The sequence below is a fragment of the Salmo salar genome, chromosome 18 (assembly GCF_965601325.2).
Source record: "Salmo salar chromosome 18, fSalSal1, whole genome shotgun sequence".
Lineage (NCBI taxonomy): Eukaryota > Metazoa > Chordata > Actinopteri > Salmoniformes > Salmonidae > Salmo > Salmo salar.
In genome coordinates this window covers 87,557,105-87,629,193 of record NC_138308.1, presented here as the reverse complement: position 1 = coordinate 87,629,193, position 72,089 = coordinate 87,557,105, and the positions used below count along the sequence as shown (strand labels likewise).

The window sequence follows — 72,089 nt, the reverse complement described above, 5'->3', positions numbered from 1 at the left end:
AGGAATCCCTGGCTTGTCTGTACATTCAATTACATTTTCACCTACTTTAAAACCACTAACTGTTCTCATAAACCAGATTGGTTGATTTATGTTAACTATTAGGTGTGTATGTCTATATATATATATATATATATATATATATAGTACCAGTCAAAAGTTTGGACACACCTACTCATTCAAGGGTTTTTCTTTATTTTGACTATTTTCTACATTGTAGAATAATAGTGAAGACATCAGAACTATGAAATAACACATATGGAATCATGTAGTAACCTAAAGTGTTTGAACAAGTCAAAATATATTTCATATTTTAGATTCTTCAAAGTGGCCACCCTTTGCCTTGATGACAGCTTTGCACACTTGGCATTCTCTCAAATAGCTTCATGAGGTAGTCACCTGGAATGCATTTCAATTAACAGGTGTGCCTTGTTAAAAGTTCATTTGTGGAATTATTTTCCTTAATGTGTTTGAGTCAATCAGATGTGTTGTAAATAAAAAAATAAAAACAAACAAAATAAATCATGATAAACAAGATTGGTTGAGAGCTACAGTGCATTCGGAAAGTATTCAGACCCTTGACTTTTTCCACATTTTGTTACGTTACAGGCTCAATTGTTTTTCTCCCTCATCAATCTACACACAATACACCATGATGACAAAGCAAAAACGATTTATAAAAAAATAAACTGAAATATCACATTTACGTAAGTATTCAAACCCTTTAGTACTTTGTTGAACCACCTTTGCCAATTACAGCCTCGAGTCTTCTTGGGTATGACGCTACAAGCTTGCACACCTGTATTTGGGGAGTTTCTCTCATTCTTCTCTGCGGATCCTTTCAAGCTCTACCAGGTTGGATGGGAAGCGTCGCTGCACAGCTATTTTCAGGTCTCTCCAGAGATGTTTGATTGAGTTCAAGTCCGGGCTCTGGCTGGGCCACTCAAGGACACTCAGAGACTTGTCCCGAAGCCAGAGACTTGTCCTGTTGGAAGGTGAACCTTCGCCCCAGTCTGAAGTCCTGAGCACTTTGGAGCAGGTTTTCATTAAGTATCTCTCTGTACTTTGCTCCGTTCATCTTTCCCTCAATCTCAATTGGTCTCCCAGTCCCTGCCGCTGAAAAATATTTCCACAGCATGATGCTGCCACCACCATGCTTCACCGTAGGGATGGTGCCAGGTTTCCTCCAGACGTGACGCTTGGTATTCAGGCCAAAGAGTTCAATCTTGGTTTCATCCAGTGGAGGCTCCTCATAGAGGGAAGGGGAGGACCATCCTCCTCAGTGAAATTTCATGAAAATAAAAATAGTTAAACATTAAAAAAGTTATCCTTTTTTAGATAAAACTGTATTAAATATATTCATATCTCACCAAATAATTTATTAAAATACACTGTTTGGCAATGAAGGTCTACAGTAACTTCAACAGCACTGTCTGGGGTAGCACCATGGGGTAGGCGTCTGGCTACATTGACTTCAAAACAAAACCTAGGATGCTCGTAGGCCTCACCCCCTTCCACAGACATACATGGTAATTATAACCACTTCCGGAGGACGTCCTCCAACCATTCAAAACTTTTGCAGTATGAACTGACATGTTGTCCATCCAATCATAGAATTAGGATCAGAGAACGAACCTAGTGAGTTGTATTGGGATTGTGCCACAGAGCATTATGGGGGTTCTATGTGTTGAGAAGCTTGGTGACATTGTTGGATAGAGATAAAGAGTGAAAAGTGATAGTTAAGCATTTTTTTATATTATTCAAATCAATTTACAGGAGACGGAGGAACTATATTATACATTGTTTTCTTGGTTTTAGAACTTCATTTTTGTGTCTAGTTAGTGCAATTTATTTAAATTTGCCTTGCTAACTTCAGTAGCTAGCTAGCTACCAGTGCGCGTGTGCAGTTTTCTCCGCCAGAATGGTACAGTAGAATAATCAACGCTGCCGAAAATGTTGTGGACTTTTTGTTGAAGAACCCGTTTCATTCTCTTGGGTACACGGTGCGAATTAAAAGTGAGGGTCGACCTCTGCCTTAGATCAGTTTCATGAAGAAGGAAGAAAAGATGAAGGCTTTCAATACCAACTGGTATCAAAAGTATACCCATGCTTTCCACCTGGCTACCCCTACCCTGGTCAACTGCCCGGCACCCTCCACAGCAACCCGCCAAAGCCCCCACCATTTCTCCTTCACCCAAATCCAGATAGCTGATGTTCTGAAAGAGCTGCAAAATCTGGACCCATACAAATCAGCCAGGCTAGACAATCTTGTCCCTCTCGTTCTAAAATTATCTGCCGAAATTGTTGCAACCCCTATTACTAGCCTGTTCAACCTCTCTTTCGTATCGTCTGAGATTCCCAAAGATTAGAAAGCTGCCGCGGTCATCCCCCTCTTCAAAGGGGGTGACACTCTAGACCCAAACTGCTACAGACCTATATCTATCCTACCCTTGCTTTCTAAGGTCTTCGAAAACCAAGTTAACAAACAGATTACCGACCATTTCGAATCCCGCCGTACCTTCTCCGCTATGCAATCTAGTTTTAGAGCTGGTCATGGGTGCACTTCAGCCACGCTCAAGGTCCTAAATGACATCATAACCGCCATCGATAAGAGACATTACTGTGCAGCCGTATTCATCGACCTGGCCAAGGCTTTCGACTCTGTCAATCACCACATTCTTATTGGCAGACTTGACAGCCTTGGTTTCTCAAATGATTGCCTCACCTGGTTTACCCACTACTTCTCTGATAGAGTTCAGTGTGTCAAATTGGAAGGCCTGTTGTCCGGACCTCTGGCAGTCTCTATGGGTGTGCCACAGGGTTCAATTCTCGGGCTGACTCTCTTCTCTGTATACATCAATGATGTTGCTCTGCTGGTGATTCTCTGCTCCACCTCTACGCAGACGACACCATTCTGTATACTTCTGGCCCCTCTTTGGACACTGTGTTAACTAACCTCCAGACGAGCTTCAATGCCATACAACTCTCCTTCCGTGGCCTCCAACTGCTCTTAAACGCAAGTAAAACTAAATGCATGCTATTCAATTGATCACTGCCCGCACCTGCTCACCCGTCCAGCATCACTACTCTGGACGGCTCCGACTTAGAATACGTGGACAACTACAAATACCTGGGTGTCTGGTTAGACTGTAAACTCTCATTCCAGACTCACATTAAGCATCTCCAATCCAAAATTAAATCTAGAATCGGCTTCCTATATCGCAACAAAGCATCCTTCACTCATGCTGCCAAACATACCCTCGTAAAACTGACCATCCTACCAATCCTCGACTTCGGTGATGTCATCTATAAAATAGCCTCCAACACTCTACTCAACAAACTGGATACAGTCTATCACAGTGCCATCCGTTTTGTCACCAAAGCCCCATACACTACCCACCATTGCGACCTGTACGCTCTCGTTGGTTGGCCCTCGCTTCATACTCGTCGCCAAACCCACTGGCTACAGGTTATCTACAAGTCTCTGCTGGGTAAAGCCCCGCCTTATCTCAGCTCACTGGTCACCATAGCAGCACCCACTCGTAGCACGTGCTCCAGCAGGTATATCTCACTGGTCACCCCCAAAGCCAATTCCTCCTTTGGTCGTCTTTCCTTCCAGTTCTCTGCTACCAATGACCGGAACAAACTGCAAAAATCTCTGAAGCTGGAGACTCATATCTCCCTCACTAGCTTTAAGCACCAGCTGTCAGAGCAGCTCACAGATCACTGCACCTGTACATAGCCCATCTGTAAACAGCCCATCTATCTACCTACCTCATCCCCATACTGTATTTATTTATTTATCTTGCTCCTTTGCACCCCAATATCTCTACTTGCACATTCATCTTCTGCACATCTACCATTCCAGTGTTTAATTGCTATATTGTAATTACTTCGCCACCATGGCCTATTTATTGCCTTAACTTACCTCATTTGCACTCACCTTTTGTTTTCTTTTATTCTACTGTATTATTGACTGTATGTTTTGTTTATTCCATGTGTAACTCTGTGTTGTTGCATGTGTCGAATTGCTATGCTTTATCTTGGCCAGGTCGCAGTTGCAAATGAGAACTTGTTCTCAACTAGCCTACCTGGTTAAATAAAGGTGAAAAAAAATAAAAAATAACGTTAGCTGGTTAACATTGAGCCTTTCATCAAGCCGCCTGTATTGCTTGCCTTGCCTGCTTTTTGGAAAGCCTGAGACCTGGTCGAAAAGTGTGTACAGGGACCCGAAGAACACTGATCGTTCCGCAGGCAGCATATAAATGCCCACATCAGATTCAAGCTTTAGGGAAAAGGCTGCATCAATCATGACGGAGGTCTGTGTACTCAAACTGCGCGACACAACGAGAAAGTTAGAAGAAACAGGGATGTTCTCAAGCGGCTTGTCAACACCACTATGTTTTTGGGCATGCAAGACTTTGCTTTTAGAGGACACTACGAGCTGGTAAATTCCGCGACAAGGGAAACTACAACGAGCTTGCAGAGGTAATTGCACGTAACAATGCTTTACTTGCTGAACATATCGAACTTTCAACTGTCTTTTCTGTGATGTCGAAATCAATTCCGAATGATTTGATAGCTTCCATCGCATCATCCATTAAAAGATTAAAGAGAGAGGTTTAGGCGCTCAAGTAGGCTCCACTTTCCTCCGTTATTTATTTACAGACACAAACAAAAATTCATGATATAAATGTTGCAGCAGCCTAGGCTACACCTAAACATTAGAGATCTGACATGCTGTATGGAATGAAAACTAGACAATTTTTCAGTCTGATCAACTGTAGGCTACTAATAAGAGTAGATGCATACAGCCAATGTGCCCTGTCCAGTTGGTCAGGGTAAACTAATTGGTACCGTTATGTATTTCTAGTCCATTTGTGTGTCAGGACAAAATGTGAACGTGATGAAATTTGGTAATATATTCAAAATTGGTCTGGCTAGGCTGCCAATACGTTTTCAATCCAAAATGAGTGACTGGAATGAATGAATCAACATAATAGTGATGACAGTGATGACAGATGTGAGGTCATTGTTGTTTTATAAGGCCTACAGTTGCATAGAACTGCATGATGCAAACATTCATAAAGCAAGCTCAGCCCTGTGAGTAATATTGTCTATCAGTTGTTGTCTCTGTGTCTGGGTAGAGGAAATCCCCTTTCTAATCTAAATATAATGAATATGAGCAAGTATAAGGTTGCTGCAGTTTGACAGGGTTTTCATCTACCCCAGGGCCAGGAGTTTTTTTCAGTTTTTTAAAACTGTGTGACCTGATTACGAAACACTGGTCCCATCATAGCCCTTATAAAACCTTTTTACAACTGATTAATCACTGTCATACCTTATATGGTCCAGAGTTTTCCTTGTTAAGTTAACAGATGAGGAAAAACTCTGGGCCCCAGGGGATAAAAATTACCCCCTGCTATGGGAGCTATGGTGCCACCATTCTGCTTGCAGTTGTCAGATATCGTCAGGTATGTGGATGATCAGGGCGTTATTCAGGAATGTTTCTTGGGCTCCTTTGATGTGTCAAGTGGGCGAGATGCCAACTCTGTGTTTAACTTCCCGGACAAACTTGCTGTTCACACCTACAATGTATCTGCTATTTGTATTTCCAGTTAAGTCCCCCCCTGTTCCCTGATTAAGAGGTGATGACCAGTCCACTCTGCTACCATTGTCAACTCTGTCCTGACATGAACTGAAGCCATGTCTCATGTGCCCACTCATCCACTGGCACATTGAATGTTTCTTCTCCAAGTACTGTGAGTACACCTATCAATTTTCTCTCATTACTGTATGTAGAGTTAATCACATACACAATCACATTATTACACATCAATGATTTTACTCCTTGCTTAGACTAACTCATGCTTAGCTCATTGGTCTAACTGTGTAGTGTGTTGTGTTATTGTTTTTTTGTCTTCCCAGACAAATCCTGTCCTGCACTGAAGTCAAGCCTCTGAACACCTCAACTCATGCCTCATATCCTCATTCAATCCCTGTGTAAGTAGCCCTCTCTCTCTCTCTCTCTCTCTCTCTCTCTCTCTCTCTCTCTCTCTCTCTCTCTCTCTCTCTCTCTCTCTCTCTCTCTCTCTCTCTCTCTCTCTCTCTCTCTCTCTCTCTCGGGTGAGTTCTACAACATTGGGAAGCACCAGGAGCATCTGTTCTCCCTGCCCCCTCAGGTCAAGTTTCGCTTCAAGTATCCAGACCACATTAATTCTCATATTCTTGATAAGAGCCCATAACCGAATGATACACCCTACAAGACATTACTTTATTCCCGCAATTATTGGTTGGATTTGTATCAAACAATGTGACCTAGTTCTCATTGGCACTCATGAACATTCCATTGTTTACTTTCTCTTTACTGTATATCCTGAACAATTCATTCTCTGAATGATATGAATGGAAGTCTGAAAATACGAATCTATTGGATTTGCAGACATAAATAAGGGAATAGCTTAGATTGTTCCTCTGCACAATGTTTTCTCCATCCCCTCTGCGTTATTTACAGAATGGGTAGTCAAGTATCAGTCAGCCCATTTCTCAAGCAGCTCTTCCTGGTTCAGAGAAGTGAATCAAAGGCCATGTGAATCTCTTCTCCTTTCACTCTGCCCTGCCGCCAGCCAGGGAGTGACAACAACAAAAGAAATCCTTCGCCACTTTCTTACCAGTGCATAAGGTAGGTAACTACAAAGTCGTGCATATGGTAATTATACTTTTTTCTAATTCAATCTGTATCTCATATGTAATGAATGGTACTGTATACAAAATAGACTGGCCTGTTTCTCTCTGTCAATTTAAAAGTTCTCTCTCTTTTACAGAAGTGTGTCAGGTTCTAAGTTAGAACCCCATGTTATCAGTTGTGCTAACATGCACGTACTGTATGTGGGAGTGTTTTGCAGGTATTTGGGGAAAATTTATTGTTGGGTCATTTTATAAAAGCTGTCACTCCTCAATCTCCACTAAATAAGCAGGCTAGATGGTGGGTTGACATGGACATACAGTGTGGAAATTATACAGTATATCAAAAGTGGTTCTTTATCCCTGGGTTGTTGAGAAACTGTCTATATGATTAGCAGTTTTAACATTTCTTCAACATTCTCCATTTGTTCAAGAGAGGTAAAAACAAAAAAACTCTATAGATACAGACAATGGTGTAAAGTACTTAAGTAAAAATACTTTAAAGTATTACTTAAATAGTTTTGGGGGGTATCTGTACTTCACTATTTATATTTTTGACTACTTTTACTTCACTACATTCCTAAAGAAAATACTGTACTTTTTACTCCATCCATTTTCCCTGACACCCAAAAGTACTCTTTACATTTTCAATGCTTAGCAGGACAGGAAAATGGTCCAATTCATACACTTATCAAGAGAACATCCCTAGTCATCCCTACTGCCTCTGATCTGGCAGACTTACTAAACACAAATGCTTAGTTTGTAAATTATGTCTAAGTGTTGCAGTGTACCTACCCCTGGCTATCCTTAGATTTTTGAAACAAGAAAATGATGCCGTCTGCTTTCCTTAATATAAGGAATTAGAAAATATTTATACTTTTACTTTTGATACTTAAGTATATTTTAGTAATTACATTTACTTTGATACTTCAGTATATTTAAAAACAAATATTTTTAGACTTTTACTCAAGTAGTATTTTACTAGGTGACTTTTACTTGAGTCATTTTCTATTAAGGTATCTTTACTTTTATTCAAGTATGACAATTGGGTACTTTTTCTATCACTGGATACAGAGTTCCTTGACAAAAAAAACAAAATAGCAACACAAGGCTTTATCGTTGGATTTTTAACAGAAATGTTTGGCGATCGACTAGGAATGCCTGCGATCGTCTGGTTGGTGACCACTGCTCTAGGAAGTTGAGTGAAGTTCAATCTTGTGCTTCTCTCTGTGAGCTCACATAGCCTAATATAATATTAACTCATGCAGAAGTAAGCAGTTGTTGCAGTAAAATGATACACCAAATATAAATTGTTACTTGGGAACAGGAGTGGATAAATATTTATTTATTTCAGCATCTTGAGAGAATTAATGATTGGTTAGGGATCGTCTGTAGATGTGCTATTTTTATCAGCATCAAAAAATCGGATAGAATTTCAACCACAAAAAATATGCATCCAAGACAAACCAAAATCTTATCAGAAACATGTTGGGTCATTCTCATAGCTTTTAATTCCTTTAAAACCGGTCCTACTGATATCATTTGGACATTGTTCACAGAAAACTGTTCCCGGTTGTTGTTTTTTTTTTTTTGCATTTTCTCCCCGGTCCCTAAATGTCTGCTGCAGGAGAGGCAGAGATGAAAGAGAAAGCTTTACCGATTAATTACACTGATGTACTACATATTTTCTGTCGAGCAAGGGTTTATTTTTAGTCTTCTAGGGCAACAAGTAATGACAGAAGATTACGCCTAATTAGATACAGGCAGGTTTAGACAAGTTGACTTAACTACCAAATTATAAGCAGAAACATAGACCTATCTAAATTAGGCTTAACGAAACAAAAAAATTCACGCATCTCTGACTGTACAGCACATTTTCTAAATTTGCGGGTTATGGTCAGATGTGGGCCTCAGAGTGAAAATCTATCACATATAGTTGGGCAGTTGCAGCTCGCCGGCTTTGTATTCATGTTACTTGATGAAATTGCTGTACAATATGATCTTGTTGCCATCTAATGCACATTCAAGTGTCATAAATCAGTACTGCAGAACTCTCCTTGTCCTCTGCCGTGTCTTGATTGTATTACTGCTGATGATATCTGGAAATGTGCATGTACACCCTGGCCTATCTACTGTTGTTAGCCCCAATTCTGACTTGTGCTCTTATATCTGCTTCACTGATTCTTGTGGGCTGACTAATTCATATGTCATAAATCAGTACTGCAGAGCTCTCCTTGTCCTCTGACGTGTCTTGATTGTATTACTGCTGATGACATCTGGAAATGTGCATGTACACCCTGGCCTATCTACTGTTGTTAGCCCCAATTCTGACTTGTGCTCTCATATCTGCTTCACTGATTTCTGCTCTCGTAAAAGCCTGAGTTTTCTGCACGTTAACACTAGAAGCTTATTACCTAAAATAGATCAATTGAAAGTGTGGGTTCACAGCTCCAATCCAGATGTGTTGGTCATTACTAAGACGTGGTTAAGGAAGAGTGTTTTGAATACTGATGTTAACCTTTCTGGTTATAACCTTTTTTGGCAAGACAGATCTTCCAAAGGTGGGGAAGTGGCAATCTCTACCAAGGATCACCTTCAGTGCTTGGTTGTCTCCACCAAGTCTGTCCCCAAACAATTTGATTTGCTGGTTTTAAGCATTAAAGTTTCAAATGGTCCCGTGTGGCTCAGTTGGTAGAGCATGGTGTTTGCAATGCCAGGGTTGTGGGTTTGATTCCCACGGGGGGCCAGTATGAAGAAAAAAAATGTATGAAATGTATGCATTCACTACTGTAAGTCGCTCTGGATAAGAGCGTCTGCGAAATGACTAAAATGTAAATAGCTCTTTGTTGACTGTTGCTGGGTGTTATCGTCCTCCATCAGCACCGGCCTGTACCCCACTTGCCCTAAGCTCTCTCCTGGCCCCTTACACTAAGTCTGAATTTGTCCTGCTAGGTGACCTAAACTGGGATATGCTTAAGCCACCTGACCAAGTCCTAAAGCAATGGGACTCCCTAAATATTTCTCAGATTATTACCAATCCCACAAAGTATGACTCCAAACACCCAGAAAAGGCTTCTCTCCTCAATGTTTTCCTCACAAATAATCCTGATAGGTATCAGTCTGGTGTTTTCTGTAATAACTTTAGTGATCACTGTTTTACAGCCTGTGTTTGTAATGGCTGCTCAGTGAAACAATCTGTCCTGATTTGTCATAGACGCTTGCTAAAAAACTTGAATGAGAAAGCCTACCTTCCTGAACTGGCCTCTGTAAAATGGTATAGAATCAGCTTGATCGCCTCTGTCTAAGAAGCTTGGACCTTCTTTTTTGATATTCTCAGTGGTATTGTTAACAAACACGCCCCCATAAAGAAAATGAGAATTAAAAACCGGTTCAGCCCCTGGTTCGACCGTGATCTTGCAGAGTTACTCCACCTCAGGAATTGCATTTGGGTTCGGCACACGCATACTCAGGCTGACTGGCTCTCGTTCAGGCAAATGAGAAATAAATGCACCCAGGCTAGCCGAAAGGCCAAAGTTAGTTACTTTCAGGAGAAGTTCTCGCTCTGTGTGTCTAACCCCAAGAAGTTCTGGAAAAAGGTTAAATACCTGGAGAATAAACCCTCCTCTTTGCAGCGGCCCATGTCCCTTAATGTTGATGATGTGGTTGTTACTGACAAGAACAACAAAAAGCTCAGCTCATGGCTGAGCTTTTTAATCACCACTTAAGTCAGGATTCCTATTTGACTCAGCCATGCCTGCTTGCCCGTCCAACATTTCCTCATCTCCCACCCCTTCTAATATGACTAGCCCCGATGCTTCTCCCTCTTTTTCCCTTGCCCCGCTACGAAGTTTCTCCCTGCTGGCGGTCCAAGGTGCTAAAGGAGCTCCTGAAACTTGACATCAAAAAACCATCTGGGTCAGATGGTTTAGACCCTTTCTTCTTTAAGGTTGCTGCCCCTATCATCGCCAAGCTTATTGCTGACCTTTTTAACCTGTTTCTCCTCTATGGGGAGGTTCCCATTGCTTGGAAGGCAGCCACGGTTCGTCCTTTATTTAAAGGGGGAGATCAAGCTGATCCTAACTGTTATAGGCCTATTTCTGTTTTTCCCTGTTTATCAAAAGTGTTGGAAATTCTTGTCAATAATCAACTGACTGGCTTTCTTGATGTCTATAGTATTCTCTCTGGTATGCAATCTGGTTCCCGCTCAGGTTATGGATGTGTCACTACACCCTTAAAGCTCCTTAATGATATCACCATTGCCCATGATTCTAAGCAATGTTGTGCTGATATTTTTATTGACTTGGCCGAAGCATTTGATACGGTAGACCATTCCATTCTTGTGGGCTGACGAAGGAGTATTGGTGTCTCTGAGGGGTCTTTGGCCTGGTTTGCTAACTACCTCTCTCAAAGAGTGCAGTTTATGAAGTCAAAACATCTGCTGTCTCAGCCACTGCCTGTCACCAAGGGAGTACCCCAAGGCTCGATCCTAGGCCCCACGCTCTTCTCAATTTACATCAACAACATAGCTCAGGCAGTAGGAAGCTCTCTCATCCATTTATATGAAGATGACACAGTCTTATACTCAGCTGGCCCCTCCCCGGATTTTGTGTTAAATGCTCTACAACAAAGCTTTGTTAGTGTCCAACAAGCTTTCTGTACTCTTAACCTTGCTCTGAACACCTTCAAAACAAAGGTCATGGGGTTTGGTAAGAAGAATGCCCCTCTACCCACCGGTGTGATTACTACCTCTGAGGGTTTAGAGCTTGAGGTAGTCACCTCGTACAAGTACTTGGGAGTATGGCTAGACGGTACACTGTCCTTCTCCCATTACATATCAAAGCTGCAGGCTAAAGTTAAATCTAGATTTGGTTTCCTCTATCGTAATCGCTCCTCTTTCACCCCAGCTGCCAAACTAACCCTGATTCAGATTACCATCCTACCCATACTAGATTACGGAGACATAATTTATAGATCGGCAGGTAAGGGTGCTCTCGAGCGGCTAGATGGTCTTTTCCATTCGGCCATCAGATTTGCCACCAATGCTCCGTATAGGACACATCACTGCATTCTATACTTCTCTGTAAACTGGTCATCTCTGTTTACCCATCGCAAGACCCACTGGTTGATGCTTATTTATAAAACCCTCTTAGGCCTCACTCCCTCTCTATCTGATATCTACTGCAGCCCTCATCCTCCACATGTAACACCCGTTCTGCCAGTCACATTCTGTTAAAGGTCCCCAAAGCACACACATCCCTGGGTTGCTAATCTTTTCAGTTCGCTGCAGATAGCGACTGGAACGAGCTGCAACAAACACTCAAACTGGACAGTTTTATCTCAATCTCTTCATTCAAAGACTCAATCATGGACAGTCTTTCTGGCAGTTGTGGCTGCTTTACGTGATATATTGTTGTCTCTACCTTCTTGGCCTTTGTGCTGTTGTCTGTGCCCAGTAATGTTTGTATCATGTTTTGTGCTGCTACCATGTCGTGTTACTACCATGCTGTGTTGTCATGTTGCTTCCTTGCTATGTTGTTATCTTAGGTATGTCTTTATGTAGTGTTGTCTCGTCGTGATGCGTGTTTTGTCCTATATATATATTCATCCCAGTCCCCGTAAGAGGCCGTCATTGTAAATAAGAATGTGTTCTTAAATGACTTGCCTAGTTAAATAAAGATGTCTTTATTGGCAAATTGTGCTGGTGAACAAACAGCTGACCCCCACATCACTAGTGTAAAGGGAAGACAGAGAGCGAGAGGGAAGACAGAGAGCGAAAGAGAAAGGTGGGAGAGAGAGAGAAAGTGGAACCAGAATTGCAGAGGGAGGTGGCTGGGGTGAAGGGTATGAGTAACACAACACATGAAAAGTTCCTGTCTAGCAAGGCTAGGGAGGCCCCTGATTCACTCAGAAACATGCATACTCTGCGGTCCACTTTTCAGCTTTCAGACACATAACAAAGTTCTGAAAAAGAAGTGTCTCTACTGTGTACCTGTTTTTAGACCTGTTGGCTAAGCTTCTTTTTGCCTATACAATTAATAGAGGAACAGTTTGGGACGAAATGAGTTTAATCTGAAAGGAAATCCAGCAAGTAAACACTAGATGAGCTCTTAAAAAATATGTGAAACCTCAAACCACTTTGATCAAGCAACTGACTCTGTCTCTCTCTCTAGTCAGAGGGGCCCAGAAAGTCTCTGTTCTCTTGCATGGCTTGTGTCCACCCGGATCCCCCTCGAGGTTCATTCTCCTCCGCCAGCAGCGCGAGAGGAGCGGGTATGAATGGAGCATTTGTTTTCTGCAGGGATATTGTACTGCTGGTGAACAGATAGGGTTGGAGGGATAGGAAGAGACAGGAGATAAGAGCTTCGACAATTGCTTGTGCAACTTCTGTTGCCTTTGCGTGGGTTCAGTTTCTAGACTAATTATGTCAATTTAATAACATTTTTATATATGCATTGTTTATACATTTTTCCCTGATTATATATATTTTTTAACAATGATTGCCTAGGCACCAGAGCTTTGAAAGAATATACTTAATTTTATTCTATTGATTACAAAATAAATATTTTTAAAATGTGGATTTATATGACAGCAAGGTGGCTCTTTCAACTGCCACATGCTATTTCCGAATGTAGAATCTCTTACCAATAAAGAATTTGCATGGGAGTTTGCATGGCACACATACACATTCTGTGTGGCTACTGTTGAAGGAGACAGAGGGGATGTAGGCAGCAGTGATGGACTAGTCAGGGATAGTGAGTGGGGAAGAGTGGGAGGGATAAGAGGAGGCTAGTAGGGGAAGGATTGATTGTGTTCTAGAAAGTAGGCTGCTAGAGAGAAGACTTGGAACACACTCTCCAACGGTTGATTTTTCCCGTTCTGTCCACTTCTCTGTTGGATTTTCAGATGCTAAGCTACACGTTTACCAAACGTTAGGACCACATTTGCAGTCTTTCTTTGCAGAGAGTTTGGAAGTGCAAGGTTCGAACTCACTAGACTAGATGAGTTAGCTAGCAGTTGAGTAAACTAACCGCTAGCTTCTTAAATCTGATTTATTTTGTGGAAACGGTTAGCAATATCGAGGAAAACCCTTGTCCACTCTGTCAAGAAAATTCCACGTAAGCCTAAGTACATTTGTCTGCATAAAATCGGTACCTACTTTCTAAGTTATAGCTACTTAGACGTCCTCCAGTGATTCTTTTTTTTTTGATTGTTGAAAAGCGATATCCCAAGTATAAATACAGCGAAGTACATACACTAAAGTACAGGTAAACAAATATGTTTTGAGCAAAACAAATAAATAGTGTTTTTGAAACTTCAAGGAGTTGGTCTGATGGGAATCTGTGATGTCATCGGCCTCCCCCTTGATTGAGGAACAATAGAGGAGCATTGGAGAACAAAAGAGGAAAGCCCCCTCCCCCCACTTGTGATGTTATGACTTACCTGGATCACCTATTGAGATGTGCCTTTTATTAAGTAAATAAGGTGTCAAATGAGGTGAAAGGAGACTGGAAGGCCACTTTAAAGGTAAAATATGTAAGAATTGTTCATTCAGATAGCTCTAAATGGCCATAATAAAGTGGCGAGGCTCAGAGAATAAAATGCTTTGAAGTTTGCGCGATCAATTAAACCTGTGTTGTCTCTGGCCACTCCTGAGAGAACAGTGGTCTGGTAAGATTTGGCGGGAAACTTGGCCTGCGCTCTCTCATGTCAGACGAGTGGTCACTTGCCTCTCCCAAGACCCCAGACCACCTGATTAGACTACAGTCACCCCATTAAAAAGGTTTCCCAGACAGTCACCCCACAACAAGACATTTCAGAAAGGGATGAAAAAAAGTCTCACCAATACTATGCTTTCAACAGGAGACTGACAGCATTTATCTGCTAAAAAAAATAAATTGGTCAGCCAAAAGGGAAGTTGGATGAAGGTTATGGAAAGACCCAGGTGATCGGATAGACTGGATAACTACTTTGGTAACTGATGGACCTTAACGTTAGTGCACTCAAACCTGGTAAGCCAAACCTCAAAATGAATGTTAGTTTAGCAACATTTAGGGCTACATGCTATTACTTTTTGGTATAAATCATACCTTATATCTATCTAGCTAGTAATCTAAAATTAATTGTACTATGTTCCAACAAAGTGTTAGGCTATATATTTTTGCCATGTTGTAGAGCGAGCCAGACTAGCTAGCTTGCCTACCTTTTCTAAGCACCACATGAATTTGCTATGCAGAGTCTGTGGTGTTATGTTTACAAATCACATTTCATAGGTCAATTTCAGCCAATGTAATGTATATAGCTAGCTAGCGTCAGCATTTATATTTAGCCTCAGCCAAATTGGTGCCTGAAAGTCAAGTGGGGCTAATGACTGTTTAGTCTAAATTACACTATTGTGTACCTGAAATACAATGACATTGCTAAATTAGGAAAATAATAAGTAGGAAAATTAATGCTAACGTTAGCTAGCTAAAGTTATACTGCATCTACAGACAATCTGGCCACATCACAATGACAAAATATTTTCATATAAATGATTTTTCTCTTGAAATATCTGCGTTGAATAGTACGTTCGGTCAGGCATCAGTCTTCAAAATAAAATGTATTGTGACAAAACATGCAACCCATGAGTAGCAAGTGTTGACGTATGAAGAGGTCATCTCTGTAGTAATGTAGAGTGGATTCCATTTTATACCGGAGTCACATGCCCATGTTGGATTTGCAAGTTGCTCTCGAGAACCCCAGACATTAACAAGGCATTCTGCTTTATCCCAATGGTTCTCAGCTATTAGCACCACTTACCAGTAGGACCATGTGAACTACAATCCCGAAACTTGGTTTTAATGTTTAGAAACGTCAATAATAATTTGCTTGCGATGCTTTTTTTGAAACATATGAAACTAATCTTTCATATCACTAATAAATAATCTTTAAAATAAAAAAAGATACGCTTAGCGTAGCAGGTCAGATCCATACGGCTGTGTGCCTCCAGCCAACAAACTACATTTCAGCTAAACTTCCTCACCAGTTGTGCTTACACACAGGTATTCGAGCAGGCTAGATAGCTAATTAGCACGTGGTCACCTCTGTCTTCCGTAACAAGCGCTGTAACATGGAGATATGGCTGTGTGGGAACCCTAAACCTATAAAAGTTATATACTAATTTAACCTCCTGTTTCTTGAAAATAATTTCTCACTGATATGAAAGATGCGTTCTTTATGTTTCCAAAACCGTACTGTAAGCAATGCGTGTTAATGTTCAGAAAGTGCATCGGGTCTCTTAACAAAACTCTCCTGACCAGAAGATATCTTCACGGATAGACACTAACGGAAACTGTTAACATTAACATTTCCTTGATTGAATTAATATTTCATCAAATATGTTTTTATCTTCTGTCACTCCAGAAGACAAAAGATTTATGCATTGAAGACTAACGTGTACGCTGAGAGTCGGTGTCACGTCCTGACCATTGAGTGCTCTTATTTTCTATGGTAGAATAGGTCAGGGCTAATCCATGGCCCGGAGCCTCCAGTGATAATCCAGGGCACGAAGCCTCCAGTGATGATCCATGGCCCAGAGCCTCCAGTGACGATCCATGGCGCGGAGCCAACAGCGACGATCTATGGCACGGAGCCTGCAGCGACGGTCCCCTGTCCGGAGCCTGCAGCGACGGTCCCCTGTCCGGAGCCTGCAGCGACGGCCCCCAGTCCGGAGCCTCCAGCGACGGTCGGCAGTTTAGAGCCTCCAGCGGGGGTTCCCAGTCCAGAGTCTCCAGCGACGGTCTGCAGTCCAGAGTCTCCAGCGACGGTCTGCAGTCCAGAGTCTCCAGCGACGGTCTGCAGTCCAGAGTCTCCAGCGACGGTCTGCAGTCCAGAGTCTCCAGCGACGGTCTGCAGTCCAGAGTCTCCAGCGACGGTCTACAGTCCAGAGTCTCCAGCGACGGTCTACAGTCCAGAGTCTCCAGCGGCGATCGGCAGTTTAGAGCCTCCAGCAGGGGTTCCCAGTCCAGAGCCTCCGGCGACGATCTACGGTCCGGTTCCTCCAGCAACGATCCACGGTCCAGTTCCACGAAAGTGGGGGGAGCTCCAAGCGGAGGGGGGTCTTCGTCCTGCACCAGAGCCGCCACCAACACTAGACACCTCCCTAACCCTCCCTCTTGGTTTCAGGTTTTGCAGCCGGAGACCGCACCTTTGGGGGGGGGGGGGGGTACTGTCACGTCCTGACCATTGAGTGCTCTTATTTTCTATGGTAGAGTAGGTCAGGGCGTGACTGGGGGTTTTATCTAGTTTATTTTTTCTATGTTGTGTTCTAGTTTATTTTTTCTATGTTGGGTTTTTTGTATGATTTCCAATTAGAGGCAGCTGGTCATCGTTGTCTCTAATTGGGGATCATATTTAAGTAGTTGTTTTTCCCACCTGTGTTTGTGGGAGATTATTTTGAGTTAGTGCATGTTGCACCTCTGTCGTCACGGTTTGTTATTTTGTGTATAGTTTATTGTTTGTCTGGCTAAGTTTCACTATATAATAAAGATGTGGAATGATACGCACGCTGCACCTTGGTCTGTTCCTACACACACTCGTGACAGAATCTCCCACCACCAAAGGACCAAGCAGCGTGCCCAGAAGTGGACATGGGAGGACATCCTGGACGGCAAAGGATCCTGGACGTGGGAGGAGATCCAGGCCAGATGGGTTCGCCTCCCATGGGAACAGGTGGAAGCAGCGAGTAAGGAACGGCGACGAGATCAGGAGTCACGGCAACGACGGAAGCCCGAGAGGTAGCTCCCCCCCAAAAATGGGGGGGGGGTGGCACACGGGGAGATTGGCAGAGTCAGGGTTTAGACCTGAGCCAACTCCCCGTGCTTACCGTGGGGAGCGTGTGACCAGTCAGGCACCGTGCTATGCGGTGATGCGTACGGTATCCCCAGTGCGCATTCACAGCCCGGTGCGCTTGTCGCCGGCTCCCTGCATTTGCCGGGCTAAAGTGAGCATTCAGCCAGGATGGGTTGTGCCGGCTCAGCGCTCCTGGTCTCCAGTACGCCTCCTCGGTCCAGGATGTCCTGCACCAGCTCTACGCACTGTGTCGCCAGTGCGCCTTCACAGCCCAGTGCGTCCTGTACCAGTGCCCCGCACTTGCCGGGCTAAAGTGAGCATCCAGCCAGGATGGGTTGTGCTAGCCCTACGCTCCAGACCTCCAGTGCCCCTCCACGGCCCAGTATATCCTGTGCCTGCTCCACGCATCCGGTCTCCAGTGCGTCTCTCCAGCCTGGTATTTGTAAACAACAGCTGGTGCACGAAATTTAAGGAAGTCTCTAGATTTTGCTCGCCTGAAGTACAGTATATTGTGATAAATTGCAGGACACGCTGTTTATTTACCACCACAGACAGATGCTGGCACTAAGACCACACTCAGTCAGCTGTATAAGGAAATAAGCAAACTGGAAACCACTCACCCAGAGGCGGCGCTCCTAGTGGCCGGAGACTTTAATGCAGGGAAACTTAAATCAGTACAACAAAATTTCTATCAACATGTTAAATGTGCAACCAGAGGGAAAAAATTCTAGATCACCTGTACTCCACACACAGAGACGCGTACAAAGCTATTCCTCGCCCTCCATTTGGTAAATCCTACCACAACTCTATCCTCCTGATTACTGCTTACAAGCAAAAATTAAAGCAGGAAGCACCAGTGACTCGGTCTATGAAAAAATGGTCAGATGAAGCAGATGCTAAGCTACAGGACTGTTTTGCTATCACAGACTGGAAAATGTTCCCGGGATTCCTCCGATGGCATTGAGGAGTACACCACATCAGTCACTGGCTTTATCAATAAATATATTGAGGACGTCGTCCCCACAGTGACTGTATGTACATACCCCAACCAGAAGCCATGGATTACAGGCAATATTCGCACTGAGCTAAAGGGTAGAGTTGCCACTTTCAAGGTGCGGGATTCTAACCCGGAAGCTTACACGAAATCCCGCTATGCCCTGCGACAAACCATCAAACATGCAAAGTGTCAATATAGGGCTAAGATACCATACTACACCGGCTCTGACGCTCGTCTTATGTGGCAGGGCTTGCAAACTATTACAGACTACAAAGGGAAGCACAGCCGCGAGCTGCCCAGTGACACGAGCCTACCAGACGAGCTAAATCACTTCTATGCTCGCTTCGAGGCATGCAACACTGAGGCATGCATGAGAGCATCAGCTGTTCCGGATGACTGTGTGATCACACTCTCTGAAGCCTACGTGTGTAAGACCTTTAAACAGGTCAACATACACAAGGCTGCGGGGCCAGACAGATTACCAGGATATTTGCTCCGGGAATGTGCTAACCAACTGGCAGGTGTCTTCACTGACATTTTCAACATGTCCTTGATTGAGTCTGTAATTCCAACATGTTTCAAGCAGACCACCATAGTCCCTGTGCCCAAGAACACAAAGGCAACCTGCCTAAATGACTACTGACCCGTAGCACTCACGTCCATAGCCATGAAGTTCTTTGAAAGGTTGGTAATGGCTCACATCAACACCATTATCCCAGAAACCCTACACCCACTCCAATTTGCATACCACCAAAACAGATCCACAGATGAGGCAATCTCTATTGCACTCCACACTGCCATTTCCCACCTGGACAAAAGGAACACTTATGTGAGAATGCTATTCATTGACTATAGCTCAGCGTTCAACACCAGAGTACCCTCAAAGCTCATCACTAAGCAAAGAATCCTGGGACTAAACACCTCCCTCTGCAACTGGATCCTGGTCTTCCTGACCGGCCGCTCCCAGGTGGTGAGGGTAGGTAGCAATATATCTGCCGCGCTGATCCTCAACACTGGAGCTCCCCAGGGGTGCGTGCTCAGTCCCCTCCTGTACTCCCTGTTCACCCACAACTGCATGGCCAGGCACGACTCCAACACCATTAAGTTTGCATAGGGAAGATAGGGAGGAGGAGGTCAGAGACCTGGCCGGGTGGTGCCAGAAAAACAACCTATCCCTCAACGTAACCAAGACTATGGCGATGATTGTGGACTATAGGAAAAGGATGACCGAGCACGCCCCCATTCTCATCGACGGGGCTGTAGTGGAGCAGGTTGAGAGCTTCAAGTTCCTTGGTGTCCACATCAATAACAAACTAGAATGGTCCAAACACACCAAGACAGTCGTGAAGAGGGCACGATAAAGCCTATTCCCCCTCAGGAAACTAAAAAGATTGGCATGGGTCCTGAGATCCTCCAAACGTTCTACAGCTGCAACATTGAGAGCATCCTGACGGCTACGGCAGCATCCTGACGGCTACGGCAGGCTTGGGGGGAAAAACTGTTGAGAAGCCTTTTTGTCCTAGACTTGGCACTCCGGTTCCGATTGCCTTGCGGAAGTAGAGAGAACAGTCTATGACTTGGGTGGCTGTCAGGGCCTTCCTCTGACACCGACTGGTGTAGAGGTCCTGGATGGCAGGCAGCTTAGCCCCAGTGATGTACTGGTCCATATGGATATCCTGACAAAGCTGGTGTAACTGAGTCAGGTTTGTAGGCCTCCTTCCTCACACAGACTTTCAGTTCTGCCCACAAATTTTCTATAGGATTGAGGTCATGGCTTTGTGATGGCCACTCCAATACCTTGACTTTGTTGTCCTTAAGCCATTTTGCCACAACTTTGGAAGTATGCTTGGGGTCATTGTCCATTTGGAAGACCCATTTGCGACCAAGCTTTAACTTCCTGATTGATGTCTTGAGATGTTGCTTCAATATATCCGCATAATTTTCCTTCCTCATGAAGCCATCTATTTTGTGAAGTGCACCAGCCCCTCCTGCAGCAAAGCACCCCCACAACATGATGCTGCCACCCCCGTGCTTCACGGTTGGGATGGTGTTCTTCGGCTTGCAAGCCTCCCCCTTTTTCCGATGGTCATTATGGCCAAACAGTTCTATTTTTGTTTCATCAGACCAGAGGACATTTCTCCAGAAAGTACGATCTTTGTCCCCATGTGCAGTTGCAAACCGTAGTCTGGTTTTTCATGGCGTTTTTGGAGCAGTGGCTTCTTCCTTGCTGAGCGGCCTTTCAGGTTATGTCGATATAGGACTCATTTTACTGTGGATATAGATACTTTTGTACCAGTTTCCTCCAGCATCTTCACAAGGTCTTTTGCTGTTGTTCTGGGATTGATTTGCACTTTTCACACCAAAGTACGTTCATCTCTAGGAGACAGAACACGTCTCCTTCCTGAGCAGTATGACGGATGCGTGGTTCCATGGTGTTTATACTTGCGTACTATTGTTTGTACAGATGAACGTGGTAACTTCAGGCGTTTGGAAATTGCTCCCAAGGATGAACCAGACTTGTGGAGGTTGTGTAACGCTAGGGCGTAGTGGGTGCAGAGTCAGGAGCAGGAGGCAGAGAATGCAGGGTAGTGTTATTTATTTAACACACAACGGCAAAACACAAGCCGCCCCAACAGCGAATTAGAGCGCACACCAAAACCAACGTGCCCAAACACATGGGACAAAAACAGGTCGGTGCAAAATATGTACTCGCACTTCAAAAATACAAATGAGCGCGCATACACAAGCAATACAGTACCAAACAATCCCGCACACAGAGCAGGTGGGCCTCCTGGCTAAAATAGCCCAGCTAATCAGCCCAAACCAAAAACAGGTGCACACAATCAACAAAAATGGGAAAAGGAAATCAGTGGCAGCTAGTAGGCCGGCGACGACGACCGCCGAGGGCCACCCGAACAGGAGGGGGAGCTACCTACGGTAAGAGTCGTGACAGGTTGACATTTGTTTTCTGAGGCCTTGGCTGATTTCTTTAGATTTTCCCATGATGTCAAGCAAAGAGGCACCGAGTTTGAAGGTAGGCCTTGAAATACATCCACAGGTACACCTCCAATTGACTCAAATTATGTCAATTAGCCTATCAGAAGCTTCTAAAGCCATGACATCATTTTCTGGAATTTTCCAAGCTGTTTAAAGGCACAGTCAACTTAGTGTATGTAAACTAGTGTATGTGACCCACTGGAATTGTGATACAGGGAATTGTAAGTGAAATAATCTGTCTGTAAACAATTGTTGGAAAAATGACTTGTGTCATGCACAAAGTAGATGTCCTAACAGACTTGCCAAAACTATCGTTTTTAACAAGAAATTTGTGGATTCGTTGAAAAATGAGTTTTAATGATTCCAACCTAAGTGTATGTAAACTTCCGACTTCAACTGTATATACAGTAGATTGTCATTGTGTGGCTGGGTCAGACAGTCAGCTAGCCATTACACTAGCTGGTCTAGTCATTGTGTGGCTGGGTCTGAGTGTACGAGTCTATTATTGATTGATCACTAATTTGATTAGTGCTCCCCGCACCAAGCCAGTGGTGCGTGTTCCCAGTCCGGCCCGGCCCGTTCCTGCTGCCCGCACCAAGCCAGTGGTGCGTGTTCCCAGTCCGGCACGGCCCGTGTCCGGTCCACCGGTGCCCAATCCTGTTCCGGTCGACGGCTCCGCTCCAGAGCCTGAGCATGCCGCTCCACAGTGGTCCAGTCCGGGCCAGAGGGGTAGGGCTAAGGTGGAGGCGGGGGAAAGAACACGCCCGGGGCCAGAGCCTCCACCGAGGGTGAGGCGCCCACCCGGGTTCCCCCCCCTAATAGACTTAAGTTTGGTCCGCCGGGAGTACGCACCGTTGGGGGGGGGGGGGGTACTGTCACGCCCTGACCAGGTGAACTCGGGTATTTTGGGTCAGGGTGTGTCATGTTGGGTATTTTTCCTGGGTTTGTTTCCTTGTGTTAGCTCTATGTGGCTTATTTCTATGTTGGGTTCTGTCGATTCCCAATCAGAGACAGCTGTCGCTAGTTGTCTCTGATTGGGATAACATTTAAGTTCCTTTTTCCCCCCACGCGGTTTGTGGGGTGTTGTCTCTTTGTGTTAAGAGCAGTTAACGTATCGGCATTTTCTTGTTTTTTTGTGTACGTGTTTAATTCAGTGTAAAGAATAAACATGTGTTCGCTCCCAGCTGCGTTTTGGTCCGCTTCCTCGTCACCCGACGACGATCGTTACACGCTTCCATTAAAGAAAACCCATTGAGTTCTAAACAGCAAAAAAAGAACTGTCAACTGTGTTTATTTTTAGCAAACTTAACATGTGTAAATATTTGCATGAACACAAGATTCAACAACTGAGACATAAACTGAACAAGTTCCACAGACATGTGACTAACAGAAATTGAATAATGTGTCCCTGAACAAAGGGAGTGGGGGGGCAAAATCAAAAGTAACAGTCAGTATCTGGTGTGGCCACCAGCTGCATTAAGTACTGCAGTGCATCTCATCCTCATGGACTGCACTAGATTTGCCAGTTCTTGCTGTGAGATGTTACCCCACTCTTCCACCAAGGCACCTGCATGTTCCCGGACATTTCTGGCGGGAATGGCCCTAGCCCTCACCCTCCGATCCAACAGGTCCCAGATGTGCTCAATGGGATTGAGATCGGCCATGGCAGAACACTGACATTCCTGTCTTGCCCCAACAGATCCACAGGTGACTCAATCGCATGCCACACTGTCCTTTCCCACCTGAACAAAAGGAACACCTATGTAACCACTCCCTCTTCAAATTAGGGCTAATTGGAAAAGCTGTTAAAAAGAGGACATTGAATTATTTCTTTGTACTCCCTGACGAAGGCCATGCAGCCGAAACGTGTCAGATTTTTTTTTAAACCTTGTTTCTATTGAACATGCCATACTAATAAAGTCATTTAAATTCTTTATATGAAGAGTGCCTTGGTCCTCCTTTCTTTTTGATGACCAATTCACCCCTTTTACCAAAGAGCACCTTCTGTCTACCAAAATGTACTATTGTGTACCTCAGTAGCGCTTCCCTTCCTCCTCTTTCTACCTATGTGAGAATGCTATTCATTGACTACAGCTCAGCGTTCAACATCATAGTGCCCACAAAGCTCATCACTAAGCTAAGGACCCTGGGACTAAACACCTCCCTCTGCAACTGGATCCTGGACTTCCTGACGGGCCGCCCCCACATGGTAAGGTAGGCAACAACACATCTGCCACGTTGATCCTCAACACTGGGGTCCCCAGGGGTGCATGCTTAGTCCCCTCTTAGTACTCCCTGTTCAACCACGACTGTGTGGCCAAGCACGACTTCAACACCATCATTAAGTTTGCTGATGACACAACAGTGGTAGGCCTGATCATCGACAACGATGAGACAGCCTATAGGGAGGTAGTCAGAGAACTGTCAGTGTGTTTCTAGGACAACAACCTCTCTTTCAATGTGAGCAAGACAAAGGAGCTGATTGTGGACTATAGGAAAAGGAGAGTTGAACAGTCCCACCTTAACATCGACGGTGCTGAAGTGGAGCAGGTCAAGAGTTTCAAGTTCCTTGGTGTCCACATCACCAACAAACTATCATGGTCCAAACACACCAAGACAGTTGTGAAGAGGGCACGACAACACCTTTTCCCCCTCAGGAGACTGAAAATATTTGGCATGGGTCCCCAGATCCTCAAAAAGTTATACAGCTGCACCATCGATCGGTTGCATCACCACCTGGTATAAGGCGCTACAGAGGGTAGTGCATACGGCCCAGTATATCACAGGGGCCAAGCTTGCTGATATCCAGGACCTATATAGTAGGCGGTGTCAGAGGAAGGCACAAAAAAATTGTCCTCGACTCCAGTCACCCAAGTCATAGACTGTTCTCTCTGTTACCACAGGGAAAGCGGTACCGGAGCACCAAGTCTAGAAACATAAGGCTTCTTAACAACTTCTACCCCCAAGCCATAAGACTGCTGAACAACTAATGAAATGGCCACCTGGACTATTTACATTGACCCCCCTGCTACTACTTGTTGTTAATTATCTATGCAAATTACCTCGACTAACCTGTACCCACGCACATTGACTCGGTACCGGTATAGCCTCGTTATTGTTATGTAAATGTATGTGTAACTTTTTGATTGATTCTATTTTTTTACTTTATTTAGTAAATATTTTATTAACTCTATTTCTTGAACTGCATTATTAGATAAGGGCTTGTAAGGAAGCATTTCACGGTAAGGTCTACATCTGTTGTATTCGGCGCATGTGACAAATACAATTTGATTTGAATAAAAGGCCACTCTAAAATGTGCAGTTTTGTCAATCAACACAATGCCACAGATGTCTTAAGTTTTGAGGGAGCGTGCAATTGGCATGCTGACTGCAGGAATGGCCACCATAGCTGTTGACAGAGAATTGAATGTTAATTTCTTTACCATAAGCAGCCTCCAACGTGGTTTTAGAGATTTTGGCAGTATGACCATCCGGCCTCACAACCGCAGACCACGTGTAGCAGACCACGCCAGCCCAGGACCTCTTCACTTACGGGATCGTCTGAGACCAGCCATGAAACTGAGGAGTATTTCCGTCTGTAAATATATATAAAAAAAGGAAGGCCCCAAAAAATCCTTCTGATTGGCTGATCCTGACTCCCCAGTGGGTGGGCCTGGCTCCCAAGTGGGTGGGCCTATGCCATCCCAGGCCCCCCATGCCCAGTCATGTGAAATCCATAGGTTCGGCCTAATGAATGTATTTCAATTGACTGACTTCCTTATATGAACTGTAATACGTAAAATTGTTGCATGTTGAGTTTATATTTTGGTTCAGTATAGTTTTTTTGTTGCTCAAAATGATAATTATTGGGCTATTCATGGATTCAAGGGGAAAAAATGGGCCATTGTGTTAGAAATTCCAGAGCCGATGTCTGATCCCAGTCTGCCCCTGTTGCTATAGGACACCCCTCAGGACTCTGCACCTTCGTTCGTTCTGTCATGCATCATCCGAGCAAACTACCCGAAGGCTAGATCCATGACGTCAGAGCTCAACCGAATCACAGTGCAGTGGGCACAGCAATCTCTATCTGTGTGTGTTACTCCCCCGCCTCTCATCACACACCCGCATACCAAACATGTTTTATCATGGAGCCTTGAAGGAGCAGCCAACCAGGAAAGAAGGGCGCAAAATAAAAGCTTGACAATCAGCACTTTGACGGCGGCCGCGGAATGTACGCCCAATACTGTACACTACAGTCGTAAAGCAAAAACCTCTGGTATTTTATACAGGCGACAATAATACCCGTTGTACTATATCTCTCGCTGGCTTGATTATTTTGAAGCCTATAGTCGGTGGTTTTCGGGTCAAGGCACGGCCAGGGCTCAAGCCGTCGAGATGCACGGTGGCTGCTGCTGCAGCCAACCACTGCACCACAACACCGAAACGGGCCCAGTTCTATCATGGTTTTCAAACGGAGAGCGAGGTAAGCACATCGGGGTTATGTTCGGTCGGGACCGGGGGCTTGCATTGGCGGCGGGAGCACAACGGTGGTTGAGAACGATAGATAGGGCTCTGAAATTATGATTTAAACTGAAGCTGAGATTGATAGTGACCGCTGCTGTGGTCCGTGCAGACAGGACCTGAAAGGAGAGAAGCCTTTGCCTTACCAAACAAAGCCCCCCCCCCCTTTCGTTCGTACGAGAATGTGTCTTGCTTATACTCTTCATTGAGCAGTCATTGCGTTATATAATGTATGTTGGCGTCTCGAAATATAGCCTAACTTCGCCTCGCCATTGGCTGCCTTGCTTGTAGCAAGTCGAATCATCATGCATGCTTGTGTGACAAAATCAAATCCGTGCTTTGGCAGACGCTGTTTATGATTCGGCTATGTTGTAGGCTATCAAGCGAAATTAATTTTCAATAAACGCTATGCTGTTCTTGTGTAATTGCTTGATTCATTTTTCAGCCCGGAAATCTTTGTTCTTGATTGAACATCTGGGCATTAAGTATATTCCCCCCCTCTATCTCCGTTTTTATCAATTATTTTATTATAGTAATACATCCGTGTATTGTAGCACTTACCGAAGCGTGGGTGGTTATAGATACTGTGACAAACATTACAGTGGGACAGTTGGTGAGAACTGTAACCGGCTATCTAGCAGTACAATGCATGTTATTGTTCTGGCATTTGTTTAAGTTCTTCATGCAAAACGTCCAGTGGTGAACAGTGAGTCAGTGAGGCTTTGCATAGTCCATTGTTTTAATTACAGTACCACTAAACCAGGGATGGGCATTAGTTAATTTCGGGCAATTGTACACATTTTGCTATGAGCAAATTTCCTGCAATTCAACACATCTTTCCATAGGGTGGACGGTTATGTTTACGGGTTGTTATATCTGAGTTAAACTGAAAATCTATTGTGGCCGGTAATTCGACCATGATTACTTAGTTTAGATAGCTGGCCGCTAGACTAATTTACCAATCTAAAAAATGTTAGCTGACATGGGCTAATTGAGTGACTATCAGTGACCGACATAAGAGAAAAAAACACATTTCGAAATTGCATCTTGTGTAGTCTACTGTTCTAACTTGCAACAGTAAATTGAGAGCCCAACTGAGTTCACCCCCCTCCCCCTAAAAATGTATTTTTTGTCTACTCCCACGATTTTGCAAGCGTCGTAGCGCTGATAAATTGTCATTCACTGCTCTGTTTATAGTAATGTACACTGAGTCTGAACAACATCAGACTCAGAGTGTACTGTACTAGCTGAATGATGCTGGTCTTCACAACCCTCAAGTCATATTTGTTTGGTGAGCCATACAACTCTGCCTCTCTCCGAGCTCTCACACTCCCTCTTTCTGTTCTCCATATTTATTTGTCCTTTCTGTCTCCCCCTCTCCCCTCCCCTTATATTAGCTTGGTGTGTTATATCATATTTGTTTGATGACCCTTTGCAATTCTCTCCCTCCCAGCCTCTGTCTCTCTCTCTCCCCAGAAGGATGCGGCTGGGGCCTATGTGGATCTGGACCCTTAAATAATAACATAACAATAATAATAATATTTATTTTTCTCTCTCTCTGCCCAGGAGGATGCGTCTTGGGCTGGGGTGCTATCGGGTGGGGCCCACGTGGCTCTGGAAGGCCCTGCTGGTATTCGTGGCCATTGCCTTCGCAGGACAGCTCCTGGGAGTCATCTACAACAAAAGGTCAGAGGTCATCTAGCTTTTAGCCTGGCCACCTAGCCTCTAGCCTGGCCACTTAGCTCTTAGCCTGGTCACCTAACCCGGTCCCAGATCAGTTTGTGCTGTCTTGCCAACTTCTATGGCTGCACCCGCCCTGCAGCTTTTGTTGTTGTTCTACTTCACCACCATCATCAATCAAATCAAATGTATTTATAAAAACCCTTTTTACATCAGCCAATGTCACAAAGTGCTATACAGAAACCCAGCAAGCAATGCAGATGTAGAATCACGGTGGCTAGGAAAAACTCCCTAGAAAGGCAGGAACCTAGAGAGGAACCAGGCTCTGAGGGGTGGCCAGTCCTCTTCTGGCTGTGCCGGGTGGAGATTATAACAGAACATGGCCAAGATGTTAAAATGTTCATAGATGACCAGCAGGGTCAAATAATAATAATCACAGTGGTTGTAGAGGGTGCAACAGGTCAGCACCTCAGGAGTAAATGTCAGTTGGCTTTTCATTGCCGAGCATTCATCATCTTCTTCTGTTATTACTCTATATCTGTGTTGTGTTATGAAAATAGATTAGAAAAGACTAAGAGGACAGAGCTGTCTCTTCTATAACTGCGTAAAGGTAGTCCATCCTCCTATAGCTCCTCCTCCCATCAGCCTCCACTGTTTTTTTTTTTATTAAAAAAAAATGTAACTAGGCAAGTCAGTTAAGAACAAATTCTTATTTACAATGACGGCCTATACCGGACGGTGCTGGGCCAATTGTGCGTCGCCCTATGGGACTCCCAATCATGGCCAGTTGTGATACAGCCAGGAATCGAACCAGGGTCTGTAGTGACGTCTCTAGCACTGAGATGCAGTGCCTTAGACCGCTGCGCCACTCGGGAGCCCTATGGTGGGTGCATAGACAGATAACAGAACAGATGAGGCAGAACCGAAGACAGCAGGACTGGTTTGACTGGATCTCTAGGCTGTCATGCTCTTGGTAAGACTTAGATGTATTTCCTGGTGCTTTATAGATTGAAATAATATAAATCAACAACAGTCATTCACCATTTGGTTCACAGCCCATATGGGTATACAAGAAACTCTTCAACAAATACTTGTGCACAAAACAACATAACAAAACAGCTTATTAGGATACAAGCTTTAGCTATATGGGCCTTGGGTTGGGTAGGTTACATTGTGTATTGCCAAAGCAGCAATACACCATTTTTCTTTTGTCATGCCAATAAATAATTTTTGAAATTGAGAAGTTGGGACACACACTAAAGCTTTAGGTACAGTGAGGGAAAAAAGTATTTGATCTCCTGCTGATTTTATACGTTTGCCCACTGACAAAGAAATGATCAGTCTATAATTTTAATGGTAGGTTTATTTTGAACAGTGAGAGACAGAATAACAACAACAAAAAATCCAGAAAAAACAGATGTCAAAAATGTTATAAATTGATTTGCATTTTAATGAGGGAAATAAGTATTTGACCCCTCTGCAAAACATGACTTAGTACTTGGTGGCAAAACCCTTGTTGGCAATCAAAGGTCAGACGTTTCTTGTAGTTGGCCACCAGGTTTGCACACATCTCAGGAGGGATTTTGTCCCACTCCTCTTTGCAGATCTTCTCCAAGTCATTAAGGTTTCGAGGCTGACGTTTGGCAACTCGAACCTTCAGCTCCCTCCACAGATTTTCTATGGGATTAAGGTCTGGAGACTGGCTAGGCCACTCCAGGACCTTAATTAATGTGCTTCTTCTTGAGCCACTCCTTTGTTGCCTTGGCTGTGTGTTTTGGGTCATTGTCATGCTGGAATACCCATCCACGACCCATTTTCAATGCCCTGGCTGAGGGAAGGATGTTCTCACCCAAGAGTTGACGGTACATGGCCCTGCCCATCGTCTCTTTGATACGGTGAAGTTGTCCTGTCCCCTTAGCAGAAAAACACCCCCAAAGCATAATGTTTCCACCTCCATGTTTGATGGTGTTCTTGGGGTCATAGGCAGCATTCCTCCTCCTCCAAACACGGCGAGTTGAGTTGATGCCAAAGAGCTCCATTTTGGTCTCATCTGACCACAACACTTTCACCCAGTTGTCCTCCGAATCATTCAGATGTTCATTGGCAAACTTCAGATGGGCATGTATATGTGCTTTCTTGAGCAGGGGGACCATGCGGGCGCTGCAGGATTTCAGTCCTTCACGGCGTAGTGTGTAACCAATTGTTTTCTTGGTAACTATGGTCCCAGCTGCCTTGAGATCATTGACAAGATCCTCCCGTGTAGTTCTGGGCTGAATCCTCACCGTTCTCATGATCATTGCAATGCCACGAGGTGATATCTTGCATGGAGCCCCAGGCCGAGGGATATTGTCAGTTATTTTGTGTTTCTTCCATTTGCGAATAATCACACCAAATGTTGTCACCTTCTCACCAAGCTGCTTGGTGATGGTCTTGTAGCCCATTCCAGCCTTGTGTAGGTCTACAATCTTGTCCCTGACATCCTTGGAGATCTCTTTGGTCTTGGCCATGGTGGAGAGTTTGGAATTTGATTGATTGCTTCTGTGGACAGGTGTCTTTTATACAGGTAACAAACTGAGATTAGGAGCACTCCCTTTAAGAGTGTGCTCCTAATCTCAGCTCATTACCTGTATAAAAGACACCTGGGAGCCAGAAATCTTTCTGATTGAGAGGGGGTCAAATACTTATTTCCCTCATTAAAATGCAAATCAATTTATAACATTTTTGACATGTGTTTTCCTGGATTTTTTTGTTGTTATTCTGTCTCTCACTGTTCAGATAAACCTACCATTAAAATTATAGACTGATCATTTCTTTGACAGTGGGAAAACGTACAAAATCAGCAGGGGATCAAATACTTTTTTTTCCCTCACTGTATAGTGCCTTGGGGCCAGATATTTGGCCACTAACCCAGCCACACACTCCAGCGAATCGACACACTTTAATGTAATTTGTTGTTTTGTACACTAGAGACATGTTCTTAATCTTGTAGTTTTTTTTGTTGTTGCTGCTTTTCTCCCTCTCTCTGTCCCATTCTTTCATACTCTTTCTCTCTCTTCCTCACTCTCTCAATAACTTTCTCTCTCTTTCATTCTTCTCTCTTTCTCCCTTTGCCTGACTTTCTCTCCACATCTGGCAGTTTTAACCTAGGGTTTTTGGATAAATCCTTCTGCCTTCTGCGGAGAACTAGCGTCCCTGCTCTCTTTCAGTGGTCCAGCTGTTGTATGGATAAGTGTCTGCTAAATTATTACAATCTAACCTGTCTTATTGATATTCTGTCTGTCTGTCTGTCTACGGTGTTTGCAACGCCAGGGTTGTGGGTTTGATTCCCACGGGGGACAAGTACAGGGAAAAAATGTATGCTTTCACTACTGTAAGTCGCTCTGGATAAGCGCGTCTGCTAAATGACTAAAATGTAAATGTAGACAGACAGAGAATGTTGATGTCTGTCTGTCTGTCTGTCTGTAGCCTCCAGCAGGACAGGTCGCGGTGGTTGTTCTCGTCCGATGGCCAGGGCCCGTCTCTGGGCTCCTGTCGGCCACGCAGCCACGTCATGTTCCTGAAAACCCACAAGACAGCCAGCAGCACCGTCCTCAACATTCTCTACCGATACGGAGAGGTACAGACTCCATCTCCACATTCAGGGAAACATTTTTGTGTTTCAAAAGAGCACAAAGCTGTGCAAAAATACTGTAAACCTCATCTGGCAATTGGATTCTTCTTCTAGGAGAAGGACCTGCGCTTCGCCCTGCCTCTGGGGTATCAGTTCGGCTACCCCCTCTCTTTCAACGCCCACAGGGTCAAAGGTTACAGAGGGCCACATGTGGCAGATTTCAGCATCATGGGAAACCACATGCGCTTCAACAAACCAGAGGTACGTTACTTCAGGGGCGTATTCATTACGTCAATTGTTGCAAAACGTTTCTTAAACGGAACAAAACAGGGAGGGACCTACCTGAATTTATCCAATAGAAACTCTTGTTTTGCACTGTTGCACTTCCATTTGGTTCTTAAACGGTTTCCGCAATGAATACTCCCCAGATACGCCCCAAAATTATAAAAGTAGAACATTTCCCACATTTTATTTGAAGGTTTTAGTTTCAGATTATCAAAGTTATTGTATTTTTCCCCCTGTATTAATGTGTATGTTTAGCAATGTTTTTAAAAATGTATTCTAGAAATACATGTTGGCATTTTATTTCTTGAGGAAATTAAATAAAGTAAAATCAAATGTTTTAGTATTGTCGTATGTTAGCAAAACACAGATTGTAATTTGCATGGAGCTGATGATATCTTCTGTAGGTCTGTCAAGTGTTTTGTTAACTACTCATGTCACTGTTGGAAAAGAAAGGACTGAATGTTTAAGTTGTATGTAGGTGAATGTTTCAACAGGAGTTGGCTACGTATTATAACTGAAGAAGGAGCGATGCTGTGTGTGTATTACTTTTGATAACAGGACAACCAGAACTAAAATGGGTTTCTTAGTTTGAGATGACAGTGCATGCTGACATTTTGTGTGGTCTGCAGTGGTGGAACAAGTACCCAAATGTCATAGTAGAGTAAAAGTATAGATACCTTAATAGAAAGTTACTCAAGTAAAAGTGAAAGTTACCCAGTAAAATACTACTTGAGTAAAAGTATAGATACAGTTGAAGTCGGAAGTTTACATACACCTTAGCCAAATACATTTAAACTCAGTTTTTCATAATTCCTGACATTTAATCCAAGTAAAAATTCCCTGTCTTAGGTCAGTTAGGACCACCACTTTATATTAAGAATGTGAAATGTCAGAATAATAGTAGAGAGAATAATTTATTTCAGATTTTATTTCTGTCATCACATTCCCAGTGGGTCAGAAGTTTACATGCACTCAATTAGTATTTGGTAGCATTGCCTTTAAATTGTTTAACTTGGGTCAATCGTTTCAGGTAGCCTTCCACAAGCATCCCACAATAAGTTGGGTGAATGTTGGCCCATTCTTCCTGACAGAGCCGATGTAACTGAGTCAGGTTTGTAGGCCTCCTTGCTCGCACATGCTTTTTCAGTTCTGTCCACAACTTTTCTTTGGGATGGCGGTCAGGGCTTTGTGATGGCCACTCCAATACCTTGACTTTGTTGTCCTTAAGCCATTTTGCCACAACTTTGGAAGTATGCTTGGGGTCATTGTCCATTTGGAAGACCCATTTGCGACCAAGCTTTAACATCCTGACTGATGTCTTGAGATGTTGCTTCAATATATCCACATAATTTTCCTGCCTCATGATGCCATCTATTTTGTGAAGTGCACCAGTCCCTCCTGCAGCAAAGCACCCCCACAACATGATGCTGCCACCCCCGTGCTTCACGGTTGGGATGGTGTTCTTCGGCTTGCAAGCGTCCCCCTTTTTCCTCCAAACATAACGATGGTCATTATGGCCAAACAGTTCTATTTTTGTTTCATCAAACCAGAGGACATTTCTCCAAAAAGTATGATCTTTGTCCCCATGTGCAGTTGCAAACCGTAGTCGGGCTTTTTTTATGGTGGTTTTGGAGCAGTGGCTTCTTCCTTGCTGAGCAGGCTTTCAGGTTATGTTGATATAGCACTCGTTTTACTGTGGATATAGATACTTTTGCACCTGTTTCCTACAGCATCTTCACAAGGTCCTTTGCTGTTGTTCTGGGATTGATTTGCACTTTTCGCACCAAAGTACGTTCATCTCTAGGAGACAGAACGCGTCTCCTTCCTGAGCTGTATTACGGCTGCATGGTCCCATGGTGTTTATACTTGCGTACTATTGTTTGTATAGATGAACGTGGTACCTTAACCTGTTTAGGATAGGGGGAGGTATTTTCACAGCCGGATAAAAAAACGTACCCGATTTAATCTGGTTATTACTCCTGCCCAGAAACTAGAATATGCATATAATTGTTTGGTTTGGATAGAAAATACCCTAAAGTTTCTAAAACTGTTTGAATGGTCTCTGTGAGTATAACAGAACTCATATGGCAGGCCAAAACCTGAGAAGATTCTAAACAGGAAGTGCCCTCTCTCACCATTTCTTGGCCTTCTATAGAGGATCTCTGCTGTAACGTGACATTTTATAAGACTCCCATAGGCTCTCAGAAGGCGCCAGAACGTTGAATGATGACTCTGCAGTCCCTGGCTGAAAAACAGTAGCGCATTTGGATAGTGGTCGATCTGAGAACAATGAAACGGGTGCACGTGAAGAGTCCATTTTACATTTTCAGTCTTTGAACGAAAACAACGTCACCCGGTCGGAATATTATCGCTATTTTACGAGAAAAATCGCATAGAAATTGATTTTTAACAGCGTTTGACATGCTTCGAAGTACGGTAATGGAATATTTTGAATTTTTTTGTCACGATATGCGCCGGCGCGTCACCCTTCGGATAGTGTCTTGAACGCAAGAACAAAATGCCGCTATTTGGATATAACTATGGATTATTTGGAACCAAACCAACATTTGTTGTTGAAGTAGAAGTCCTGGGAGTGCATTCTGACGAAGAACAGCAAAGGTAATCCAATTTTTCTTACAGTAAATCTGAGTTTGGTGAGTGCCAAACTTGGTGGGTGTCAAAATAGCTAGCCATGATGGCCGGGCTATCTACTCAGAATATTTCAAAATGTGCTTTCACCGAAAAGCTATTATAAAATCGGACATAGCGATTGCATAAAGGAGTTCTGTATCTATAATTCTTAAAATAATTGTTTTTTGTGAACGTTTATCGTGAGTAATTTAGTAAATTCACCGGAAGTTTCGGTGGGTATGCTAGTTCTGAACGTCACATGCTAATGTAAAAAGCTGTTTTTTGATATAAATATGAACTTGATTGAACAAAACATGCATGTATTGTATAACATAATGTCCTAGGAGTGTCATCTGATGAAGATCATCAAAGTTTAGTGCTGCATTTAGCTGTGGTTTTGGTTTTTGTGACATTATATGCTAGCTTGCAAAATGGGTGTCTGATTATTTCTGGCTGGGTACTCTCCTGACATAATCTAATGTTTTGCTTTCGTTGTAAAGCCTTTTTGAAATCGAACAATGTGGTTAGATAAAGGAGAGTCTTGTCTTTAAAATGGTATAAAATAGTCATATGTTTGAAAAATGGAAGTTTGGGGATTTTTGAGGAGTTTGTAATTCGCGCCACGCCCTATCATTGGATATTGGAGCGGTGTTCCGCTAGCGGAACATCTAGATGTAAGTGTTTTAATGCATTTATATGAAAAAGGAAACCGCACACTGCTCTTGATAGTATCACTGATCTTTAATAAGCTTACGTATCGGCCTCACGGCCTTCGTCAGAGCTTTTGTGAATTTTTTGAAATTAGCACCCTTATGTAGACCTAGCCCCATCCACAGGTACACCTCCAATTGACTCAAATGATGTCAATTAGCCTATCAGAAGCTTCTAAAGCCATGACATCATTTTCTGGAATTTTCCAAGCTGTTTAAAGGCAGTCGACTTAGTGCATGTAAACTTCTGACCCACTGGAATTGTGATACCGTGAATTATAAGTGAAATAATCTCTGAAACAATTGTTGGAAAAATTACTTGTGTTATGCACAAAGTAGATGTCCCAACCGACTTGCCAAAACTATAGTTTGTTTATTAGAAATTTGTGGAGTGGTTGAAAAATTTGTTTTAATGACTCCAACCTAAGTGTATGTAAACTTCCGACTTCAACTGTACCTTAATAGAAAGTTACTCAAGTAAAAGAAAGAGCTTGCCAGTAAAATACTACTCAAGTAAAAGTCTAAAAGTATTTGGTTCTAAATATACCTAAATATCAAAAGTAAAAGTTCAAATATTTTCAAATTTCTTATGTACGGATGGCCAGGGGCACACTCCAATACACAGACATAATTTGCAAATTATGCATTTGTGTTTAGTGAGTCCACCAGATCAGAGGCAGTAGGGATGACCACGTATTCTCTTGATAAGTGTGTGAATTTGAATATTTTCCTGTCCTGCTAAGCATCCAAAATGTAACGAGTACTTTTGGGTGTGAAGGAAAATGTAGGGAGTAAAAAGTACATTATTGTCTTTAGGAATGTAGTAAAGTACAGATACCCCCAAAAAACTACTTAAGTAGTACTTTATTTCTACTTAAGTACTTTACACCACTGGTTATCCTCTATCTCTAGTGCAGCAACATCCCCCTTTTTACATCTTAAAAATATAAAGGAAACATTTAATTTAGGCCTACTAAAATGTTTGCTATAATGCCACCCTGTACCTGATGAAGGCATCTCATACTGTAATGAAGACAGGAGTGTGTGTGTGACTCATTTATTTTTCATTAGTGCGCACGCCAGCACCTAACTTCATATGATCTGTTTTCTATGTCATGATTTCATTAAAATAACATTCTAACAGTTTGACGATGGCATCCGTCACTCATTTTCTTTCTCCATGACCTTTGACCCCTCTAACCTCTCACCTCTGACCTCTCTTCTTCTGCGGTCTACTACAGGTAGGGAAGGTGATGCCAGCCGACACCTTCTATTTCTCCATCCTTCGTGACCCTGTAGCGCTCACCGAGTCGTCCTACGCCTACTACAAAGCCGTTGCCCCTGCCTTCAGGAAAGCCAAAGGTACATATCAAATCATAGTGCATAGGCCTCCGGAGTGGTGCAGCGGTATCAATAAAGACCCGGGTTCAATCCCAGGCTGTGTCGCAGCCGTCTGGGACCGGGAGACCCATGAGGCGGTGCACAATTGGCCCAGCGTCGTCCGGGTTAGGGGAGGGTTTGGCCATCCGGGATGTCCTTGTCTCATCGCGCTCTAGAAACTCCTTGTGGTGGGCCGGGCGCATGCACGCTGACTTCGGTGTTTCCGCCAACACATTGGTGCGGCTAGCTTCCGGGTTAAGCGAGCAGTGTGTCAGTGCGGCTTGGCAGGGTCGTGTTTCGGAGGACGCATGGCTCTCGACCTTCGCCTCTCCCGAGTCCGTACAGGAGTTGCAGCGATGGGACAAGACTGCTAATTGGATGTCACAAAATTGGGGAGGAAAAAGGGGTAAAAAGTACAAAAATGTAAAATAAAACAACAGTATACATCAATATTTTAAACTACCTAGTTAAAAAAAATCCATACTTGGAGTCAGTCAGGGTCTGGGTCATTTCTATTTCAATTCCAGTCAATTCAGAATGTTAACCAAATTCCAATTCCACATTTTCCTCATTGAAAAACGTTTATGAGATTTTAAATTGTAATTTCAGTGTACTTCCTGAATTGACTGGAATTGATCCCAATGCTAGTATCGATATAATATCATCCAAAATAACGTTGAGATATGTAATTGTATAGACCCCCTCCCATCACCAATGTATTTAGAGTCTGGATGCAATCAAATGAATAGCCTCATTGAGGACATTTAGGTTTTTTAATCTTAATCTGACAGGCCTGGGAGACTTCGCCGACAACCCCTGGAAGTACTACGACCCCCGTCTCCGTAACAACCACTACGCTCGCAACCTGCTGTGGTTCGACTTCGGCCTGGACCACAACGCCAACTTCTCCACCACACTGGCGCAACAAGGTGAAGTGGCCATCCGACGTGCCTTCAAACTCATCCTGGTCTCGGAGCACTTCGACGAATCCATGGTACTGCTCCGCCACGCCCTCTGTTGGCCTCAGGACGCTGTCGTCTCCTTTAGCCTGAACGCCCGTCAGCAAAAGTCCAGTGGAGGCAGCTCCTGGGTGGATAAAGCGGCCGCTGCTCAGCCCCCCGCCTTGGCTCTCACAGACAACCAACGCCAGAAGCTCCGGGAGTGGAACGCCCTGGACTGGCACCTCTATCAGGCGTTCAACCGCTCCTTCTGGGATGAAGTGGATCGCTTTGGGAGAGCCAGAATGGACCAAGAGGTCGTTCTACTCCGGACCCGCCGGGAGTTGCTGGCTAAGGCTTGCCTGAGGGAAGGTGGGAGGCCGGTAGAGGCAAGCCGCATCCGGGACAAGAACATCAGGCCCTTCCAGAGCGGCTTTGTGAAGATCCTAGGATATGAGCTCCATCCTGGGCTGGACAACGCTACCCGTCAGGCCTGTCTGAGGATGATCAGGCCAGAGATCCAGTATAAAGACCTGCTGGATGCCAGGCAGTTCCCCAGGGCAGCTCCCCAGCCTGCCCAGGCTCTGCCCCCAGCTATCCCTGCTGGGAGAGCCCACGTAAGGAAAGGCCCCTCCTCCCAACTCCGGACAGGAGAGCTGGGAGTGGAGGGAGGAGGGTAGATGGGGGAGGAGAGGGACTGGGATGGGAGTCGGTTATCTCATAGTAATAATAATAACCAAAAATTGGTGCGAGATGGATTAAGAAGAGGTGGAAGAGAGGGGAAAAGGAACATAAGATAGTTTTCCATCCAGAATTAATTCCAGGTGGGGAGTGGATAAGACTAAACCCTGACTGAGCCTGTGTACTCGTACTCAAGCACTTGTTGAGTATTTCTATTACTCAAGTACTACTGAAGTACTCCAAAAGACCCATTCTCCCTCCAACCCTGCTGTACCTCCACTTTATTGTACATTCCCTTTTTTCTGGCACGTCTTATGACTCCTTTATGAACGGTTATGACTGGTTATAACTCCCTTATGTTCATATTGACTTTGTAAGGGTGCGAATTATGGGGAAGCTTCCCTGAATGACACATGAGCTCCTTTAAAGGTAACAAAAGTCCCCCCCAATTTTTTTTTTTTGGGAGGGGGGGGTTGATAATTTGACCTAGACACGCACCGACAGCAAGACGCATCAATCTTACCGCTCAGTATGTGTTGCCCATATATCTGATGCTGTCGGGACCAAACAAGTATGACAGGGGCGGCGTTTCTCACGCTCTGATCCGTTCTCTGGTGAGGTACAAGTAACTGCCAAAATAAAGGAAACCTCAACATCAAGTGTCTTAATAGGGCGTTGAGCCAGAACAGCTTCAATGTGCCTGCCGCCGTGGCATAGATTCTGGAACTCTAAGTGTCTGGAACTCTATTGGAGCGATGTGACACCATTCTTCCATGACAAATTCCATAATTTGGTGTTTTGTTGATGGCGGTGGAAAATGCTGTCTCAGGCAACACTCCAGAATCTCCCATAAGTGTTCAATTAGGTTGAGATCTGGTGACACACACACACCCTTTAAACCCCCTATGCTCATTTGAGACCTCTCTTTCAAAGTCACTGAGATCTCTTCTAGTCATGGTAGCCAAAATAATGGGCAACTGGGCATTTCTATACATGACCCTAAGCATGATGGGATGTTAAATGCTTAATTAACTCAGGAAGCACACCTGTGTGGAACCACCTGCTTTCAATATACTTTGTTCCCTCATTTACTCAAGTGTTTCCTTTATTTTGGCAGTTACATGTAGATTCATTTTGCGAATTGAAGGAAAATTACTAAACTTATTTTTGTAATTTTCTTTTTATTGTTCAAATCTTTTGGGAAACATGGCTTCCCTTGGCATCCAAGAATACACCCACTGTAGAAGGCCTAATGACAATCACCAAATGTCATTATACTGATGGTGTCTGTAGCAGATGTCTCTTTCGATTAATTAAATGGCGTGTGCATAGTGCACTGTTTGGATGCTGGAATTATTTTGGAGTGGAGGAACGTGCTCAGCCGTAGGTGGCCTACTTTTTGAAGTGATATGTTTGACAATCAGAAGACAACTTCATGACTGGTTGTGTTCATGTCACATTAAAATGTAATTTATTTTTACAGTTAAATGATAATAATATCTTTACTATTAGGCCAATAAAAAATGTTTCCTAGTAGAGGCTCCCCAGAATGTCACAGTATAGTTCGGCCTCTGGACTTTATGAACACTGTGGACGTGAAATGGATTTGCATTGCATTGTGGGCCAACTGTCGTTCAAAAAGTTTGCTTCTCTGCTTTGAGGTCCAACTTCTCTTGCACGATCAAAATGTTAGCATTTTTGGGGTTTTAGAAAAATAACTCGGCTTTTACCTTTTTCTTGAATGCTAATGTTAAAACAGCAAACAGGCAGCCAGCCATAGCTACTGTAAATGCTGGGATAGGGATGATGTGAATTGCATGTTCTGACTGAGGATCGGAATGGAATCCATCCCTCTGAATGCAGTGTGCCTGGCGTAGAAAATGTAGTCCATATGAAGCAGCGGAGGCTGGTGTGAGGAGGACCGCTCATAATGGCTGGAATGCAATGAAAGGAACGGCAACAATCACATGGTTTCCATGTGTTTGATAGCATTCTATTCATGCCATTACAATGAGCCTGTCCTATAATTTAAAGTGACACCAGCCTCCACTGATACAAAGCCAGCATTGAAGAGCAGTGAATTTCACAATAGGCCTTACTGTGATGTCTTCTAGAGCGATAGATGAAAAACATCTTAAAGGCCCAATGCAGCCATTTTTATGTCAAATAATGTCTGGCTACCAATTAAGTAATAGACTTCTATTAAAAAGGGCAAAAATAGTTTGGGGGGGGGGGTGGGTTGGACTGAACTAGCTGTTATTGGCAGAGAGGATTTTAACTCTGTTATTATCTATTAAACAATTTATCCCATGGTGACGTCACCATGCAAGCCTGCTGATTTAGAAGGTCCTGTGTAGATATTTTTTTTTCGACCAGCCACTATCAGGAAATAACACTGATAATAAAAATGTAAAAAACTTCTATAGTGTTAGTTTCATCAGCGGTATCAATTATATAACATAATTTTGACTGCACTGGGCCTTTAATGTTAACACATGGTACTTTGATAGGGACCGACATGTACTGTATCTGAACTCAAGCACTGTGGTTGAATGGATAGCAAGTCTGACTATGAACCTTTTTTTAGTGTCTTTTCATACACTGTACATACAGTATGTAAAATAGTATACACAGTATTTCCCTGGCTCAATGGTAGGTTTCAGTGCAAGCTATGATTCCACCCCCTCACATAGATATTCACATGTAACGCCTGAGTACGTCTCATGCATACCTTACATACAAGAACACGTATGTACATCATATCTTACATAATATATACATTTTAACACACACACACACTGTACTCTGTCATGCTTGACAGCGTAAGTGAATCATGGAAGCTCATTGAAATGCATTCTCACATGTCTATGTGGCACAGCCAGCCAGCCAGCACAATTGGTGTCAGGTGACCATGGGGTGCATATATAAAGGTACGCCATCTGGTGGTGTGGAGGTGTAATGCTATAGCCTGGTCCCAGATCTAGTTGTGCTGTATTAACCAACTCCTATACTGATCTTAGACCAGGCTATAGCAATACCACTGAGGCCACTGAGTACCAGAATGTTATTATTGGTTGACGATCTAACTAGTGTAAGATACACACAGGTATTAATGTCTTTGGCGAACAAGCTGTGATTTTTGGAGAGAATCTGTGAGAGAATCTGTGACCAAGTCAGTTTGCTGGTGTGACACAGCATCTTTGAACAGAACAGAATTTACCTGAAGCTTCTTTAGACAGCAGGGACACCCACAGCTATCGATTCCCTTTCCATTCACCACTCCAGGTGCAGTGTAATCTATTTACATTTTTTTTTTTTTTTTTATCACTTAGGCACATTTTTCAGATGTAAGTGGTATATTTTCTAAGCTCTATGTACAAAACTCTAAACTGATAACACGTGTAATGCCTCCTGTCTTATGTTCAGAACCTTTGATTGTGTATTCATTGAGGTTGCACACATCTTTCACCCCAGGGTCATTCATGCCAAATCAAAGTTTTCCATAAAATACAACATTTAGTTTAGTCGCCAATACATCAGATAATGATAGGCTCACCATTTAGTAATTTGAACTAACATTGAATCCAATAGCAAAGAATACAAGATAGACATTGTAAAAACTGTTATTTTTGAAGTGCTGGTTAGAAAGAATAGTAGATTGTAAATATCTTTTTCCATACAGAATTTGACTAACTTGACATGCACAATTTTAGTTTCATTATCCTTATACAGTACTACAGTACATACAGTACGTAGGTCAAATAATCAGATATAGTGGTATTGTAAACCAGTCGGCTACGGTAAAAACGTACCACGGTGTTGTATTCCATTTCTGCCCCATGGATAATTGTACAATATCACCTTTTCTACATGACTTGTCAACTGACACAGTATCACCTGTCTCTCTGCTTGAAGTTCATCAGCTTAATGTATCAATGAAATTCAGATACTGGCTGGAATGTATTGTTATATACTGTATAATCCTAGGTATTTCAGCAGTGCATTGTACACTACGCTATAATGGTAGCACATAGGGAGTCTTTCCACTTTGTCCTATTGAAGCACACCGGCTGATGGAGAAGGAGGATGTAGTATTTAAAGCCACATCCATACATGATTTGAAATTGACAGTGTTCAGCCGTTATCAAGCTATACACGTTAGCTAGGCACTACATCATGTTGGTTCAGTAGTGAGCAGTTGGATTAAGTAATAGTTAATTGTATTGTTTGCAATTGACAAAATCATATCAAAAGTAAAGTGAATATTGCGTTTTGAAAAGCAGATACTTATAATGAATATGCATTCGAATTGAAAGAGTGATTCGGTGCAGTGAACAAGTGACACTGAATTTGTTTGGTGCTCAGTCAATGGAAAATGTGCTTAGAGTTTTGAAATATGAGCCATTTTGATGATCTGTTTTAGATTTCTGTGCTTAGAGTTGTGAAAATATACCACAGACTTGTGAAAATTGCACCAAAGGGATTGAAAAAAACTGACTTGGTATTACCATTGTGAAAGTGGTGTCTGTTAGTGTGTGACAAACAGTCAAGGAATTCATTGCCCATAAAACCTAGAACATTTATTACACAATCACATTGACACATTAGCCTACTGCAGTTTTACAACTGTTAAATTCACCTTTTAAGGAAAACCTGTTACGCCGTTCTGTTATGAGGCGAGATGTTTTATCATTTTATTTCATCTCAGTATACTACACTCCGTTGGGTAACTGCCGTTTTTGTTGTTGAGTTCAGGCAGTTTACTCAACAGCAATACAGTTGATTCATCCACAACTGAGATATATTTTTAAATGTATTTCAACGGTTAGACTTGTAACCAACAATTTCTATTTTTAGTTTTATCAACTGGTTACATCAACTGCTATGTCTTTCATTGTGTCTATGTTATGAACTACGGTTATGGTGGGCTTCTCAACTAAAAGCCCATTTCACTGTCTCCATGTTTGTAGTTTTTGATCGTCTTGACCAAGACTCGGAGATGGTGGTTTTAAGAGAAAAAGAAAATGTTGAATGACGAAGATACAAACGCTAATAAAATAGTTTTTTTTTTGCCTTAAACTGTACATTTTGGGAACAGGGCTTTAAAAATGACAGTTTCTGTATTTATCATTACTTTTTAATATTTCTTGTATATATTGTATGTATTATTTTAAGGTAAATTTGACTGGAGTGCACTGTTTTGTTTATTTATTTTTACATTTTAAGATCTAATGGAAACATACACACATTGATACACAATTTAATTATGTTGATTATCCCATTTCTTTGAGACATAATTATTATAATATTAACAATATTCAAACACACAATGTACAGTACGTGACCCAAGTTACCACGATTATGAATTATTTATTCATTAAAGCAATGGCAAGAATATACATACACACACACACACACACACACACACAAAGCAGTGAGTGATATAGGTAAATGTATCTACTGACAATACTGTAAGAAATTGTCATTTTGTTCCTCCAAACTTGTTAATTTTTAAAGTGATGGGATTTACACTTCTTGAAAGCAGCCTGTAAGGCAACTCTACCCATGAGGTTGAGAGTCTCACAGGCTACTTTCAAGGCATCTTTGTGCAGATTGCTATGTCCGTACAGAAAAACCACATGATTTCCCATGTGGAACATTTCACGTGTCTTCACATGTTGTCACGTGTTACCACATTAACGTCTCATACGATCATGCAAATTCATGTGGTTTTGGAACACCTATGTGAAATTCATATTTCTTTCAATAAGGGTGGTACTGTGATGAAGATACTTTTCTGTTGCCCTCTCTACTATTGACCTGATACACTATTCTCACATGATGGGAACCATGTTACATATTGTATGTCTGTGAGAATGAATGGTACTGTACACTATTGAAATAAAGGGTTTTTGTCTCATGTATGTTGACTTGAAGAATACTCACCTGGAATCATGGGACCTGAATCATTCTCACTGCCATTAAAAAAAACAACAGAATAAGGTGTTGAAGCAACAAAATGTAACTTAAATACATTGTCATTCCACCAAATAGTATTATTGATTGAATGGATATCATTATGCTTTAATTAATTTCTATGGTGAAACCAAGGAAATAGTAACTAGGGTAAATCGAGGGAATAGAAACTTTCTTTGATAGGCCTAACATTAACAAACAACCATAATGTACTGGTTTGATATGACTTTTATTCTCATTCAAATTGGGGCTATTCTACCATACTTGAGAGCATACTTTTTGCAGACATTGTAGGTAATACTTCAGAAAACTATATTTAACATGTCATTATCTCCCTGTTACTTGAAGATGTTTATACTTGGTTTGAAACCTCGATATACAGTATATCTGCATGCATTCATTCATTGGTTTTACAAAGCTTCTGCCTGTGATCCTTGTGTGGTTTTGAGTGGCTTATCTATTTAAGATTTAAATAGAAATTGCAAATCTCTAGGCATTGTTACAAATTGATCACATCAAGTTTACAATGGCTTTAACAGGATTTTCAGTCAATGTTTTCAACTTGACAAAATCAAGTGTTTATTTAATTGTCAGACATTTTTTTTTAAATATAATACTATAGTATTTAGTAGGCCTACCTGACTGGGGAGAGAAAGGCTTGCTATGTGGGCTTCTGTGAACTATATTTATAGGCAGTTGATTACTCCTGCCTAGTTTCAATATTCTGCTTTTTTTTTTGTCTGTGATCGACTGGTTGTACTGAAGGACAATGCAAAGTGAAGAGTCGGTTGCAGGTTCATCGACTGATGGCCACAATGAATTGGATTTTAAATGTTTATTATTGAGAATATATTTATAGAAAATAGGCCAGCTGTCGACGCTGGTCATAAACGGAGACTGTAACTCCAAGAGGGGTGTGAATCGTATTAGCTTGTTTGTATGTGGCAATAACCGGGTAAATAAGCTAGCTAACGTTAGCAATGGTTCTAATGATGGAATCGCAATGCGAGTATTTTATGTATTTCCCTGCTGTTCCCATCACGGACCTTTCCGACCCGTCAAAATACCGAACTCTCCCCCGTCGCAGTCACCTCTATCTCGGCGAGACCGTGCAGTTCTTGTTGGTCCTGCGGTCCAGAGATGAAAGGTCAGGTTCGGGCGGGACAAAGGGAAACGGGGATAGTGACAGCGGTACCCGGGCTTGGAAGGAGCTGGTAGGTTCCCTCTCCGCTGTAGCAAGTGTCTGCCCCGGCGAGAGCCGACATCGCTCCCAACTTCACCCCCACGAGTTCCAGAGAAGCTACAGCGACGACGGTGCAGACGAGGACCCCGACGAGGTTGACTTTGCTGTGGGTACAGCCCATATAGGCAGAAGGGAGTCCAGGAACCGAGGCTTCAGAGAATGCAAGCCGCTTCTCATTCACAATAACACGGGGAGTGATGGGCGGCAGTATCGGCGGGCACCGATGCAGGTAATATGAAATAATTAATAACAGTCTGGTGATAAGTTGAAGGGAAAGAAGGGTCCTTAAGTGGACTATAAACATGTCCAGTTTATTGTATTTTATAATAGGCTACGTGTACAGCTCTTGTGTGAAATAGGAAGTGCTGACATTTCCTGAGCTGATAAGAGTGCAGCAGAATCACACATGTAAACCACGACCACAGTGAACCAGACCTTTTTCAACTTCCTGCATGCACTGACCCAACAAGCCAAAACACTGTCTCACTCTATGATAACTTGTTATTGTGATCTGCTGTACATGTCGGCGCTATCTAGTAGTTACTGATGACATACAAGACGCCTCAAGCATGCGAGCCTCAGCACTGTTTCGATTTGTCCGAACTTGACATTGAGAGAGAGCAGGGCATGTGGAGTATTTGCTCACCATTGCCTGTTATGAAGCCGCGCAGTGCCAGTGCAGACAGACAAAAACAAGCCAGTCATATTTTCAGAGAAGTCATACCACCTCTCATAACACAGCAGCTCATAGCCAAACAAATGTACCTTGAGGTGTTGGCAACGCTGCAAGATAACACCCACTATGATATTCAATGTGGGAAAAACAATGGGAATGGATTGTTGTATTTCTGACACTCAACCACACTTTCATTTCCCATGACTTCTGTGAAAGATCCCGTTTGTCCATCATACACTGCTGATGTGGGAGAGTGGATAACAGTAGTGACTCACATCCGTATCAACAATCTATAGTCCAAATAAATCCTCCTCCTTTCTTTTTGTGAGAACCCGTTGTTTACATAATCTCTCTCTGTGTGGCGCGCACACACACACACACACACACACACACACACACACACACACACACACACACACACACACTATAATATAGTTTTTCTGTCTCGTCTTCTCTCGCCTAGTCACCCAGGAACAATAGAAAATGCTATAATATTTCTGTGTGTGTGTGCTTGTGCCTTCCTCTCTCTCCTAGTCACCCATGGACAAGCCAGTGGTACTGAACGATGAGGTCATCTTCCCTCTGACCGTCTCATTGGACAAACTCCACGTCAACACGCTCAAGGTCAAGGTGCGAGTGTGTGTATGTGTATGTGTGATCAGATCGTAGTGACTATTCATGTTCATAACCTCGCCATGACCTGTGCGTTCCTGTCTATGTCAGATCGTAGTGACAGTGTGGAAGCAGGAGAAGGAGAAGGCAGAGATCAGGGAACATGGTTACCTCACCATCCTACAGCTGAGGAGTCCCACACACACATTCAGACAGGACCTCAACACCTTCAAGGCCCAGGGTACACACAAACACACACATGCCTTTGAAATTAAAAAAAATCTCAATACATCATATTCGCATTCAATTAAATGGTGTACAGAATAGTTTTTGAATGCATTTTTTTATGACAAATATATCTCTCTCCCCCACCTTCCCCCTTTCGGTCCAGTCAGCACCACCCTGAGTGTTCTTCCTCCTCCGACTGTGAAATGTCAACAGATTACCGTCTCCGGGAAGCACCTGACCGTTCTCAAAGGTAGGGAGCTGGGGAGGTTCAACTTTGTTACACTGAACGAGAAACACTCTGGACCCTAGTTACACTGAATGAGAAACACTCTGGACCCTAGTTACACTGAACGAGAAACACTCTGGACCCTAGTTACACTGAACGAGAAACACTCTGGAGCCTAGTTAAAGCCTAGAAATGGCAGGGGGCTGTTTGTGGATTTAGAATGGTCTCGCACTATTTCTTCTTAACCCTAGACTCATTGGCTGTTTTCTATTCTCAGATTTGCTAAGTCTCACTCTCACCCTGCTCTGAAGCAGAGCTAAGAGCTCCTCACTTCTGAATAAAGGAAAGATTGAAACAAGGTGTGTGTGTGTGTGTGTGTGTGTGTGTGTGTGTGTGTGTGTGTGTGTGTGTGTGTGTGTGTGTGTGTGTGTGTGTGTGTGTGTGTGTGTGTGTGTGTGTGTGTGTGTGTGTGTGTGTGTGTGTGTGTGTGTGTGTGTGTGTGTGTGTGTGTGTGTAAAATCCTGTTCATTCACTGGAATTAATCAGAGCCATGTATATAGAGAGTTGGGCCAACTTTACGAATTTTGAATATTGTTCTAATTCCAGAAGTTCAGTTGCAAAGCATTATTTAAATATTCCCCATGTCATGTTAATGGGGCGCTAACATGCCTGCCATAGAATGTTGCTGTGTCATGTAAATGAATCATAATGCAGAAACCTCAATCTATCTAAATACACGGCTCTGGAATGAATCAACCAGGAAGCACAATCATTTGCTGGTGTCCAGTCTGACCTGGTGGCAGTACAGTAGCTGCTTGGGTAATGCCCTAGTTGAGGAGTGCCAAATGAAGATTCATGATTGGTCCTGTGTGGCTCAATTGGTAGAGCATGGCACCTGCAATGCTAGGGTTGTGGATTTCAATTCCCGCTTAGGCCACCCATATGAAAAGGTTATGCACTCACTGTTGTAAGTCGCTTTGGAAAAAAGCATCTGATAAATGGCATATTTATGTTATGTTCTTTCCTGTTTGAAAACAAAGTGCTTAAGCTAGTGGTTATGCTAATACAGCCTTTTTTTGTTAACAGCAACGGAGAGCAAAGTATGACAAATCAAGTACTTTATCCTCGCTGCCACAGTGTTATTACTGTGTTATGCAATAGCTCAGAAGTGTAATGGCTCATGTGGTGTGTGGTGCGTGTGCGTTTACACTATAGAGTAAGAGGACCCTCTGAAATGACCCTGTATTGTCTTAAAGGGATAGTGTGACAACTACAGTGCCTTCAGAAAGTATTCATGCCCCTTGACTTATTCCACATTTTGTCGTGTTACAGCTTGAATTAAAAATGGATTAAATGGATATATTTTCACACCCATCTACACACAATAACCCATAATGACAGTGAGAAAAAAAAATGTTAATACATTCTTGCAGATGTATTGAAAATAAATTACAGAAATATTTAATTTCCATAAGTATTCACACCCCTGAGTCAATACTTTTAAAAACACCTTTGGCAGCGATAACAGGTGTGAGTCTTTTGGGGTAAGTCTCTAAGAGCTTTCCACACCTCAATTGTGCAACATTTGCCCATTATTCTTTTCATAATTCTTCAAGCTATGTCAAATTGGTTGTTGATCATTGCTTGACAACCATTTTCATTGCCATATATTTTCAAGTAGATTTAAGTCAAAACTGTAACTCGGCCACTCAGGAACATTCACTGTCTTCTTGGTAAGAAACTCCAGTGTAGATTTGTCCTTGTGTTTTAGGTTATTGTCCTGCTGAAAGGTGAATTCATCTCCCAGTGTCTGGTGGAAAGCAGACTGACCCAGGGTTTCCTTTAGGATTTTGCCTTTCTGTTTTTTTTTTATTCTGAAAAACTCCCCAGTAGATAAACGATTACAAGCATAACCATAACATGATGCAACTACCACCATGCTTGAAAATATGGAGTGGTACTCAGTAATCTGTTTTACTGGATTTGCCCCAAACATCACACTTTGTATTCAGGACAAAAAGTGAATTGCTTTGCCACTTTATTTGCAGTATTACTTTAGTGCCTTGTTGCAAACAGGATTCATGTTTTGGAATATTTGTATTCTCTACAGGCTTCCTTCTTTTCATTCAATTAGGTTAGAATTGTGGAGTAACTACAATGTTGTTGATCTATCCTCAGTTTTTTCCTATCACAGCCATTAAACTCGGTAACTGTTTTAAAGTCGCCATTCGCCTCGTGCTGAAATCCCTGAGCGGTTTCCTTCTCCTCTGGCAACTAAGTTAGGAAGGATGCCTGTATCTTTGTAGTGACTAGGTATATTGATATACCATCCAATGTGTAATTAATAATTTCACTATGCTCAAAGGGATATTCAATGTCTGCTTTTGATTTTTTTTTTACCCGTCTACCAATAGGTGACCTTCTTTGCGAGGTATTGGAAAACCTCCCTGGTCTGTTTTGAAATTCACTGCTCAACCAAGTGAACTTACAGATAATTGTATGTGTGGGTACAGAGATGAGGTAGTCATTCAACATTCATGTTAAACCCTATTATTGCACACAGAGTGAGTCCATGCAATTTATTATGTGACTTGTTAAGCACATTTTTACTCCTGAACTTATTTAGGCTTGCAATAACTAAGGGGTTGAATACTTATTGACTTAAGACATTTCAGCTTTTCATGTTTAATTAATTTGTACAAATTTTGAGAAACATCATTCCACTTTGACATCATGGGGTATTGTATGTAGGCCAGTGACAAAAAAATCTAAATGTTAATACATTTTAAATTCAGGCTGTAACACAACAAAATGTGGAAAAGTCAAGGGGGTGTGAATACTTTCTGAAGGCAGTGTAAGCCCTTTTTTCTACTTACCCAGAGACAGATGAACTCATGGATACCATTTGTATGTTTCTACATGCATACACAAACCCCACTTACAACATCCACATCCCATTAAAGGAATAGTGCGACATTTTGGCAACCGAGTGCAGTTTCTCTGTGTGTAGTTTGAAGGAAGTTGAAGGTCGTATGCTAGCAGTTCCTATAGTGCAATGACTGGAAGTCTAACTGTAGTTAGCAATGGCCCCAGAAACTACATTCAACTTCCTTCAAACTGCACACAGAGAAACTGCACTCGGTTGCCAAAATGTCGCACTATTCCTTTAATGGGATGTGGATGTTGTAAGTGGGGTTTGTGTATGTTTATAAATATTGTCCTATGGAAGTGACTCCATTGTTTTAGGAGACAATACTACATCACTTAAACTTCTCCTTCTCTCTGTTTTCCTGTTCCTGTCTCTTTTAATATCTCCCACCTCTCTCTCGCTCCCCGCTCCACCTCCCACTCTCTCCCCCCTCTCCCCAGTATTAAACTCCAGTTCCCAGGAGGAGGTGTGTGTTAGGAACGTGAGGGTTCTTCCTAACTTCAACGCGTCCTATCTCCCCATGATGCCCGACGGCTCTGTACTCCTAGTGGACAATGTCTGGTAATTACAGTCCCAATCTTAACCATTAGGATTTATTGCAAAACTGGCCTTAGATCAGTGTCTGGTAAACAAGTGTTTGAAAGATGTAATGTCTCTCTAAATATTGTCTGTTTTTTTTAACTGCTGTAAACATTTTTAAAAAAGACCTTGATCAGAATGTTAAGTGCCACTTTTTGTAACCATTTTGTAACCACATTCTATACTACCTGTCTGCAGCCACCAATCAGCGGAGGTTACCATGACATCATTCCACAGAATGAACAGTAGCTCCTCCCACCTCCCCATCATGCTCTCTGCCCTGGAGGAGCAGAACTTCCTGTTTCAGCTGCAGCTCAGAGACCAGCCAGAGGAAGAGTCCAGCGAGGTGAGAGTGGGGGAGATTCTCAGTTGGGCAAAAGTCTATCCTCTCCTCGACTCCTTCCCTGAAACCGATAAGTGGGTAATAGTCGTGGAGAGTGTCAGTTCGTTAGTAGGAGAACGGAGGATTGTGCTCACCTCCATGATTACCTACTTCGGCAGAGGATGCACAGGTGTATCCTCATGGAGGCTAGTGCAGAAGTGTTTAAACATTGGCCACTCCCCCTTTGAATCAGCTGTTGTTTTCTGGAAGGAGAAAAGCAAGCACACATTTAAAAACTATATGCTACTTATCCTTTTATCTAGAAAATGTTGATGCGCAAGTGCAGATGTCTCATTTCATACAAGCGCATTTGTTTCTACGTTTCCTCTCCTCGGCTCCTCTCCTCGGTTACCTTCAACCTTTTTCAAAAGCAGGCAAGGAGAGATTCTCTCACGGAGAGAAAGGAGAACGTAATACCAAATTAAATAGTCCCAGTTAGTAACGTGAAGGGAGTATCTGTGTCAGTGAGATACATTCCAGACTATAATATCATACTTAAGCCGAGTGTACACTACACGATTTTGGCCCGGATTTAGTTTTTGAGATTAGAGAAAAAATTCCCATGTCATTGCCTACATCACTGACGCTCGTTTAATGTGAACGGGTCAGAGACACAATCTGAGGACTACCGATCTCGTCTTTGAGCAGTCCCAGACGTCCCAAATTTTTTCAAACATGTTTGATTTTATCTGCATGAAATCTGCAGTGCTCGTGTAGTGTGAGATGTGAAACAAAACGTTTTGAAAACTGTGACAAGCAATAGCCAATGAGAGCTCGCCAGAGAAGAAAACAGTGAGATGATGAGTGTTTCGCTTCACCCAGGATGTGTAGACTAGAGCAGGAGCGATGACTACTACTAGTATGCGTTTGTACTTGCCTTTAATCAAAGCCAAAGTGTCAAATCGTTACAGCTCTGAAGTTCACAACCAATGTTATTCAATTTAATATGTTGGCTTAATACAGTTGAAGTTGGAAGTTTACATACACTTAGGTTGGAGTCATTAAAACTTGTTTTTCAACCACTCCACAAATTTCTTGTTAACAAACTATATTTTTGGCAAGTTGGTTAGGACATCTACTTTGTGCATGACACAAGTACATTTTCCAACAATTGTTTACAGATTATTTCACTTATAATTCACGGTATCACAATTCCAGTGGGTCAGAAGTTTACATACACTAAATTGACTGTGCCTTTAAACAGCTTGGAAAAATCCAGAAAATAATGTCATGGCTTAAGAAGATTCTGATAGGCTAATTGACATCATTTGAGTCAATTGGCGGTGTACCTGTGGATGTATTTCAAGGCCTACCTTCAAACTCAGTGCCTCTTTGCTTGACATCATGGGAAAATCAAAAGAAATCAGCCAAGACCTCAGAAAAAATTTGTAGACCTCCACAAGTCTAGTACATCCTTGGGAGCAATTTTCAAATGCCTGAAGGTAGCACATTCATCAGTACAAACAATAGTACACAAGTATAAACACCATGGGACCACGCAGCCGTCATACCACTCAGGAAGGAAACGCGTTCTGTCTCCTAGAGATTAACGTACTTTGGTGCGAATGGTGCAAATCAATCCCAGAACAACAGCAAAGGACCTTGTGAAGATGCTGGAGGAAACAGGTACAAAAGTATCTATATCCACAGTAAAACGAGTCCTATATCAACATAACCCGAAAGGCCGCTCAGCAAGGAAGAAGCCACTGCTCTAAAACCGCCATAAAAAGCCAGACTACGGTTTGCAACTGCACATGGGGACAAAGATCGTACTTTTTGGAGAAATGTCCTCTGGTCTGATGAAACAACAATAGAACTGTATGCCCATATAAGACCATTGTTATGTTTGGAGGAAAAAGGGGGAGTCTTGCAAGTCGAAGAACACCATCCCAACCGTGAAGCACGAGGATGGCAGCATCATGTTGTGGGGTGCTTTGCTGCAGGAGGGACTGGTGCACTTCACAAAATAGAATGCATCACGAGGAAAGAAAATGATGACGCTATATTGAAGCAACATCTCAAGACATCAGTCAGGAAGTTAAAGCTTGGTTGCAAATGGGTCTTCCAAATGGACAATGACCCCAAGCATACTTCCAAAGTTATGGCTTAAGGACAACAAAGTCAAGGTATTGGAGTGGCCATCACAAAGCCCTGACCTCAATCCTATAGAAAAATTTGTGGGCAGAACTGAAAAGGTGTGTGCGAGCAAGGAGGCCTACAAACCTGACTCAGTTACACCAGCTCTGTCAGGAGGAATGGGCCAAAATTCACCCAACTTATTGTGGGAAGCTTGTGGAAGGCTACCCGAAATGTTTGACCCTAGTTAAACAATAAAGGCAATGCTACCAAATACTAATTGAATGCATGTAAACTCTGACCCACTGGGAATGTGGTGAAAGAAATTAAAGCTGAAATCATTCTCTCTACTATTATTCTGACATTTCACATTCTTAAAAGAAAGAGGTGATCCTAACTGACCTAAGACAGAGAACTTTTACAAGAATTAAATGTCAGGAATTGTGAAAAACTGAGTTTAAATGTATTTGGCTAAGGTGTATGTAAACTTTCGACTTCAACTGTTTTTCCACTCTGTGCAGTGCATTCGGAAAGTATTCAGATCCCTTGACTTTTTCCACATTTTGTTACGTTACAGCCTTATTCTAAAATGGTTTAAATAAATAAAAAATCCTAATCAATTTACACACAATACCCTATAATGACAAAACAAAAACAGGTTTTAGAAAATGTTTGCAAATGTATAAAAAAATCCAAAACAGAAATACCTTATTTACATAAGTATTCAGACTCTTTGCTATGAGACTCGAAATTGAGCTCAGGTGCATCATGTTTCCATTGATCGTCCTTGAGATATTTCTACAACTTGACTGGAGTCCACTTTTGGTAAATTCAAATAATTGGACATGATTTGGAAAGGTCTATATAAGGTCCCACAGTTGACAGTGCATGTCAGAGCAAAAACCAAGCCGAGGTCGAAGGAATTGTCCGTAGAGGTCCGATACAAGATTATGTTGAGGCACAGATCTGGGGAAGGGTACCAAAATATTTCTGCAGCATTGAAGGTCCCATCATTGGCATCCATCATTCTTAAATGGAAGAAGTTTGGAACCACCAAGACTCTTCCTAGAGCTGGCTGCCTGGCCAAACTGAGCAATCGGAGGAGAAGGGCCTTGGTCAGGGAGGTGACCAAGAACCCGATGGTCACTCTGACAGAGCTTCAGAGTTCCTCTGTGGAGATGGGAGAACCTTCCAGAAGAACAACAGTCTTTGCAGCACTCCACCAGTCAGGCCTTTATGGTAGAGTAGCCAGATGGAAGCCACTCCTCAGTAAAAGGCACATGACAGCTCACTTGGAGTTTGCCAAAAGGCAGTTAAAGGACTCTCAGACCATGAGAAACAAGATTCTCTGGTCTGATGAAACCAAGATTGAACTTTTTGGCTTGAATGCCAAGCGTCACGTCCGGAGGAAACCTGGCACCATCCCTACGGCGAAGCATGGTGGCAGCGGCATGCTGTGGGGATGTTTTTCAGCGGGAGGGACTGGGAGACTAGTCAGGATCGAGAGAGAGGTGAATGGATCAAAGTTCAGAGAGATCTTTGATGAAAACCTGCTCCAGATGGCTCAGGACCTCAGACTGGGGGTGAACGTTCATCTTCCAACAGGACAACGACCTTAAGCATACAGCCAAGACAACGCAGGAGTGGTTTCGGGACAAGTCTCTGAATGTTGTGGTGGTTATTTCTTTATCGTCAAATAAGGAGACACAAACTTTTCATACAAGTCAGAGTTAAACTAAATCTTTATTCACTTATTAATAAGAAAAGCATGTCACACCACACACACACAGGTGACTCAATAACGATGGCTGGTCGACACAACACTCTTGAATGTTGTGTTGAGAGCTCCGACACAAAAAATACCAAAATCTTTTATATGGCAAAGATACACCCCCTTAGTCTGGGTGACAAACAACAGATGTGTGGAATGGGTCACAAGGTTAGGATTTGTATGAAATAAATGAATAATTCATAGCAGACAGTATCTGCTGTGAAGACTGTTCTCATTGTAAGGAAACCAGGGTTTGGCCCCCAAAACGAGGTTCCTCTCAACCCGAGCCATCTCTCCCTGGTACCTTCCAGTCAGACCAGAGTAATTTCCCTCACATGAATGGAATTTGGCTTGTTAGGTTTATCACCTAAGGCAACGTAAATCTACTCTTAGCATTAAGCCGCAGAGGTCACCTCTCTGTTCACACAGACACAATAGAGTTCTGAGAACCCCCTATTCTGTTGCATAAAATTACCATTTGATGCAGTAACAGTATTATAACAATCTTGTAATTTCACCACCACAATGTCCTTGAGTGGCCCAGACAGAGCCTGGACTTGAACCCAATAGAACATCTCTGGAGAGACCTAAAAATAGCTGTGCAGCGACGCTCCCCTTCCAACCTGACCGAGCTTGAGAGGCTCTGCAGAGAGGAATGGGAGAAACTCCCCAAATACAGGTGTACCAAGCTTGTAGCGTCATACCCAAGAAGACTTGAGGCTGTAATCGCTGCCAAAGATGCTTCAACAAAGTACTGAGTAAAGGGTTTGAATACTTATGTAAATGTGATATTTCAGTTGTTATTTTTTATGAATAGTTTTTGCTTTGTCATTATGGGGTATTGTGTGTAGATTGATGAGGGAGAAAAACAATTGAGGCTGTAAAATAAAAAAATGTGGAAAAAGTCATGGGGTCTGAATACTTTCAGATTGCATTGTATGGCAAGGCGTTAATGTCTGACTGAAAATATTTGAAGCTGCTTTGAGCCACAACTCGTCGTAGCTACGTTAAATCTAATCACGTCGTTGTTTTGGCGAGACAGCGTGGTATCGACAATCCTTACGACCAAGTGAAGAATCTTGTAGTGTGTGACCCCCATCTGTGCCACATTGTTTAGTGTGCGCACCACTATGTTGGCAAGACCATCGCTCAGCAAATTATTATAATTTTTTTTCTTTGTGTAGTGTACAACCGGCTTTAGTGTGAGATCATTTCAACTGTTTTAAATTAAACATATGCATGAAAGATCTGCCAATAATGTCCTTATGTCTACAGCATGAGATCATTTGAGGAATGTGTTTTTCTTTCTGCTTTAGGGTCTGGAGGTTCCATTGGTGGCTGTGCTGCAATGGTCTACCTCTAAGCTTCCATTTACCAGGTAGGTCTACTTTTTAATTTTTTTTATTTTACCCCCTTTTTCTCCACAATTTTTCTCCACAATCCGCCCAACCACGCTTCTTAAAACCCGCCCGCATAACCTGGAAGCCAGCCGCACCAATGTGTCAGACAAAACACCGTTCAACTGACGAGCGGGGTCAGCTTGCAAGTGCCCGGCCCACCATAAGGAGTCGCTAGAGAGCGCGATGAGCCAAGTAAAGCCCCCCCGCCAAACCCTCCCCTAACGACGCTGGGCCAATTGTGCGCCGCCCTACGGGACTCCCGATCACGGCCGGTTGTGATACTGCCCGGGATCAAACCCGGGTCTGTAGTGATGCCTCTAGCACTGCGATGCAGTGCATTAGACTGCTGCGCCACTCGGGAGGCCCAGGGGCCGGATTTACAAAACCTTCTTAAGAAGCAATTTCCTCTTAACTGCCATTTTCTTCCTTAACTATAGACTCGAGAAGAAAGTTAAAAGAGGTTAAGCAAAGCTGCTATTCCTCAAAAAGGTTATTGGAAATTTTCTTGTGCTATTTCTTATGTTTCTCCTTTAGCAAAAAGTTCAGAAGAAATTAGATTCTTGAAAATGAAGTTCTTGGAAATGTTCAAGATAGCTAAACCCTTGTCTTAAACTCTGGGCAGTGAGAGAAAAAGCTCATGAAAGCAATTGACCATGTTCAATTCACACAAACTTAATCTGAAAGTTTCAGTATTGATTATTTTAAACCCAAGAACATGTTTTAGAACTAATCTCAGTAAGAAATATGCTAACATGATTGCCATTGCTTGCTCGTGGGCTAGCTAAATTGGTTGCCTAGCAACAAACATCATAAGACTATATTTGAGAAGTTTATTAGAAAATCATTAAATCTTAAGATATTGTTGAGGAATTGCACTTATTTTTTTTCTCAAGAAACGTCTTAAGTTTTTGCGTAAGAAGTGTTTTGTGAATCTGGGCCCAGGTCTATATCTACTGATAGATAGAACTACCACATAATCACTAGAACTACCCCACACACTCACTATACCTGTTCCATTATACAGTGCATTTGGAAAGTATTCAGACCCCTTGACTTTCTCCACATTTTGTTACGTTACAGCATTTTTCTAAAATTGATTAAATTGTAATTTTTTTACCTCGTCAATCTACACACAATACCCCATAATGACAAAGCGAAAGCAGTTTTTTGTTGTTGAATTTTTGCTAATTTATTAAAAATAAAAAAAAACTGAAATGTCACATTTACATAACTATTCATACCTTTTACTCAGTACTTTGTTGAAGCACCTTTGGCAGTGATTACAGCCTCAAGTCTTCTTGGGTATGACTCTACAAGCTTGGCACACCTGTATTTGGGGAGTTTCTCCCATTCTTCTCTGCAGATCTTCTCAAGCTCTGTCAGGTTGGATGGGGAGCGTCGCTGCACAGCTATTTCAGGTATCTCCAGAAATGCTCGATCAGGTTCAAGTCCGAGCTCTGGCTGGGCCACTCAAGGACATTCAGAGACTTGTCCCGAAGCCACTCCTGCATTGTCTTGGCTGTGTGCTTAGGGTTGTTGTCCTGTTGGAAGGTGAACCTTGGCCCCAGTCTGAAGTCCTGAGCACTCTGGAGCAGGTTTTCATCAAGGATCTCTCTGTACTTTGCTCCATTCATTTTTCCTTCGATCCTGACTACTCTCCTTCCGCTGAAAAACATCCCCACAGTATGATGCTGCCACCACCATGTTTCACCGTAGGGATGATGCCAGGTTTCCTCCAGACGTGACGCTCGACTGTCAGGCCAAAGAGTTAAATCTTGGTTTCATCAGACCAGAGAATCTTGTTTCTCATGGTCTGAGAGTCCTTAGGTGCCTTTTGGCAAACTCCAAGCGGACTGTCATGTGCCTTTTACTGATTGGTGGTGCTACAGAGATGGTTGTTCTTCTGGAAGGTTCTCCCGTCTCCACAGAGGAACTCTGGAGCTCTGTCAGAGTGACCATTGGGTTCTTAATTACCTCCCTGACCAAAGCCCTTCTCTCCCAATTGCTCCGTTTGGCCGGGCAGCCAGCTCTAGGAAGAATCTTGTTGGTTCCAAAGTTCTTCCATTTAAGTATGATGGAGGCCACTGTGCTCTTGGGGACCTTCAATGCTGCAGAAATGTTTTGGTACCCTTCCCCAGATCTGTGCCTTGACACAATCCTGTCTCGGAGCTCTACTTACAATTCCTTCGACCTCGTGGCTTGGTTTTTGCTCTGACGTGCACTGTCAACTGTGGGACCTTATATAGACAGGTGTGTGCCTTTCCAAATCAATTGAATTTCCCACAGGTGGACTCCAATCATCTCAAGGATGATCAATGGAAACAGGATGCACCTGAGCTCAATTTCGAGTCTCATAGCAAAGGTTCTGAATACTTATGTAAATAAGGTGTTTTTTCAATATTTTTTAAATACATTTTGCAAAAAAATTCTAAAAACCTGTTTTCGCTTTGTCATTATAGGGTATTGTGTATAGATTGATGAGGGGGAAAAAGTATTTGAATCCATTTTAGAATAAGGCTGTAACGTAACTAAATGTGGGAAGGGGTCCCATTACTTTCTTAACCTGTTGGGTCTAGGGGGCAGCATTTGCACGTCTGGATAAAAAAAATGTACCCGATTTAATCTGGTTACTAATCCTACCCAGTAACTAGAATATGCATATACTTATTATATATGGATAGAAAACACTCTAAAGTTTCCAAAACTGTTTGAATGGTGTCTGTGAGTATAACAGAACTCATTTGGCAGGCAAAACCCTGAGACATTTTCTGACAGGAAGTGGATACCTGATGTGTTGTATTGAGTTTAAACCTATCCCATTGAAAAACACAGGGGTTTAGGAATATTTTGGCACTTCCTATTGCTTCCACTAGATGTCACCAGCCTTTACAAAGTGTTTTGAGTCTTCTGGAGGGAGATCTGACCGAACAAGAGCCATGGAACGGTGATGTCCCATTAGACACCTGGCGCGCTACTTCATGTTGGGTACCCTCGTTCCAATACGTTATAAAAGGCTATGCATTCGTCCACCTTGAATATTATTCATGTTCTGGTTAAAAAAGGCCCTAATGATTTATGCTATACAACGTTTGACATGTTTGAACGAACGGAAATATATTTTTTCCCCTCGTTCATGACGAGAAGTCCGGCTGGCTTACATCATGTGCTAACGAGACGGAGATTTTTGGACATAAATGATGAGCTTTTTTGAACAAAACTACATTCGTTATGGACCTGTGATACCTGGAAGTGACATCTGATGAAGAGAATCAAAGGTAATGGATTATTTACATAGTATTTTCGATTTTAGATCTCCCCAACATGACGTCTAGTCTGTATCGCAACGCGTATTTTTCTGGGCACAGTGCTCAGATTATTGCAAAGTGTGATTTCCCAGTAAGGTTATTTTTAAATCTGGCAAGTTGATTGCGTTCAAAAGATGTAAATCTATAATTCTTTAAATGACAATATAATATTTTACCAATGTTTTCTAATTTTAATTATTTAATTTGTGACGCTGACTTGACTGCCGGTTATTGGAGGGAAACGATTTCCTCAACATCAATGCCATAGTAAAACGCTGTTTTTGTATATAAATATGAACTTGATAGAACTAAAAATGCATGCATTGTCTAACATAATGTCCTAGGAGTGTCATCTGATGGAGATTGTAAAAGGTTAGTGTATCATTTTAGCTGGTTTTATGGTTTTGGTGACCCTGTCTTTGACTTGACAAAACATTACACACAACTCTTGTAAATGTACTGTCCTAACATACTCTAAATTTATGCTTTCGCCGTAAAACCTTTTTGAAATCGTAAAACGTGGTTAGATTAAGGAGATGTTTATCTTTCAAATGGTGTAACATAGTTGTATTTTTGAAAAATTTGAATTTTGACATTTATTTGGATTCAAATTTGCCGCTCTTGAAATGCACCTGCTGTTGATGGAGTGCACCACGGGTGGCACGCTAGCGTCCCACCTAGCCCCAAGAGGTTAAGCAAAGCTGCTATTCCTCAAAAAGGTTATTGGAAATTTTCTTGTGCTATTTCTTATGTTTCTCCTTTAGCAAAAAGTTCAGAAGAAATTAGATTCTTGAAAATGAAGTTCTTGGAAATGTTCAAGATAGCTAAACCCTTGTCTTAAACTCTGGGCAGTGAGAGAAAAAGCTCATGAAAGCAATTGACCATGTTCAATTCACACAAACTTAATCTGAAAGTTTCAGTATTGATTATTTTAAACCCAAGAACATGTTTTAGAACTAATCTCAGTAAGAAATATGCTAACATGATTGCCATTGCTTGCTCGTGGGCTAGCTAAATTGGTTGCCTAGCAACAAACATCATAAGACTATATTTGAGAAGTTTATTAGAAAATCATTAAATCTTAAGATATTGTTGAGGAATTGCACTTATTTTTTTTCTCAAGAAACGTCTTAAGTTTTTGCGTAAGAAGTGTTTTGTGAATCTGGGCCCAGGTCTATATCTACTGATAGATAGAACTACCACATAATCACTAGAACTACCCCACACACTCACTATACCTGTTCCATTATACAGTGCATTTGGAAAGTATTCAGACCCCTTGACTTTCTCCACATTTTGTTACGTTACAGCATTTTTCTAAAATTGATTAAATTGTAATTTTTTTACCTCGTCAATCTACACACAATACCCCATAATGACAAAGCGAAAGCAGTTTTTTGTTGTTGAATTTTTGCTAATTTATTAAAAATAAAAAAAAACTGAAATGTCACATTTACATAACTATTCATACCTTTTACTCAGTACTTTGTTGAAGCACCTTTGGCAGTGATTACAGCCTCAAGTCTTCTTGGGTATGACTCTACAAGCTTGGCACACCTGTATTTGGGGAGTTTCTCCCATTCTTCTCTGCAGATCTTCTCAAGCTCTGTCAGGTTGGATGGGGAGCGTCGCTGCACAGCTATTTCAGGTATCTCCAGAAATGCTCGATCAGGTTCAAGTCCGAGCTCTGGCTGGGCCACTCAAGGACATTCAGAGACTTGTCCCGAAGCCACTCCTGCATTGTCTTGGCTGTGTGCTTAGGGTTGTTGTCCTGTTGGAAGGTGAACCTTGGCCCCAGTCTGAAGTCCTGAGCACTCTGGAGCAGGTTTTCATCAAGGATCTCTCTGTACTTTGCTCCATTCATTTTTCCTTCGATCCTGACTACTCTCCTTCCGCTGAAAAACATCCCCACAGTATGATGCTGCCACCACCATGTTTCACCGTAGGGATGATGCCAGGTTTCCTCCAGACGTGACGCTCGACTGTCAGGCCAAAGAGTTAAATCTTGGTTTCATCAGACCAGAGAATCTTGTTTCTCATGGTCTGAGAGTCCTTAGGTGCCTTTTGGCAAACTCCAAGCGGACTGTCATGTGCCTTTTACTGATTGGTGGTGCTACAGAGATGGTTGTTCTTCTGGAAGGTTCTCCCGTCTCCACAGAGGAACTCTGGAGCTCTGTCAGAGTGACCATTGGGTTCTTAATTACCTCCCTGACCAAAGCCCTTCTCTCCCAATTGCTCCGTTTGGCCGGGCAGCCAGCTCTAGGAAGAATCTTGTTGGTTCCAAAGTTCTTCCATTTAAGTATGATGGAGGCCACTGTGCTCTTGGGGACCTTCAATGCTGCAGAAATGTTTTGGTACCCTTCCCCAGATCTGTGCCTTGACACAATCCTGTCTCGGAGCTCTACTTACAATTCCTTCGACCTCGTGGCTTGGTTTTTGCTCTGACGTGCACTGTCAACTGTGGGACCTTATATAGACAGGTGTGTGCCTTTCCAAATCAATTGAATTTCCCACAGGTGGACTCCAATCATCTCAAGGATGATCAATGGAAACAGGATGCACCTGAGCTCAATTTCGAGTCTCATAGCAAAGGTTCTGAATACTTATGTAAATAAGGTGTTTTTTCAATATTTTTTAAATACATTTTGCAAAAAAATTCTAAAAACCTGTTTTCGCTTTGTCATTATAGGGTATTGTGTATAGATTGATGAGGGGGAAAAAGTATTTGAATCCATTTTAGAATAAGGCTGTAACGTAACTAAATGTGGGAAGGGGTCCCATTACTTTCTTAACCTGTTGGGTCTAGGGGGCAGCATTTGCACGTCTGGATAAAAAAAATGTACCCGATTTAATCTGGTTACTAATCCTACCCAGTAACTAGAATATGCATATACTTATTATATATGGATAGAAAACACTCTAAAGTTTCCAAAACTGTTTGAATGGTGTCTGTGAGTATAACAGAACTCATTTGGCAGGCAAAACCCTGAGACATTTTCTGACAGGAAGTGGATACCTGATGTGTTGTATTGACTTTAAACCTATCCCATTGAAAAACACAGGGGTTTAGGAATATTTTGGCACTTCCTATTGCTTCCACTAGATGTCACCAGCCTTTACAAAGTGTTTTGAGTCTTCTGGAGGGAGATCTGACCGAACAAGAGCCATGGAACGGTGATGTCCCATTAGACACCTGGCGCGCTACTTCATGTTGGGTACCCTCGTTCCAATACGTTATAAAAGGCTATGCATTCGTCCACCTTGAATATTATTCATGTTCTGGTTAAAAAAGGCCCTAATGATTTATGCTATACAACGTTTGACATGTTTGAACGAACGGAAATATATTTTTTCCCCTCGTTCATGACGAGAAGTCCGGCTGGCTTACATCATGTGCTAACGAGACGGAGATTTTTGGACATAAATGATGAGCTTTTTTGAACAAAACTACATTCGTTATGGACCTGTGATACCTGGAAGTGACATCTGATGAAGAGAATCAAAGGTAATGGATTATTTACATAGTATTTTCGATTTTAGATCTCCCCAACATGACGTCTAGTCTGTATCGCAACGCGTATTTTTCTGGGCACAGTGCTCAGATTATTGCAAAGTGTGATTTCCCAGTAAGGTTATTTTTAAATCTGGCAAGTTGATTGCGTTCAAAAGATGTAAATCTATAATTCTTTAAATGACAATATAATATTTTACCAATGTTTTCTAATTTTAATTATTTAATTTGTGACGCTGACTTGACTGCCGGTTATTGGAGGGAAACGATTTCCTCAACATCAATGCCATAGTAAAACGCTGTTTTTGTATATAAATATGAACTTGATAGAACTAAAAATGCATGCATTGTCTAACATAATGTCCTAGGAGTGTCATCTGATGGAGATTGTAAAAGGTTAGTGTATCATTTTAGCTGGTTTTATGGTTTTGGTGACCCTGTCTTTGACTTGACAAAACATTACACACAACTCTTGTAAATGTACTGTCCTAACATACTCTAAATTTATGCTTTCGCCGTAAAACCTTTTTGAAATCGTAAAACGTGGTTAGATTAAGGAGATGTTTATCTTTCAAATGGTGTAACATAGTTGTATTTTTGAAAAATTTGAATTTTGACATTTATTTGGATTCAAATTTGCCGCTCTTGAAATGCACCTGCTGTTGATGGAGTGCACCACAGGTGGCACGCTAGCGTCCCACCTAGCCCCAAGAGGTTAATGCACTGTAACTACCCTATTATAACTACAAGCCTTCCCTTCACAAGATACATGTACACCCAGTATTTGTTGGAACTACCCCATAATAACTACTCTCCATTAACTCTATTATCTGTCCAAATATACCTACCCCATTATTACCTGATTTGACCTTCTTCACTTCCCATCTCCAGGTACATTTCGACCCACTACCAGCTACCCAGCGTGAGACTGGACCGCCCCCGTTTGGTGATGACAGCTTCCTGTCAGAGTGCCGTGAGGCCGCAGGAGCACTTCCGGGTCAAATACACCCTCCTCAACAACCTGCAGGACTTCCTGGCTGTACGCCTGGTCTGGACACCCGAAGGTGAGAGGAGAGGGAGCGAGAGGAGAAGCGATAATCATTATGGAGGGGGGAAAAGAGTGATAGAGAGAGAGTGGAAGATGGATGGAAAGAGACAGAGGGAAGATGGAGGAGAGCGAAAAAATTATGGAGAGATAAAAGGAGAGGTTGTTACAGAACCGGGAGGGAAAAAAAGAAAGAGAGAGAGGGAGAGGAATGTAGTGGTGGTAGATGAGGGGTGAATCCTGTCTAACATCTAGTCATGATTTGTAACAAAGCCCCTAACTAACTGACTACATACCAGAGGAACAGAATGACTTTAGGTTATATTATATTGCTTTCCCCTTGGTTAAACTAAATACCATCCTCTCTCCCTTCCTCCCCCCAGGTCGTGGTCGGCAGGAGGACCCGTCAGCGAGTTCTGTGGTGTGTCACTCCCCCCTCAACAACTTGGTTAAACTAAACACCATCCTCTCTCCCTTCCTCCCCCCAGGTCGTGGTCGGCAGGAGGACCCGTCAGCGAGTTCTGTGGTGTGTCACTCCCCCCTCAACAACTTGGTTAAACTAAATACCATCCTCTCTCCCTTCCTCCCCCCAGGTCGTGGTCGGCAGGAGGACCCGTCAGCGAGTTCTGTGGTGTGTCACTCCCCCCTCAACAACTTGGTTAAACTAAACAGCATCCTCTCTCCCTTCCTCCCCCCAGGTCGTGGTCGGCAGGAGGACCCGTCAGCGAGTTCTGTGGTGTGTCACTCCCCCCTCAACAACTTGGGACAGTGTCGGAAAGGGTCCACCCTCTCCTTCACAGTTGCCTTCCAGATACTCAAGGCAGGACTTTTTGAGGTACCAGTGCGCACACACACACACACACACACACACACACACACACACACACACACACACACACACACACACACACACACACACACACACACACACACCCCCCCCCCTCAGACAGACATTCAGTCAGTCTGTCTGTCGTTTCTCAGACCAAACATTACTCACTCACCCCCCTCTTCCTCTCCAGTTAAGCCAGCACATGAAGCTGAAGCTCCAGTTCACAGCGTCCTGTTCCAACCCTCCTGCTGAGGCCAGACCCATGTCTCTGTCCCTGTCCCGTAACAACTCTCCCTCCAGCCCTGTTGTTAGAGACCTGCTGGACAGACAGAGTCTGGGACGGTCACAGAGCTTCTCTCACCAACAACCCTCACGGTCGCATCTTATGAGGTAGGAGACACAGACGCGAATATACAGTCTTGCTGCCTTAAAATGTAATCTAAAAAGGAATACATAACAAAAAAATCCCTACCGATCTACACAACCTACTCCACATTTTCAAAAAATAATTAACAGTTATAGAACATTTTCCAAATGAATAAAACATTAAAAACCAAAGGTGTTTTGATTGCGTATGTATATAGTTCTCATTCACTTTGAGAATGTACAGTAGGTTGTGTAGATCCGGAGGAAAAACATCAAATTTACATTCCCTTTTTAGATTTAACTTGAAGGCAGAACACACACGTAGACACACACAGATTAGCATTCAGTCAAACACACACACACCCGACCACACTGTAATCCCCATTTTCTGGCAGTGCCTCCCTGACCACTCTGACTCTTTGAACTCTCTCCTAATCATCCCCATCTTGTGTGTGTGCCTGTGTGTGTGTCCGTCTGTTGCGTCTGTCTGTATCTGTCTGTGTGTGTGTTCCAGGACGGGCAGTGTTATGGAGCGCCGGGCCATCACTCCTCCAGTGGGATCTCCAGTGGGTCGACCCCTCTACCTTCCCCCCGAACGCCCCGTCCTCTCACTGGATAAGATCGCCAAGAGAGAGTGTAAGGTATTGGTACTGGAACTTGGAAGAGACTGGGAGAGCGAGCGAGGGAGGGAGGGTTGGAGGAACGAGGTAGAGAGGAAATAAGATGTAATGGGAGATTTAGAGGAAGAGGGGGGGAGGGAGGGAGAACATTTCTCATTGAGCTTTTCATCCAACCTGAAACAAAACGCAAGAACTGTTTCACATAAAAATACAGACCACAGTCACCACACTGAATGACTTACTCTACATGATCCACATCATTTCAAGACACCGGAGAAGTTACTTTCAACACAATTCTTTTTTTTTACTATTATTTCAACATTCTGTTTTATTCCTTGTTTTATGTCTTGGTGTGTAATTAAATATGTAAATAACTGTTTTACACAAAAAAACATCGGGTGGCGAGCTAGATCTGCAGTAATATTTGTGCTGCCATTTAACGTGAAAATAACAGGGTTTGGTTAATTAACAAACTTTTAATACATTGTCTAACTAATACTGTTAAGTGTTCTCTAACACTGTTCTGCATGTGACATGTTTGATGTAAAACTTTGGATGTTAAAGCTAGAGTCCTTGAGTCAAACAATAACAAGCATTCACCCCGCCTCTGTTTTTGTAAAACGCTTTGGCATAGGCCTGGAGTGATGTAACCACTGTCATAGACAGAGCTATGGATGCAAGGACTGACCTTCCATGATATCAACATTAGAATTTAGCCATGTTTTGAAGGACTGACCTTCCATGATATCAACATTAGAATTTAGCCATGTTTTGAAGGACTGACCTTCCATGATATCAACATTAGAATTTAGCCATGTTTTGAAGGACTGACCATCCATGATATCAACATTATAATTTAGCCATGTTTTGAAGGACTGACCATCCATGATATCAACATTATAATTTAGCCATGTTTTGAAGGACTGACCTTCCATGATATCAACATTATAATTTAGCCATGTTTTGAGGCTGTACGGTGTTTGTTCACATTGTTTTACTCCAATAGTTGTACACAAACTTATATTTTGGGTTCTGACGGGGTACAACAGTTGCTCATGAGGCATTTATAATATTCTTCAAGAATCAATGGGTATATATAATTCATAAGTAAAAAAAAAATATGTATGTAGCAACTAAGGATTCTAGCTTTAACAAAAGCGCCAGGATGACCCAGAGAAAGGGCCGAGTTCGGTTTCATTGTGGAAAAAAGATAGTTTCACTGTTGTTACAATGTATTGTAGTTTAGTGACTAAGGGCCACAGTCTCTACACTGGATTTAAAACATTTAATATTTTGTCTTTACACTGGCTATCAGAGATTTTGTGTGTTTGTCTGAGTTTTATTATTTTATTTTGTCAGCATTTGCTGCTGCTTAAAAATCTAACATTTTCTCATCTCCTTAGTACACTACATATTAGTACACACTCCATGAAAGGGAACAATCCTGCATCCTTTCCAATCATTTGTCTTTCCTTTCCGTCCCTATACAATCTACAGACTAATGGATTTAACAATGGTGGAACCTCTCTCCAATCCAATACTTTCACATCCAAGCCGGGAAATTGTGCAAGTGCACATTTTGGGAGAAGGGTGGAGAATTGGGACATAGCCTGCCACTGTGGTTCACAGCTGTTAAAGCGTTGACTGGTTGAGCCTGTTGATCGTTGAGGTCATTCACACTTGACATTATTATTAGGGATTTAGTCCTCTTGGGTAATCCAGAATAGTGCATTATTTAAAGTCAGTCCCTGTAGAGGTTTTCAACTGTTTCCATTTGTGTTAGGAATAATGAACGATCGTGGTTTGTGTGTGTTGTATGCTTCTGAATGAGCCTAAAACACTGGATGTATATTTGTATTTTCATTTTATTTTCTGGTTCATAAACCAATGGGAATGGCCAAGAGGTATCTATCCCCGATGTAAAAGACAATGTGATATTCGGTGGGGACATTTCAAACAATCTGACCAAATGTGACTGTCTACTGAGTGGTATGCCTCATTTTCCCTGGACATAAACCTTCTTGTGTATCCTTTGTTCATTTCTATATCTTGTCAAGGACACAAGAGACTTGAGTAGAGGATGTAGTTTGCTATTATCGTGTTTGTTTTTTGTTTTATTTCTGATGAAAAAACTCATTGCATTGTTGGAAAAGGACCTGTAAGTAAGCATTTCACTGTTAGTCTCCACCTTTTTGATTTCGAAGCATGTGACATATTTTTTGTTGTTGATTCCAGGCTTTGTTTAAGGCTAGTGGTAGATCATTGATAAAGAATAGAGAACCGTAAAGGACCAAGACAGCTGCCTTGCAGATTACCACATTTCCATTAAAGAAGACCCTCTGTGTTATATTGGATAGATACAGTCCATTCGGAAACTATTCAGACACTTTTACTTTTTCCACGTTTTGTTAGGTTCCAGCCTTATTCTAAAATGGATTACATTGTTTTTTTCCCCTCATCAATCTACACCCAATACCCCATAATGACGATGCAAAAACAGGTTTTAGAGAAACCTATTCAGACCCTTTACTCAGTACTTTGTTGAAGCGCCTTTAGCAACGATTACAGCCTCGAGTCTCTGCAGATCCTCTGAAACGCTGTCAGATTGGATGGGGAGTGTCGCTGCAGAGCTATTTTCAGGTCTCTCCAGACATGTTCGATGGAGTTCAAGCACGGACTCTTGCTGGACCACTCAAGAACATTCAGAGACTTTTCCTGATGTTGTCTTGGCTGTGTGCTTAGGGTTGTTGTCCTGTTGGAAGGTGAACCTTCGCCCCAGTCTGAAGTCCTGAGCCATCTGGAGCAGATTTCCATCAAGGATCTCTCTGTACTTTGCTCCGTTCATCTTTCCCTCGATCCTGACTAGTTTCCCAGTACCTGCCGCTGAAAAACATCCCCACATCATGATGCTGCCACCACCATGCTTCACCGTAGGGATGGTACCAGGTTTCCTCCAGATGTGGAGGTTGGCATTCAGGTCAAAGAGTTCAATATTGGTTTCATCAGACCAGGGAATCTTGTTTCTCATGGTGAGAGTCATTTAGGTGCATTTTGGCAAACTCCAAGCAGGCGGCCATGTGCCTTTTACTGAGGAGTGGCTTCCATCTGGCCACTCTACCATAAAGGCCTGATTGGTGGATTGCTACAGAGATGGTTGTCCTTCTGGAAGGTTCTCCCATCTCCACAGAGGAACTCTAGAGCTCTGTCAGAGTGACCATCGGGTTCTTAATCACCTCCCTGACCAAGGCCCTTCTCCCCCATTGCTCAGTTTGGCCGGGCGGCCAGCTCTAGGAAGAGTCTTGGTGGTTCCAAACTTCATCCATTTAAGAATGAGTGAGGCCACCATGTTCTTGGGAACCTTCAATGCTGCAGAAATGTTTTATACCCTTCCCCAGATCTGTGCCTCAACACAATCCTGTCCTGGAGCTCTACGGACAATTCCTTTGACCTCATGTCTTGGTTTTTGCTCTGACATGTACTGTCAACTGTGGGACCTTTTATATAGACAGGTGTGTGCCTTTCCAAATCATGTCCAATCAATAGAATTTACCACAGGTGGACTCCAAGTTGTAGAAATATCTCAAAGATGATCAATGGAAACAAAATGCACCTGAGCTCAATTTCGAGTCTCATAGCAAAGGGTCTGAATACTTATGTAAATAAGGTATTTGTTGTTGTTTTTAATACATTTGCAAAAGTATCTAAAAACCTGTTTTTACTTTGTCATTATGGGGTATTATGTGTAGATTGATGAGGATTGTTTTTTTTTTTAATAAGGCTGTAAGGTAACAAAATGTGGAAAAAGTCAAGGGGTCTGAATACTTTCCAAATGCACTGTAGCTGTCAACCCATAGTAGAGGATGTAGGCTTTGCTGTTATCTTGTTTATCATGATTTATTTTGTTTGGTTTTATTTACCTTGAAAAACAGCCCCATTCCAACTGCATTTCCATTGTTCCCTTTATCAGACAAAACGTTTGGTCATAACATTTCCATTCCTTTCCTTTGTGATTTGAAATTAATTTATTATTTCCACTCAGACCAAAGTAACTCATAATTGCATTGTTTATGTATATTTTGGACTTATTTTTAACAGTAATTTGTTTTTAAGCACTTTATTTACAATTAAAATGTATTGTTCATGGTTCCTCGGACACACAAACACAAGGAATGCCTTGAATGCAAACGTCTGTTGGCAAAAAGTGTTTTGAATTTGCAACAAACATGTTGGGGGAAAAAAAGTGTTTTTGGTCACTCCTAGTTTGTTGCACTGACTGAATGAATAAAGACAATTGGAAAGATTGGGCAGTGTGTGTGTGTGTGTGTGTGTGTGTGTGTGTGTGTGTGTGTGTGTGTGTGTGTGTGTGTGTGTGTGTGTACATAAAACAAGACCATGTTATGCTTGCAGCCAGTAGGGATTTTAGCATGTAAATCTTGGTGGAGCAAACAAAAACAAAAAAATGTGGGATGTATGCCAGCAAAGCCACTACACAACACAACACTAAGCAACACATTAATTGCACTATAACGGTGACAAATGGTGCCCACGAACTGTTAGGGCCTACATAAAGCTGTCCCAACAGCAGAGTCCCAACACCTTACCACTGTTACACCTGGCTATCAGCGGAGCCTTGTCTGGCAGCGAAACAGTTAATTCAGGCTCATTTACTGCCTTTAAAAAAAAAAAAAACGGAGCTGATATGGCTGACTTGCTTAAACAAATGTGGTTTCTACTGACAATTGAGATGTACAAACTAAACCATAAGGGGACGACAAGTGGATAAGCGGTAATCCGTAATTTCGATTAAGACATGAATGAGCGAGCTAGAACGGACGTAGTCAATATAACTATTTGTTCAGCACTTTTGAAATGTACAGTGACAGAATTCAGAACATGGGCCGTTCTTACACTATTCTCCCTGTACACCAAGTCAGAACCGTGGGATAAATAAAGGTGGCATATAAGCAGACAATGAAAGCTCTTACAATATTCGATGATTCCATTTCTATAAAACAGGTTATAGCCTACATGAGGGGAAAATAGATCAAATTATTAGGGTGAATCACATGGGCTACTAATAGCTTACTACACAACATACACTTAGTATTACTTTCTTAGTTACAGTATACATATTTCCCTGGCATATTACATAATTTATGCAGCAGCATACAAGACATTTTTGGACTCACCTTGTGCTGTGCTCACTTGAACAGGAAGGTGGCACGGCGGTCCTTCGTAGGCAAATTTTGTCATTAAACTTTGTCATCAAAGGGTCGAATCATGATGACGTCAGTGCTCTTCAAGTCGTAGCTCTAGAAAATGGCCCGAGTTCCCAATTTACAATTCCGAGTTGGATGACCGTTCAAAAATTATTTTCCCAGTCGGAGCTCGTATTTTCCCAGTTGTCTTGAACTCACTGAAGTAAGATTTCCCAGTTCTGAGTTAACAGTTGTTTTGAGCAAGGCACAAATCATGCTTCATTGACAGCATGGCCAATGTTGAATGTTTATCATTTTAAGCTTGGAAAAGAGACCCTTAATCCCAGACTTTGGACCACACAGCCACTCCACTGCATAGCAGGCTAGTGATTGCTTTTCAATGCTTGCAGTTAGCCACTGATTCGGGACAAACATGGAATATGACTGATCCTTGTGGCTTACCACGTTGACAGTATTGGTTCTTCACAAGATAAATAACACACATTACAAAAATTCCAAAAGCACACAGGTACAGTGCCTTGCGAAAGTATTCGGCCCCCTTGAACTTTTCGACCTTTTGCCACATTTCAGGCTTCAAACATAAAGATATAAAACTGTAATTTTTTTGTGAAGAATCAACAACAAGTGGGACACAATCATGAAGTGGAACGAAATTTATTGGATATTTCAAACTTTTTTAACAAATAAAAAACTGAAAAATTGTCCGTGCAAAATTATTCAGCCCCTATACTTTCAGTGCAGCAAACTCTCTCCAGAAGTTCAGTGAGGATCTCTGAATGATCCAATGTTGACCTAAATGACTAATGATGATAAATAGAATCCACCTGTGTGTAATCAAGTCTCCGTATAAATGCACCTGCTCTGTGATAGTCTCAGAGGTCCGTTTAAAGTGCAGAGAGCATCATGAAGAACAAGGAACACACCAGGCAGGTCCGAGATACTGTTGTGGAGAAGTTTAAAGCCGGATTTGGATACAAAAAGATTTCCCAAGCTTTAAACATCCCAAGGAGCACTGTGCAAGCGATAATATTGAAATGGAAGGAGTATCAGACCACTGCAAATCTACGAAGACCCGGCCGTCCCTCTAAACTTTCAGCTCATACAAGGAGAAGACTGATCAGAGATGCAGCCAAGAGGCCCATGATCACTCTGGAT

At 42.5% G+C, this 72,089-nt stretch overlaps 2 protein-coding genes across 2 annotated transcripts; both read left to right on the top strand.

Annotated features, from left to right (window-relative positions):
- Positions 1 to 25,511: 25,511 nt before the first annotated feature.
- LOC106577898 (galactose-3-O-sulfotransferase 2) lies at positions 25,512 to 43,865 on the top strand. The gene is made up of 6 exons (XM_014156334.3): positions 25,512 to 25,988; positions 27,593 to 27,712; positions 31,172 to 31,322; positions 31,431 to 31,577; positions 36,184 to 36,304; positions 37,114 to 43,865. Exons 1-6 carry the CDS (start codon positions 25,966 to 25,968, stop codon positions 37,938 to 37,940), a joined length of 1,389 nt encoding a protein of 462 aa, XP_014011809.1. The 5' UTR covers positions 25,512 to 25,965; the 3' UTR covers positions 37,941 to 43,865.
- Positions 43,866 to 44,655: 790 nt separating this feature from the next.
- Positions 44,656 to 70,016, top strand: LOC106577918 (trafficking protein particle complex subunit 14). The gene is made up of 11 exons (XM_045701529.2): positions 44,656 to 45,389; positions 46,371 to 46,466; positions 46,560 to 46,689; positions 46,840 to 46,926; positions 50,272 to 50,392; positions 50,609 to 50,756; positions 55,956 to 56,017; positions 63,747 to 63,919; positions 64,599 to 64,735; positions 64,920 to 65,119; positions 65,610 to 70,016. The coding sequence occupies exons 1-11, from the start codon at positions 44,898 to 44,900 to the stop codon at positions 65,815 to 65,817; spliced, it is 1,854 nt and encodes a 617-aa protein (XP_045557485.1). The 5' UTR covers positions 44,656 to 44,897; the 3' UTR covers positions 65,818 to 70,016.
- Positions 70,017 to 72,089: the final 2,073 nt, after the last annotated feature.

What these genes read in the sequence shown, in the direction of transcription:
- LOC106577918 (XM_045701529.2), top strand. Translation starts at nt 44,898, where the DNA reads ATGGTTCTAATGATGGAATCGCAATGCGAGTATTTTATGTATTTCCCT. An exon ending in CTCCTAGTGGACAATGTCTG is followed by an intron (nt 50,393 to 50,608) that starts GTAATTACAGTC and finishes ACCTGTCTGCAG; the next exon opens with CCACCAATCAGCGGAGGTTA. An exon ending in TCTAAGCTTCCATTTACCAG is followed by an intron (nt 56,018 to 63,746) that starts GTAGGTCTACTT and finishes TCCCATCTCCAG; the next exon opens with GTACATTTCGACCCACTACC.
- LOC106577898 (XM_014156334.3), top strand. Translation starts at nt 25,966, where the DNA reads ATGGTTTTCAAACGGAGAGCGAG. An exon ending in GTTTTCAAACGGAGAGCGAG is followed by an intron (nt 25,989 to 27,592) that starts GTAAGCACATCG and finishes CTCTCTGCCCAG; the next exon opens with GAGGATGCGTCTTGGGCTGG. An exon ending in TGCCTTCAGGAAAGCCAAAG is followed by an intron (nt 36,305 to 37,113) that starts GTACATATCAAA and finishes TTAATCTGACAG; the next exon opens with GCCTGGGAGACTTCGCCGAC.